Genomic DNA, 72,089 nt, shown 5'->3' with positions numbered 1-72,089 from the left:
ATGATTCGGACCTTTCCCTCGGGTTAAACTGCGGAACTAGCAAGAAAGTAAGATGTTATGTGGCCATTACCTTGTCGCGGTACTACTACCTGATGAAAGGGGCCTCCCGCCTCCTGTTTTGACACACACATTTAGTAAGCTGACGATCAATTGGCCAAGAGACGTGAAAATCCGCAGTTTATAAACCCTCGGGGAATGTTCGAGAACATTCAAGATTAAAGTAGCCACACCCTCTCATTTTTATTGGCGAATTTAAAAGTTACACACAAAATCGAAGAAGAAGTCTGTGTCAGGTGGAAAATTAATTACAAAAATTTTGGTTTGGCTAGATTCAGAACTGGCGGAAAGAAAAGATAAATAGTGCCAACCCAAAAATAAATGAACATCAATTGGTAAAAATAAAACGTATGAATACAAAACTTCTTTAAATCAAAAGTCCTTTCACTTCGCACCAGGGTGCATGATCATAGTTTTTAATAGTGACATCTGTGGAAAAATGTCCAAACTTCTTGATGAATGGCAAACAAAACAAGTAGAAATCCACGCAGTTCAGAAAACTTCACAATAACAAAATTACATCAGAATACAAAACTTCTTTAAATCAAAAGTCCTTTCACTTCGCACTAGGGTGCATGATCATAGTTTTTAATAGTGACATCTGTGAAAAAATATCCAAACTTCTTGATGATTGAGTAAAGTTCTAAATAGGTTTAGTTTCCATTTCACTCTTTCACCAGTAGAGGAGTTCTTTTAGGCGCTAGATTTAAATGTGTGGCGTTTGGGCGTACCTCACGGTACAGACATACCTCTCCCCCAAATGTCGTTCCTTGGGGTGACACAGAAAAATTTTGAAAGGAAAAAGAAATATTACCAGTTGAAGAAAATTTCTAAGTTTCTTTTGAAGTTGATAGGTAGAAGCTAGTTTAACTGCAGCTTTAGAGTGTCTTTGTTGTAGTACAATATGAAATACATGTTGATAAATTTGAAGGCAAGTCCTGCCACCGCTGCCGATATCCAGTTGAGGTCGCCCGGACCCCTCAAGTACCCTCAGATACACCTCTCCCTCTATTATGAGAGGGGTAGTCTTGTTGATGGTCAGCGCAGATTAGAAGAATATATACAGTCCCCAGATGAGTGGGCGGTGGGGGCATCGCACTTCAGCCTTTGCCAGGAGAGGGACTCCGGCGCGCCGTTCACAAGTATTCTTCACGGGAGTGGAGTGGGCCCGTACCCCACTTCAGTTGCAGTACGGCGGCGAACGGCTGAAAGAGGCAGTGAAACAGTAAGATCTCGGCGACAGAAAAGTGTTGTTGGAGACTTGAGAGTACGATCTTTATTAGTGATGCTGTGGAGCGGGCGGCGTATGCGGTTTTTGTCTGCCAATGGTGTGGATATATAGGAGGCGGGGGCTTGGTAATGGCCACAAAGGAATTGACAGCAGGAAAACCAGAGGGGAAGATCGTACATACAGATCATATACAAACTATAATGCGATAATCGGGGCAGAAGACCTCGAGATATTATTTTAAAAAATATATAACCTTCAAACACCTGCTAAATATTAGCGGCTATGAATATCAAAAAATCTAATTATACAGGTTTAATATGAGAGAGATGGACTCTAAAGATCCTCTCTGTGGCTGGATTTCTCACTAATAAAGTAACGGTGTCAGAAAATCCAATATAATGCATGGCCCATGAAATCTGGGGGCAAGCTTGCCCGCGGGAACAAAATTCCTAACTAACTTGATCTCCGGCTTTTAAATTGGTGGGCCTCCGTCCACGATCATATCTTTCCCTAACCTTTTCATAAAAAACTTTCAGGTTGTGCTTAGCTTTCTTCCATGGATCCCTAATATTATCGGGATCTATTGTCTCTGGTAGATCGAGATCTATTGTCTCTGGTAGAATATCATTAAGTGATCGAAGCGGCGTGTTGGAAACAAACTTAAACATCAGAGAAGCTGGAGTGAACTTGTGAGATTCATGAACCGCCGAATTCAAAGCAAAGGCCAACCAATGCAGGGACCTGGAATGATCTTCATGATGGAATAAGATGAGAGCTGATCTAAGATTACGATTGACCCGCTCAGTCAGAGATGGTTGAGGATAATACGCCGATGTAGTTACATGTGATATAGACAGATCAAAACAGAATTTACTGAAGAGGCTGGAGGTAAAAGACTTAATCTCTTGTAGTGAGGACCAAAGGAAGCGAATATGGTATTTAAACAGGAAATGGTGGACTGAGCGGTAGCCAGTTTAGTCGGGAATAACCAGGAAAACCTAGTGAAACAATCTACACACACTAGAATGAATTTGTTGGCGTTCCCCTTTGATTGGGGGAAGGTCCGACATAAGGCGTTCCATGGGGCGCGACGCTTGATGAGAAGATAATATACCTAGCTTAGTGGACAAGGTGGGTTTACTAAACAAACAAGATTTACAAGCCTTTACCAAATTCACGAATTTCACCGTCCATACCTTTCCAAATAAACATCTCTCGGATCTTTTCTCGAGTTTTGAAGATGCCTAAATGTCCCCGTAATGGGGTCTCATGGTAGTACTTGAAGATCATAGGTACAAGCACGGCTGGAACCACTACTTTCATCTTTTGATCATGCCTCGACGGGCAATATAAAACTCCGTTCCTCAACACATAACGGACGACATGTTCCCCAGAAGAAAGGGTTTCAATAATAGGAGCCAGCACAGGATCTTCACGTTGATATTTTTCAATATCCCTGAACAACATGGGGGCATCAGTTAGAACGGCATTTACACCCGAAGGTATGGGGGTAGGAAGAGAAGGACTATCTTCCTGTTCAGATGTCTCCACATCATGAGCAAACATGCGGTTTATTCATCCGCCACAATATTTCCAGATCCTCTGATATGCCTAACATCAAACTGGAAGGTCGAAATCCTGATGGCCCATCGGGATATACGACCAATACGACGCGGCCTAGCTAAGACCCAACTTAAAGCTTCGTTATCTGTTCCAGGTCGAACTTGACACGTTCCAGATAGAGGCGGAACTTCTCTAACGCGGATAAAATCCAAAATCTCGAGTTCATAGATAGAATATTTGGCCTCTTGAGCCGATAGTGTCCTAGATGCATAGGCGATGGGTCGCCTTCCCAGTTCAGTTTCTTGAAGAAGCACAACAGCCACCGCCGACGACGAGGCATCGGTTTGAACGAAGAATTTCTTCGAGAAATAAGGCATAGCAAGAACAGGGGCGTTGCAAAGAGCTAATTTCAGGTCTTCAGAAGCGGCCTGTTGAGACGGCCCCACTCAAATTTGACACCATTCCCACGGAGTAAGTTCAAGGGCGCCGCTCTGTTAGCGAAGTTAGGAATAAATTTCCTGAAGAAATTCAGCATGCCGATGAAAAACTGAAATGTCGTATGGCTTTTAGTGCCGGGATATCCCAGAACGGGTTAGGCTCGCCAGTTGCAGATCTTCCTATTTGACTCCCGTAGGCGACCTGCGCGTCACGATGAGGAAGAAGACAACACATACACCCAGCCCCCGTGCCATTGGAATTAACCAATTACGGTTAAAATCCCCGACCCGGCCGGGAATCGAACCAGGGACCCTCTGAACCGAAGGCCAGTACGCTGACCGTTCAGCCAACGAGTCGGACACCATGCTGATGAACCTGGCAATACGTTTTATGTCCTTAGGAGGTTTGAAATCACGGATGGCCTGTGTTCTAGAATGATCAATAGCAACTCCATCGGGCCACACAACATGCCCTAGGAATGACATGGAAGGCTTAGCAAATGCTACCTTAGACAACTTCACAGTTAACCCTGACTTACGAAGGCGATTAAGGACCTCTTTTAGATGATCAAGGTGTTCTTCAAAGGTCTCAGAAAATACGACGACATCATCAAGATAATGGTACAAGTATTCGAATTTGATGTCGGAGAAGACCCTATCTAGCAGTCTCGTGAGAACAGCTGCCCATCGTGGGGAGCACGAGAAGCACGCGATTATACTCATACAAGTTCAATCCGTGGCAAAAGCCGTTAGATGCTTTGATTCTTCAGCTAGAGGGATCTGATTGTACGAATGATGAAGGTCTAAGATGGTGAAGAACTTAGCTTTCCGAAACCATGAAAAACAAAAGTGAAGGTCGGAAAGAGGCACAGACTGTAAAACCACCTTTCGATTTAAAGCCCTATAGTCAATCACAGGCCTGAAGCCACCTTGGAGTTTCGGAACCAGAAAAATGGGCGACAAATACGCCGACTTAGATGGTCGAATAATCCCGTCCTTTAACATCTGATCGATGATCTCTTTGAGAGCCTTCATTTTAGGAGGAGATATCCTAAAAGGTGGAAATCTAACCTGGATCGAATCAGTAACCTCAATTTTATAATATAAGGTCAGTGACACCAAGAGTATCAGAAAACACATCGGGAAACGACTGACACAAATGACGAATAATCTCAGCCTGCTCCTCAGGCCTAAGGTCTAACAACATCTCATCCTGGGTAGGCGAAACAGATGAATACGATGCAGAATTACACTTAAGCAAAATAATTTTACAGTTACTAGCAAATTTGAAAGTGCACGGCTTGTTCTGAATGTCGAGCACTAGACCAGTAGAAGACACGAAGTCTGCTCCTAATATTATGGGGCAAGACAAGTGCTTATCCACAAATAATTTTACCTTCCAGGTGAATTTAGAAATACGACTTTTGGCAAAGATGAAGAGGAATTAGTCGAAACGCATTGAACCGAAGATTAACAATAGTCAGAAAACTTACAGACAGACTTTAATTTGGAGTACCATTCAGCCGAAATAATGGAACAAACACTCCCTGAGTCTAACAGGGCAGTGACCGGTTCATTGTTCAACTCAATTTTGAGAAAAGGTACCAGTGCGGGGGACTCCGCTGCAATCGTAAGGCATACTTTAAGACATTCAAATGATAAATTAGAAGAGCCCTGATCCGTACCTGAGCTTTCGCTGGCTTTATCAGGGGCTGAGCCTGAAAAAGGTGAACACGCCGACTCAGCCGATGACACTAGTCATTTCCTATTATTAGAGTTCGCTGAGGTTGCACCGGAAGTTGAACAGGACGGGGTGCTATTGGCGTTAGGGCGATTTTTGGCAATATGAGAAAACGAGCCACATTTAAAACATCCTTGTGATGGCCCTGCTCCATTCTTTGTCCCACTAGATTTAATCAAAGGACACTTGTTACGGAGATGATCTGGCAACCCACAAGCATAACATTTGGGGATGATGAAAGTTCGGCGAGGTTGAGGCCGAAAGTTACTCGAAGACGGAAGGGGCTCCTTAGCGACTTGTAAAGTGTCGGCATACCTAACTCCGGCTGATACCGCCATAGCCTCAAATTCGGCAAAAGATTGAGGACGCGACGCGAAACACAGATATGACATATAAGGCGGGGAAATGCCTTCAACAATAGTCTGCACAATTTGATCTTCTGGGAAATGAAGAGCAAATACCCTTGTGTAAAACTTAATATCTTGGATGAAGTCTGCCAGGTTTTCATCCAGTCGCTGTACTCTGAAATAGTACCTTTGAATTAATGATGACATTCTCGAGCCGGAATGAAGTTAGCTAAGAGATGGGCATGGAAGTCTTCTATAGAAGATTGCTCAGCTATTGCTTTGAATATTTTGTCCGAGAGGACGCCGATGGAGTAAGGGTAAATTATTTGAAGAATTTGAGAGTGAGAAAGGGAAAGCACTACAGCGCGATCTTGAAATTCAACTAAGAATCTTAAAAATGAAATGACATCATTAGTAGAATTAATAGAAAACTTAGAGATTCCCCTAAACAACATGGCCAAACGATGAGGCAAACTATTGAACCAAGGTGACACAGTAGGTAACGGCCTAGGTGGTGAAGAAGCTTCAGACACAGCATTAATTAAAAAGAAAGGTGGAACTGAGGTACGACGATCAGACTCATTTCCTATTGGGACAGATGTTTGTTGAGTTGCCACAGATTTTCTACCTTCTATATTCTTGGAAGAATCCTCCTCACTTACGACGTTTACCACAGTGGCTTGGTCGGTTTTGGGAGCAACTGTCCCGGTTAACAATTGACTAAATTTATTGGACATTTTTTGATAGATGTTCAACTAAATTACTGGCCTCATTAGCATGATCTTCCTTTAATTTTAGAGATGATAGATCGCTAACCCTGTTATAAAATGGAACAATCTTTCCTGCACTCTCTTAAGTTGATTAGAAGATCGATCACTTACTTACGGATGCTAGCTCGGTGGTGTTGTCGGTGATAGTGGAGAGAGCCTCATCCATTTCCTTTTCGCCCAAAGTTGGGATACTAATAGGCAACTCTAATGACTCTTTGAGCTTGGTGGTGTCTACCGCAACCGTGCCTCCAGATTGAACATTCCTAATAAGCAATTCGTAAATCAGTTCCTCCTTGCGCAAGTAGCCGGGACGGAGGACTTCGCGAGGGCCGGACACGATGAAGGAAAATTTACAAATTTAGAAACTTTCCAGCGACCGAGAAAATTCTTAGAGTTCGGAAGGGATACTATGATTAGCCGTCAAAAAAGGGCAAAATTGGGACCCATTCAACCACGCTCTGCTACCACTTGTTCCGGGGTTTATTGTGGATTGCAGAAGTGAAAGAAGGTGCCGGGATGATTGGGTCTAATGTCAAGAATTGAATTTAAAACTTAAATTGGTTATATTTTCAACAATTTGCAACTTCACAATTTTTACGGGTACAAATAGCAAACATTAAAAAAGATTGGGAAAAATCCAAGATTAGTGGTTTTAACAGATCATGGGCTTCAAGCCCTCGCTTCACTTTTCCTGAGTTCCTAGCTCATATTTTACAAAGAGCACAAATTTACTCAAGGGCAGAAATCCCTCAATACACGGAGCACTTGCTCCCTAAATTACAATGTCAGGCCTTCCAGAGGCACAATACAATACTTGAAAAAGAGCTAACGTGCTCTCAGTTTTCCAAGCCTACTCAAGGGAACATAGCATGAAACTCTAATAATCTCTGGCCTTACAAATAGAAATCTAATTACACAGAGGTATCTAGTACCAAACCTTAATGAAAAAGAACATGTTAAATGAACGCCCCGAGTGCAATTTGAATGGAGTCGGAGACTGAGCTCCAAAAAATTTTAAAACCTATAGGGCGCTTGGCCGACGAAACAGGGGCTATTCCCAAACTACTGAGGTAGCACGCATGGAAATAACTTTAATACATTGTCGAAACGAAAGGTTACAAAAACGTGGCACCTCAAACCAAGATGCAGGGGAGTTCGAGAGGGTACATCACTCTCTATCCCCGATTTAAGTTAAAGTTTTATGAAGTTATTACATTAGCCGGAAGAAGATTACATTTTAGAAAAGTTGGTTACATAGTTAATGATTCGGACCTTTCCCTCGGGTTAAACTGCGGAGCTAGCAAGAAAGTAAGATGTTATGTGGCCATTACCTTGTCGCGGTACTACTACCTGATGAAAGAGGCCTCCCGCCTCCTGTTTTGACACACACATTTAGTAAGCTGACGATCAATTGGCCAAGAGACGTGAAAATCCGCAGTTTATAAACCCTCGGGGAATGTTCGAGAACATTCAAGATTAAACTAGCCACACCCTCTCATTTTTATTGGCGAATTTAAAAGTTACACACAAAATCGAAGAAGAAGTCTGTGTCAGGTGGAAAATTAATTACAGAAATTTTGGATTGGTTAGATTCAAAACTGGCGGAAAGAAAAGATAAATAGTGCCAACCCAAAAATAAATGAACAATTAGTAAAAAAACGTTTGAATACAAAACTTCTTTAAATCAAAAGTTCTTTCACTTTGCACCAGGGTTTAATTGTGACATCTGTGGAAAAATGTCCAAACGTCTTGATGAATGGCAAACAAAACAAGTAGAAATTCACGCAGTTCAGGAAACTTCACAATAACAAAATTACATCAGATTTCTGTGGTGACATCTTCTGAGTAAAGTTCTAAGTAGGTTTAGTTCCCATTTCACTCTTTCGCCAGTAGAGGAGTTCTTTTAGGCGCTAGATTTAAATGCGCGGCGTTGGGGTGTATCTTTCGGTACAATTATTATTATTATTATTATTATTATTATTATTATTATTATTATTATTATTATTATTATTATTATTATTATTATTATTATTATTATTATTGGCTAAACACTTCGATTTTCTATTTCGTATGTTATCTGCTTATGTATATGACGGCACAGCCAGGTGGGTGATAGACTGGATGTAGAACACTATAGCTGCAAGAACTGCCATAAGGGCGAAGATCTCAATCATACGCACAGTTTGAGTGTGAAGCTGAGCTTCCAGGATGAAAGAAAAGACATAGAAGCAGCCAGGGTAACAGTAAGGTGAAATGTAATATAAGAATATTAGTGAAAATAAGGCAACAATCTTACACATCATTCGTGTTCAAAAAAACAATTTTGTCTACCATACTCCCAGACGGTCTATTCCTTTGTTTGTTTAGTATCAGTCCAGTCTTAGAAAATATTATCTCTGCTGGTATAGACGTAGCCACGCTGAGATACCTTTTTGCCAGTAGCGCCAGACTTGCATACCTTCATTCTTCTTCCAATAGTCCAAAGGGTTCGCGGAACGCGGCAGAAGTACCTCGCCCATATACTTCTGAACCTCCATAATTGCATCGGAAGTTGCAGTACCGGTATGTTTGTCGTTGTGTTGCTGGACTTCACAATCTAATAGCGTCCAGAGGGACGACGTAGTAGTGGGTGCGGGACTTACACTAGTAGATGGTCGCTGATTATCCTCCAGTGGCCGACAGGAGCGGTCACTTTGGGAACTGCGTTCTTCTTTCAAAATCGTTGTGCAAAGTTTTGTGAGAAGCCCTACGTGCTCTTTCCCTTTTTCTTTGCTCTTGAACCCTACGTTCTTGACACTTGGGTATAATAGCGTTGCAAGTGCCATGTGCTTTACGTCCTCTACTAAAGTAAACCTAGTTTGGATCTGCTGAAGAAGATTATCTTCTAACTTTTCAACAGGGTCACAAGATTCGCTGCTGTGAGGATGGTGGAATGCAGTGTGTAGTGCTTTATACATCGGAATAACCTTTGAAAGGGAAAGCTGTTTTTCCGATGATATTTAGCGTGTGAGAGTTTCAAACGCTGACAGTAATGAAAGCACACGTGACACTATTTCCCACCTTCCGGTGCATGTGCAAAGCAGGATAAGGTCGCAGCAAGACATTGTTTCTGCTCATAAAGTCGCGCGAAAAAATTGCAAACGTGCTGTTCCATAGCGTGTCCACTTCCTGAATCAGTTTATGGCGTGGTTTATTCAGCTGCTGCTGAACCGCTTCAAGTTTGTCTTTCACTGAACAACTGGATTTGAAAAAGCCAACGATGCGGCGATACTTCTCCCTGATCTTTTCTATTTCGGGAACTGCAGACATTGCTCTCTTTACTATAAGATTCAGAGTATGAGCGAAACAGGCAAGTGCTGAACGTTCGTAATGCTTCTGACAGCAGCCTTCATGTTCGCAGCATTTTCCGTTACGATATTCGTGGCTTTGCCATTTAACTTGCAATTAACTTGAAATTAGAGATGAAGTGTGCGCCTCTCTAAACCGTGATGTTGTGACAAACTGCGCAAGGTCCATGTACTGTCTATGGAATGGCATGTTATAGCTAAGTACGCCTCCGCGTTCGAAGATGTCCACATGTCCGCAGTTAGCGATACGTGGTCAATGGCAGCTATCTCCGTCTCAATTTCTTTCCTTCTGCGGTCGTAAGCCTCCTCCGTCACTTGACGCAGCCTCTTCCTCGTTGGAATATTATACCGCGGATCCAACAGTTGAACAAACTCTCGAAAACCAGTACCCTCAACTATCGAGAAGGGCTAATGATCTTTCGTTATCATAACAAGTAATGCTTTATCAAGTTCTCTTTGCCTCGGAGAAGTATCTGAAATAAAAAGAATATTATTAAGAATATTATTAAGAATGTGCTTCGTCTTTTCATTCGACTTACTTGATATTTCTTAACTAAAGTATTTTGTGGTACACTACAGTCGCAATTCAAATGATCCACTACCACATTCCAGTGACAGTCGCTCGCCATTAGATGGTGAAAGGCTGAGGATAGCGCTGCGGTTAAATACAACCTCTGTAAGTAAGGGTTAGAATAGACTCACGGTATTGTCTGCCTGCCGTACAATTTGACTAACAGGGTCAACAGGGTCTCCTGTCTTGTGCGTAGCGGAGTGACATATCCTGGGCCGTAGTGGGTTTGCACCGTTCTTGCCCTGCTTTGGGGGACAGGCTCATTCCTTCTCTTTCTTGATGTCTTTCCTGGTGCCGGGCTGAGTGGCTCAGACGGTTAAGACGCTGGCCTTTTGATCCCAACTTCGCAGGTTCTCAGTCCGGTGATATTTGAAGGTGCTCAAATACGTCACTCACCTGTCGGTAGATTTAATAGCACGCAAAATAACTCCTGCGGGACTAACTTCCGGCACCTTGGCGTCTCCGAAAGCCGTAAAAGTTGTTAGTGGGACGTAAAGCCAATAATATCATTATTTTTTCTTGGCCCTAATGTTTTTTCCAGCCCGATATACCCATCGCTTTAAGGCGAGGGTGTAAGGGGTGCTTATTTTCTGTTTGGGGCCATGACCATAGAAGTAAATACCTCCATTGTTCGTTTTTTTAATAATAATATTTTTGGCTTTACGACCCACTAACTACTTTTTTCGGTTTTTGGCATAGTTTTCGTTAATTGCCCTTCTTCTTCTTCTTCTTCTTCTTCTTCTTCTTCTTCTTCTTCTTCTTCGTCGTCGTCGTCTTAATGTGCTTACCCTCCAGGGTCGGTTTTCCCCTCGGACTTAGCGAGGGATCCCACCTCTACCTCCTCAAGGGTAGTCCTGGAGCGTCAGACATCGGGACGGGGATAAAACTGGGGAGGAGGTCCAGTACCTCGGTCAGGCGGCCTCACCTGCTATGCTGAACAGGGGCCTTGTGAGGGGATGGGAAGATTGAAGGGATAGACAGGGAAGAGGGCAGGAAGCAGCCGTGGCCTTAAGTTAGGTACCATCCCGGCATATTTTGCCTGGAGGAGCAGAGGGAAACTACGGGAAACTACTTCCAGGATGGCTGAGGTGGGAATCGAACCCACCTCTACTCAGTTGACTTCCCGAGGCTGAGTGGACCCTGTTCCAGCCCTTGTACCACTTTTCAAATTTCGTGGCAGAGCCAGGAATCGAACCCGGGCCTCCGGGGTGGCAGCTAATCACACTAACCACTACACCACAGAGGCGGACTAATTGCCAATCAATGAATAAATTGATGATATCATAACGTTATGCTTATGCACGTAAAATCGGTATAAACTCTATACCGTACCTCAACATTAGAGACATTTGTGGACCGTGTCCAGGCGGACATAATGAACCTTTCACGAGTCTAATGCGAGCGGCCGTCCAATGTGCTATTCATGAAAAACAAAACGGAGCCTATTAAGGATATTTTACCTGCATATGTTGACGTCGTTCCATGTGGAGGTTTCTCCCCCACATTTGGAATGGTGTCATTCGACGAAGGACGAAGATTATGAATTTTTAAATGTCTTATCATCGTCGATATATTTTTACACTCATTTTTAAATATTTTATCACATCGTGTGCATTTTACTCGTTTGTCTCGAAGCTCTCCAAAGTATTCCCAAGTCCATGACCATTTTCTACCGGCCATTGTCTGCTCTGTCTGAAGTAATAACAAAATCGTCTGTTATAATTATGTATTACTAATTATTAACGAGAAAATAAAAACTCGTAGCATACGAAAAACATGTTAACTATCGGTACTTGAAAGTAATGATTAACAACATTAAGCCTACAAAACACGATAAAGTTATACAGAAACGCATTCCTGAAGAGCGGACAAAATGTAAAATGCAAAGGTACATATTAAACAAAACCGAATCGAATCTTAAGTAGGCATAGTCGGCAGTGTGAAGTAAGACTTTTTTAAATGACACAACTATTAATGAAAACGTTACCCGGATGGAATTTCTTAGAGTATGATTTTCGTTTCATCTAAAAATTTGTTTACTATGTATATTATTTAATTATTTAATTATTTAGTTATTTAATAACATCCCTGTGGAGATAAAAACAGCAACAACTTTGGCAAAATTCAAACAAAGAGTCAAGCATTATTTTTGGGAAAGGTACAGTGCTGTTTAAATCAAATATCAGATGTAATTTAAGGCATTCTCCCAAACAATCTTGCAAACTGTCCGGAACTATTCTTGTACCTCTACAACTTTTATGTTATGTAAATGTAAATACTCTGTAATCTGTTCTTGTACCTCTGCAACTCTGTGTTATATGTATATATACTATAAATACTCTGTAATCAATTCCTGTACGTCTGCAACTTTTGTGGTATGTAATTGTAAATAATCTGAAATCTATTCTTGTACTTCAGCAACTCTTATGTAAATGAAAATATTCCATAATCCATTCTTGTACTTTTGCAACTTTCATGTTACGTAAATGTAAATACGGTCAGAAATAATTCTCTGTAATCCTCATATTGATGATGTACATATTTTATATATTGTATGTGTTTATATGTTCAACCATTTACTAATTATCTTATATACACAAACTATATTTTGATGTGTAAGTGCCCGCCAGTATGTAATTTCCTGTACAATTCCTATGTATGAGCCTGCAGGCTCGTTGGAATTAATTGAAATAAATGAATGAATGAATTACCTCCGGTGTCGGGTTGTAAACAAGACAATCAACACTTGTTGGAAGCGGTAGTCGTAAACGTGTTAGACTTGTAAGTAACCGTGTTCGAGCCTGAATATATAACGGACACTGTAGAATGAGGTGATTTGCATCCGCCTCATTTGAACTACACTGACATATCGGTTGGTTGACAATGCTCAAACGATATTTATACATTGGCGTAAGCGCATGGTTGAAACGTAGCCTAATACTATTTATTATATGACACCTTGTGTATGTTGTTCGTTGATACCAGTGTTGGATTGGCAGAGAGGGTTGGATTCTGTGATAGGATTTCCCTTTTATTTTTGCAGTCTCATTCCAGAACTGTTGCCATGTTGATTTTTGATGTTTCTTTAGTACTGGAATTAGATCTGTTACTGGAGTCAAAAATGTCATTGGAGGGGTGTTGAGCAGTGATGCTTCTTTGGCTGCTTTATCCGCTTCTTCATTACCGGGAATATTTTCATGCGCCGGAATCCATATAATCGTAATCTGTATACCAGTATTATATAGGTCGTATAGCAGCTGCTTAACATTATAAACATTCCAGGTAAGCGCGAATTTAGAGGACTCGATCGATTGTAATGCTGATAAAGAATCTGTGAAAAAATTGGCATTCGTGAATGATTCGTTTTTATATACAGGAGTGTTTGTCTTATCGCTATAAGTTCTGCTGTGAATATAGAGAAATCCGGGTGAAGTTTATATAGTCCAATGTGTTGTATTCGTTCATAATAAAACGCTGCGCCTACTCCGCAGGAATTCTTAGATCCATCGGTATAGAAATTATGACCAATATTAAAGTATGATAAACGACGTTTGTTCGAGGTTGATGAACACGTAGAGGTTTTATACCGCAGCAAATAAAACTAGTAGTTGTAGCTTTTATAGTATCTGAGTAGTACTGGACTACGTCGTACGATACTGTGTAATGGTGGGGGGGGGGGGTTTGCGCTCCTTATGATATTGGTTTTTAGTGTCGATACGTGTTGGAATACGCTTATTAGAGCAGGGGTTCTTTTATTTCTTATATTATACGAATTGTATCGTTCGTACTTGGAGTTTCGGTACAGTATGATTAGAAACTGATATTAAACGTCGTAGTAGGTACTTGGAAGCAAGGTACTGCCAGCGAATATGGAGTGGTGGTTCTCCTGTTTCCATTTGCAAAGCATTCGTCGGTGTAGATTTTAATGCACCAAAACAAGTACGTAATGCTTGATGCTGTATAGTGTTTAGCTTATTCAGTGTTGCGGGATTAGCGATATCAATTATATGTGCGCAATAATCTAATCTTGAACGAATTGTAGCGCAGTACACTGACTTGGCTGTTATAGCTTTGAGGAGTTTTATATAATTAGCAGCCGCATTTCAGAGGTAGTTGACATATCTAGAAAAAATTAGTTTGTTATCTAGGATGATGCCTAGATATTTATGATGTGTATTTATCGGTATTTCATAGGAAGCCACTGTTAGCGGTTCAGTATTATAGATCCGTTTCTGCGTAAAAATGAGTGTAGAAGACTTAGATGGAGATAGTGATGAACCATGGACACTTAGCCAGTCCAGTACCTCAAACATTACTTCAGAAATAGTTTTACGGGCACTATCAATATCTCTCTCTGATGTGTAAATGACTATATCATCAGCATAGAGTTGTTCTAGGTTTGAGAGATACAAGGCAAATAATATGCCACTAAATATATCGCCCTGTGGAATTCCATCCGTAACCTGACGTGAAACAGGTGGAGAATCATGGTGTTTTATTATAAGCGTTCTGTATGTATGGAAGTTTCGGAGAAGTGTGATGAACGATGTAGGAATGCCTTTGGATGATAATGAGGCCCATAACATATGCAATGGGACAGAATCAAAAGCCGCCCGTATATCCAGAAAAATGCAATTGTGTGGTATTTGCTTGTTTTAGCAAGCAATATGTCAGTTAGTATTATATTAATGGCATCATGTGAACTGCAACCTTTAAAATATGCATATTGGTATTTGGGAACTAATTCATGGTATTCTAAGTACCATAAAAACGTTGTAGTATTATTTTTAAGAATGCTTTGCGTATACAAGATGCTAATACTTTTCCACGAATATTCTTGTGATCATTCAACGGTAGCCGTGGTTTGGCAACAGGTATTAAGAAAGATTTATTCCAGTCGTCTGGAGAGGTAGAGGTTCGTAGTGATTAACAAGTGCTTGTAAGACCTGATTGGAGAGGGCTTTTATCATTGTTTAATTAATGTAATCCGGATGTTTTACATTTTTGTAACGTAGCTGTAAGTTCACGTAGGGTGATGTTCTGTAACAAAACTGAAGATGATCTTGTAGAATCGTTGCTTTTAGGGAAAAACTGTGGGACCACCGTATTCGGAGTTAATGAGTAAAGGAATTGCTCCATTATATCGGGCTGAATTAAAGGTCTAGTAATTTGTGTGGAGACACGCATCAGAGCTCTGACCGCGTTCCATAAACTTGTTACTGATATATATTTATGGAAAGAATGTTTGCCAAGCTTTGCGTCTTTTTTGGTGGAATATGCGGCGTAGTGTAGCAGTATGGTGTTTCAGCCGAATATAATTCGCTAAGCTTAATGTTTTCCGATAGATTTTAAAAAGGCGTTTCCGTTTAAGAATTATGTGGTAACATTCATCATCCCACCATCTGAGGCCAATATTGTGGGACTGTGCATTAGGTGTTGGCTTAAATGGGTGATATCATTCCAGATATTGATATATCATTTAATAGAGATAATTGTAATTAAACTCATCGTCTGTATGTTTTTCAATCTGATTGAGTATAAATATCTTGAACGCCTCGGGATCAAACTTATGTAAAGAGCGTGTTGTTCTCGTTACTTTATGGGACCATGGGCGTTTCACTATTAATCCGGAACCATGAGTGATAAATATTGGAAAGTGATCACTGCTATGGGTATCACTTAATGCACGCCAGGTAGTTGTGGATGCTATATTATAACTGCATAATGAAATATCCACTGCACTGGGAGGTGCTCCAGGGGGGAGTGGGTAGTCTAGTCGGTGACCCATCATTGAGAATGACTAGGTTACTTTGCTGTAGTGCATTCAAGAAGTTAGTTTCCCTAGGTCTATCAACTTGGGAACCCCATTGGGTATGGTGAATATTCATGTCCCCTAAAATAAGTAGCTGGCTGGTGTCGGGGAATTGTTTAAAAAAATTGTCGCCATTGCATATGTGATATATATCGATCAGGTGGGCAATATATATATCAGTATATCAGTATTTATTTATGAACAAACAGGCTTTCCGCCCCATTACATGTTCACAAAGCAATAAGACACAATATTAATAATTATAATAATAATAAAAAAAAATAAATAAAAAATAATAAAAAAATAATGATAATAATAATATAATAATAATAATAATAACAATAATAAAAAATAATAATAAAATAATGATAATAATATAATAATAATAATAATAATAATAATAATAATAACTAAATACATAATAATATAATAATGATAATAGAGAAAATAGGAATAAATAATAACAAAAATGATAACAATTCTGTAGCAGTCCTCGGCTCGAGGATCCAGCCGACTCATCACTTGTCCTTATGCCTACAGCAACTTTCGTCACATTCATTTTCCCTGACATACTCCCGATCAATACCAAAACATCGACAGTCAGCACTTACATTCTAACCAGCCATAACACAAACAAAAGTCCTCCACGTTCACAACAATAAATAACACAATCCTAACCCAGCAGAAAATCATAATAACTTACAATCGAATTTCAACACTGGTCTCCCTCCACACTTACCTTAAATACCACTTTTATTTCAATGCATTACTACCTCTCATGTTGCAACTAGTCCATTATTTAGCCATGCTTGATCTCATTTTAAAACCCAAGCCATGCTCAGCATTACATTTGCTATCGCAACCACCACTCATTACGTGTCCTTGTGGATTCAGCACATACGTCATCTTCATTGTCCTCTAACTTACTCTCTGTCCATACCATAACAACCAACATTCCTCAATTGCCCTTCAATCCATCATACACTACATTTACCAACCCGCACTTAATACAATCATCTCTCCAACTCCAAAAGTTTCAGCAATAAATTAAACCATCTCATTACCAAACCATCTTCGCCTATACCAACACTTCTCCCACACCACATTTTGTTTCAATCGATAAATCTAAAATAATTCAGCAATAAATAAACCATCTACATACAAACTCCCGGATTCAGATACCACCTCTTACCCACAATCTCCATTCCAGATCCACCTCATATACCTTCCACAATACACCACTGAATCTAAATTTACAACATCTCAGATTTACCAAATAACACCGCTTAACACCGCTTCTCACCATATTTCCACCATAGTCCTCAATAACTGCGACCATTTTATACCACCACTTCTCCAACACCTCATTTCAGCAATATGACACATCTTAACTTAATCGTATCTAGATACCAGGCCATCTTCACCTTAAAATACCAAACACTCATATACCATCTCTTCACCAACACCACATTCCAATCTCTACCATCCAAAACTCTTGTCCCTCTTAACACTCACTTAGTTAGCATTAAATAACCTCCTACCAAACCAAAAGCTAATACATCTACCCTTCAATACCAACACATCGCTTCATATACCACCTCTCAATCTCATACCACACTATCATGCTATCCTCTCTCTTATACACATCAACAATAAATATACCACTTCCCCATTGCCACATTTCAGTCTTCACAAATAATTCACCTAATAAATTTACAGTGAATAACAATTACTGACATATCATAAAACTTACCAATCAGCGTCAACTCCAAATATCACAATAAATATATCACTTCACCCTTACCACGTCTCAGCCTTCACAAATTATTTACCCTATTTCAGTCTTCACAAATAGTTACCATCATAACCTAATAAAATTACAATGAATAACAATTACTGACATATCATAAAACAAACAGACCATGCCATCCTGTCCTCTTATCCAACTCCCCTAACTAAATACTCAGTCCCTATATACACTAAACCATTAAAATTTTAACCTACTATCTCCTTCCCTTATACAGATAACTATTCTACCCCCCTATTCCCCTGCCCACCCTCTAACTCACTCTCCTTCATTTTACTCTCGCAGGCCTTTTTTGTCGCACAAAAATACCTGTTCAATTCACCCCCTTTTTCCCATTGTTTAAGAATCCATCTCAGTATTGCGTTCTCATCCCCTCTCCCCAGTATTTCCCGATGCTCGGCACTCAATAATCCATGTCTTAACCCCCTCGTTCCCTCACAGTCTCTTAGCAAGTGAAACTCATCATTCACATCTCCACAAAGTACACACCTTGTCTTATCCCTGCCCTGTAACCAGCCCTTATTCCTTGGCAGACCTAAAAGCCACCACATCATCCCATATCGATTTGACCTATCGACGTATCTAATATTCAACCCTGCTATCTCCTCTATTTTCGTCAAAACAATCAGCGAATTTCTTAGTCTGCTTTCCCCCAATAATTTCTGCCTATGGATATCCCTAATTCTCCTTTCCAGTATTTTCATCCCTCTCACTTCTGTCTTTGACCAAACCTCCCCCCACAGGTGCCCTAATCCTATCCTCTCTAAATATCCTTTTATTTTTTCTAACCATCCCCCCTTATACATGCTCTTAAATTGCTGTACATATGCAGCCTGTAAAACTCTCCCACCTTCCTGTCTTTTTAAATTCATCCAATATCTAACTATTCTTTTCACACCCTCTGATTCCAAATCCTCCCCACACATTAATTCCGCCCCTACATTTGCTGTACACCTCGGTAAGCCCATCACTAACTTAGCAAAACTACTAACAATCTTTCTTAGTTCCTCTCTTTTTTCATCCAGCCCCCAAACTTCTGCCCCGTATAATACCCTCCCCACTATTACCGACCTGAACACGAGTCTCAGTGTTTTGTAACTGATCCCCGGGAACTTGAGTATCAAATTTCTGACTGAGGCTAAGGCTGCCAAGCCTCTATATTTCATTCTTTTGATCTGGTCACTCCAAGTTCCTTTATCATTAAAAATAACTCCTAGATATTCCAGCTTCCTTACCTGTTCCAATCTTTCTCCCTGTATTACCCAATTCCCTTCCATCTTTCTTCTTTTGTTCACCTGTACTATCAATATTTTAGACTTATTTACATTAATTTTCAATCCCCATTTCCTCGCAAATAGCATCACTAACTCTAAGGCCCTATTCATCGCAGGTGGGCAATATATATTTATGACATGTACATTCTTAGTCATTATACCATGTACATATGAGTTAGGTATTTGGTATTGGGGATGAAACAGCTGATATGTGAATGATTGATCTATTAGAAATGCTACTCCATCATACCCCGGGCCGTCTTTGCGTTCGATTTGGAAAGAAGGTATAGAAAGTACGTTATCGGGCACAAGCCAAGTTTCTTGTAGGGCTACTATGGCCGGTGTTGTTTCTTTTATCAATATTCGAAATTCATGATATTTTTCCGAATACTTCTAGCATTCCATTGAATTATCTTCATTGTCTTGATTGAATAGGAGCTGGAGGCTGTCGCATAATTGTCCAATCATGGTTAACATATTAGGTTGATCCTTAAGTAATGGTGGTAGTAGCAACATCAGCATATGTAGGCAATGTAGGACTTGGCCATTCTGCGTATCACGTTGAGAGAGCAAAACAGCTTGGTTTACCGCTTGCTGTGATAAGTGTTATCTCGATGTAGATGGGATCGGCTGAGGATGTGAAGGGGAGTTTTGCTGAGCTGGCAAGGATGCATGTCGATGAAGTTGATAGTGTTGCAGAAGTTGCATATGTCCCATACGATCATAACCGGGAGTTGGTTTGGGTGGCAAATCTTGAACAATAACCAGTGTAAACTTCCGCTTACGCGGAGCTTCAACAACAATTGGAGTCGCATGAGTATGTAGGGGGGGGAGTGGAATTTTGAAGAGTATCTTGTGGAGCTATTGGCTGTGGGTACAGACGCGAAGCAGACTCAGAAAATGATACATTCTCTAGGCACATTAATTTTTTTATGTCCACTTGACGTTTGTGTACCTCACATTCAGTCGAACCCGATACATGTTGCTTATTGCGATGCACACAATGTATTATATTAGATAGACAATCAGCTGTCGCGTGATTTAATGCACAATTCCTGCATCTAAAGGTGGAAGATTGACAATTTCTTAGAGTGTGGCCATATCTTTGGCATTTCGCACAAATAATTGGATAAAAAATAAATGGAGTAACTTCTAACACAACCTGAAAAAATGGAGACATATTTGGGAAGATGTTTCGCACAAAAGCAACTTTGACTGAGCCAGTCGGCACATATACTACCTTCCCAACTTCTATAGTCTTACGCTTTAGCCTTTGTACAGAAGGTACCTTTATATCAATTTTAATTAGGGCTAATATGTCAGCTTCTGTAAAATTTTTCTCAACCCCTCTAATTATACCAATCCGAAATAGGTTTGAATGTGGAATGAATGCATGTAAATTGTATGAGTCAAGAAACTTACTATGTAAAAATGAGTTCGCATGTAAGGCAGATTGAAAAGTGATCTGAATCCTGTTTCTCCCTTTTGGTTGAATGGAGTGAACATGGAAATTAATTTCATGTAAAAGTCTTCAAAGTGCTTTTGGGTGTAGGTTGCCAATGTTATTCGTATTTTTGGCGGACACAAATACAATATATGGACCTTGGTGATTGGTAGGGTAGCTATATGAAACAAACTTAATGTTAGTGGTTTTGGTAGTTGAATTATGATAATTATTATGTGGAGGATTATTAGCCACAGTGGTATCCTTAACGTTCTTTCCTGAATTTTGATTCGTCTTCACTGTTTATTCACGATCTACATTATCGTTAGCTGAAGGATCAGGTTCTTCACCTCCGCCACTGTCACTATCCATGTTGTCCCACACTGTGCACTCTACCATTCTTCAAGCACTAAGTAGAAAATTCTAGAACCGACTCGATACAACCGCACGCGCTACACAACCGCACCACTCAACAGAGTGAACGAGACTGGGAGGTAGTGATGGGTTGTCATGTCTTGTTTTGATAATTTGATGGGCTTCGCGTGCGAGCGGTGTACTCAGTCACAGACCCTATAAGAAAACTCAAAGTATGGAGGAGGCTAAAACTCAACAGATAAAGTTAAAGAGAGGTTATGAATTGAACTACTAATCTACAACACACATGAGTAACACAAGGTACAAAGCTTTACGCCAGAGCGACCTATCTCGGCGACTTCTACAAATACACGAACGTGGCCGGGTCAACACTTAGGGAGGGGACAAAGGGACAGAGTTTAAAGGAAAGGTTGGTGTCAAAAAGGAAATTCGATAAAGCTACTACCGTAGAGGGCGTGGGATTGAGTATGCAACATGACAATTGAGTGGTGTTACGGGCTCCCAAAATTACCCTATTATGTTCATCTTTCGTCTTACCTTCTGCCTACTTTGTATCCTTGCTGCTATCAATATTTCTACTGGTATCACTGTCCTCCGTCTCCTCATCCGCCTCGTCTGCGACTGTCTGCTGTTCCTGCTGCCTGCTCTGCACTTGATTACGTCACCTGATTCCAACATGTTCTCGGCCTTGCTTCGCTACGGTATATAAACTCGCCGTATCCATCGAATGGTCAGTCAGGCATTCTCTGTTGATGTAAGCGGCAGGAGCAGGCACCTTTTCGCACGGCTGGCCCGTGGCGATGTTTAAATTACAATTTAATTCTACGAGACTTTACTTCTTCACTGCGCAGGGCGAGCAGACTTACAATCATGTTATTCTGACTTCTTAAACACTTCGGCTTCTTACGCCCTAACTTATTTTATCTTTTGGAACTCTGGCCCATGCTGGGCATTTCAAGCAGTTTGGGATATACTTTTTCTACCCTTCAGTGTTTGTGATATTTCTGCAAGGGCTTGTGCTTGGAAGAACATCTTTCTCTGTTTCTAACTTTCTGTACTTCCTGTGCGCGTGTGATTTCAAAGAAAACAGACAGCGGCCTGATTTTTCCCTCCTTCCATCCTTGCCATTCACGTCAATTCTTTTCCCATTCCCAGTCCCTTTTCTTCCCATTATTTTTTAATTCATATGCTTTAATTTGTAATAGTGGCCTATACTTATTTCAAACCAATTGGTATTAGGTGTGTGATTAGTCGTAGCTTTTTTCTCTTTAAATGTTCAGGATTACTGTTAGTTTCCTTCTTTAACTGCGATAATATTACTCTGTTCTGAGTCGATACTGCTTATTATTCCAGGAGTTTGTTTCTCAAGTGTAAGAATATGTTGTTTTCCCAGTTATCAGGTTATTACCGAGGTCTAGTCTCGGTCTAAAAGATCGACCTTTGAAAATTCTTTGTGTAACTATGACTCTTTGAAAATTCTAGTCAAACGAAACTATTTTTGTACTTGATTTTTACTATTGTGTGAATTTACTTGCTTGTATTACGTTTTCCCTTTGGTCATGTTATTAATACATCTTGTGGTTTGAACCTTGTGGTTTTGAGGTGTACATTACCTCCCCACTTTTCCTATTCTCATGTACCTACCACGATATGCCTCCTGGGCACAGGTCCAGACAATAACTGCGCGAACTCTGCTGGAGTCTTGTTGTTTATTTTGATTTATAACGCTTCGTTCTATTTCCTTCGTCGCTTGCTGCTCGAGCTCCCGTACTTATATATATGCTACTTGTGGATTTAAAATGTTCATTGATCATATTCGCCTGATTAAATGATTAGTTATAGTATTAAAAGTGACTTTTGACTATATTTTAACTATGTTAAGAAAACGGTCATTAATAATAATCACAATAATGTATTATTATTATTATTATTATTATTATTATTATTATTATTATTATTATTTATAGAAACGTTTTAATGCTGAAGTAGATTACTGTGGATTTCTCTCGTTCACATGAAATATTGAACACCATACCGGTATGACTCCGTCCTGTTCTTGTCACAACTTCCCTAACTGTACGGGACGACGGCTGTGTCACTGGACCGTTTGCGAATAGCAGTAACAACACTTCCCGGTACAGCAAACTGCGAGTCGCAGCGCAAGACCGTCACAACAGTGGACCGGTACAGGAGGCTGTGAGTCGCAGCGCAAGACCGTCACAGTTTGGTCACAGTAGCAGTGGACCGGTAGCAGCAAACTGCGAGTCGCAGCGCAAGACTGTTACAGTAGCAGTGGACCGGTAGCAGCAAACTGCGAGTCGCATCGCAACACTGTCCCGCTCCCACCTAGTGGAATGGAATCGAGTAGAGCAGAAATTATTTTAACATGTGTGTAGGTTACTGTAGTCACGTCCTAGTTCGTGAACCATGGGCAACGGCTGAGTGGCCTAGTAAGTGGTCCTGAGAGTCGAGATACCAGTTGTTATGGAATGGGAGCGGGCATCTCGGACATATTCTGAGTCATGGACCTCCTTGTGCTCAGGCGGCTAGGACTATACAATTCACCGGTGGTCCGTAACCCGTTAGAGGATAGATCCTCACTTGGACTATGTGCAAGTAGGGTAGCATCCTGCTTCATGAATTCACCGAGCTCAGAACATTTTAAGCAAGCCTCGGACCTATGGGAGTAACGGAATCCCACTCCCATTTGACAGGCGAGGGGCTCCTTGGAAACAACTTGGCGAACGAAATGGAAGTCGATGGGGAGCTATGAATATTAATGGGGCTTATGGGAGAAAGAAAGTAGAACTGGCTGAGTCAGCAAAGCGGATGCATCGCGATATGCTAGGAGTAAGTGATATTCGGCTAAGGGGAGATAACGAGGAAGAGATGGGAGATTATAAAGTGTACTTGACGGGTGTTAGAAAGGGAAGGGCAGAGTCTGGGGTAGGGCTCTTTATCAGGAATACCATTGCGCGCAACACAGTTTCTATTAGGCACGTAAATGAGCGAAATGATGTGGGTAGATTTGTCAGTGGGAGGAATTAGGACAAGAATTGTGCCCGTGTATTCACCATGTGAGGGTGCAGATGAGGATGAGGTTGACAAGTTTTATGAAGCATTGAGTGACATCGTGGTCAGGGTCAACAGCAAGGATAGAATAGGGCTAATGGGCTATTTCAATGCGAGAGTTGGGAATAGAACTAAGGGATACGAAAGAGTGATTGGTAAATGTGGGGAAGATATGGAAGCAAATGGGAATGGGAAGCGTTTGCTGGACATCTGTGCTAGTATAGGTTTAGCTGTTACGAATACATTCTTCAAGCATAAGGCTATTTACCGTTTCACATGGAAGGCTAGGGGTACCAGATCCATAATAGACTATATTTTAACCGACTTCGAATTCAGGAAATCTGTTAGGAATGTACAAGTTTTCGCGGATTTCTCTATGATACAGACCACTATCTGATCTGTAGTGAACTAAGTATCTCTAGGCCCAGGATAGAGAAAGTGAAATCTGTCTGCAAACGAATAAGGGTAGAAAGTCTCCAGGACGAGGAAATTAGACAAGAAGTACATGGATACGATTAGTGAAAAGTTTCGAACAGTAGACAGTAAGCAGGTTCAGGATATAGAAAGTGAATGGGTAGCATAGAGGGATGCTGTAGCAGAAACAGCAAGGGAATGCCTAGGAACAACTGTGTGTAAAGATGGGAAAAGGCGAACATCTTGGTGGAATGATGAAGTGAGAGCAGCCTGTAAACGGAAAAAGAAGGCTTATCAGAAATGGCTCCAAACAAGGGCCGATGCAGACAGGGATTTGTATGTAGATGAAAGAAACAGAGTGAAACAAATAGTTGTGGAATCCAAAAAGAAGTCATGGGAAGATTTTGGTAATAACCTGGAAAGACTAGGTCAAGCAGCAGGGAAACCTTTCTGGACAGTAATAAAGAATCTTAGGAAGGGAGGGAAAAAGGAAATGAACAGTGTTTTGAGTAATTCAGGTGAACTCATAATAGATTCCAGGGAGCCACTGGATAGGTGGAGGGAATATTTTGAACATCTTCTCAATGTAAAAGGAAATCATCCTGGTGGTGTTGCAAACAGCCAAGCTGATGGGGAGGAGGAAAATGATGTTGGTGAAATTATGCTTGAGGAAGTGGAAAGGATAGTAAATAAATTTCATTGTCATAAGGCAGCAGGAATAGATGAAATTAGACCTAAAATTGTGAAGTTTAATGGGAAGGCAGGGATGAAATGGCTTCATAGAGTAGTAAAATTAGCATGGAGTATTGGTAAGGTACCTTCAGATTGGACAAAAGCAGTAATTGCACCTATCTATAAGCAAGGGAACAGGAAGGATTGCAACAACTATCGAGGTATCTCATTGATTAATTTACCAGGCAAAGTATTCACTGGCATCTTGGAAGGGAGGGTGCGATCAGTCGTTGAGAGGAAGTTGGATGAAAGCCAGTGTGGTTTCAGACCACAGAGAGGCTGGCAGGATCAGATTTTCTGTATGCGCCAGGTAATTGAAAAATGCTACGAGAAGAATAGGCAGTTGTGTTTATGTTTCGTAGATCTAGAGAAAGCATATGACAGGGTACCGAGGGAAAAGATGTTCACTATACTGGGGGACTATGGAATTAAAAGTAGATAATAAAAAAACAGTCAAAGGCATTTATGTTGACAATTGGGCTTCAGTGAGAATTGATGGTAGAATGAGTTCTTGGTTCAGGGTACCTACAGGAGTTAGACAAGTCTGTAATCTTTCACTTTTGCTGTTCGTAGTTTACATGGATCATCTGCTGAAAGGTATAAAATGGCAGGGAGGGATTCAGTTAGGTGGAAATGTGGTAAGCAGTTTGGCCTATGCTGACGACTTGGTCTTAATGGCAGACTGTGCCGAAAGCCTGCAGTCTAATATCTTGGAACTTGAAAATAGGTGCAATGAGTATGGTATGAAAATTAGCCTCTCAAAGACTAAATTGATGTCAGTAGGTAAGAAATTCAACAGAATTGAATCTCAGATTGGTGATACAAAGCTAGAACAGGTCGATAATTTCAAGTATTTAGGTTGTGTGTTCTCCCAGGATGGTAATATAGTAAGTGAGATTGAATCAAGGTGTAGTAAAGCTAATGCAGTGAGCTCGCAGTTGCGATCAACAGTATTCTGTCAGAAGGAAGTCAGCTCCCAGACGAAACTATCTTTACATCGGTCTGTTTTCAGACCAACTTTGCTTTACGGGAGCGAAAGCCGGGTGGACTCAGGATATCGTATTCATAAGTTAGAAGTAACAGACAAGAAAGTACCAAGAATGATTGCTGGTACAAACAGGTGGGAACAATGGCAGGATGGTACTCGAAATGAGGAGATAGAGGCTAATTTAGGAATGAACTCGATGGATGAAGCTGTACGCATAAACCGGCTTCGGTGGTGGGGTCATGAGAGACGAATGGAGGAGGATAGGTTACCTAGGAGAATAATGAACTCTGCTATGGAGGGTAAGAGAAATAGAGGGAGACCAAGATGACGATGGTTAGACTCAGTTTCTAACGATTTAAAGATAAGAGGTATAGAACTAAATGAGGCCACAACACTAGTTGCAAATCGAGGATTGTGGCGACGTTTAGTAAATTTTCGGAGGCTTGCAGACTGAACGCTGAAAGGCATAAGTCTATAATGATAATGTGTTTACGTATGTTTAAATGGGAGATAGATATGTCGATCGCCACGAGCCAAATAGAATCGAACCGAACGGAACAGCATTCTCTGCCAATATTTTTCGACTAGTGGAGCGGAATCGAACAGAATTATCAAGAGTCGTGTGAGACCGACTCCAATCCTCAGACCTTAATGCTACTCTCGATCGTTCAATGATGGCGAATCGAGTAGCCGGAATTGTTGGAAATCTGGGTTTGTTTTGGTTTGTTGTTATCGTATGTACTCTGTATAATTTTATGAATGTTGACGATAAATGTTAGTTTCTTTGTAGAATATAAATGTGCGAGCGTATTTATATGAATCAGTGGACACATACGATCTGTAATTATACTCATTAATGTGAGAATATGCTTGTTTTGATCGTGCTTTTACCAATTAAAGAACATGAATGCAATAGGTTTTAGTCTAAGTATGGCAATGTCTCTCATACAAATATTCTTACGTTTCCTACGGAATAGAACATTAATAGAGAAATGGATTAGGAATGTACAGTACATCGTGATTATTTTGAAGTCCTTGACAAAACTGTAGCGTGCATAGGCCTACATCATTTTGCGAATAAGTCTGAGGTTAGGGAAGCCTTTTCTCTACTTCCAAACTATTCATGTTCCTCGAAAAATATTAATTTAGATATAATATAATTGATATTACGTTATTCTGTCAGTGTCTATGTGCTTCAAAGCGGCGAGTGATTTAGATGCAAGTTTATTTTACAACAATCTGTGCTTTGTCTATGGAAATGTTTGGCTGGATCTTGGAGTATAATAAGTGTGACAGTTGGAGCAATCTGTATACTGTTACACAGGAGAAATAGTGACTTAGAGTGATTAGCTGGGTGTGTAACGTAGGGGTTTACACTACTAACACCTTCCGATTCATGCTGTGGTTATCTGTCATCAAGCTGACTGCGCCGAACTGAAGCTCGTTGCATGAGGTTAAATATCAATATTTAGTCAATAGAGTTTTTCCACTCATGTTCTTTAATGGGTAAAACCTGTTATATCTTTAGTGTCTGAACGTTTCATTACTAAGGTTACTATCATTGTGTGAAGTGATGCTATGCCTATGTCAACATTATGTTAACATTACCAGGGCCTTTCATTGGGTTTAACATAATCATTTCAGGTGTAGGCCTACTTGGGCTGAGTGATTCAGACGGTTAAGGCGCTGGCCTTCTGACCCCCAGCTGGCACATTCGATCCTGGCTCAGTTCGATGGTATTTGAAGGTGCTCGTCAGCCTCGTTTCGGTAGATTCACTGGCATGTAAAAGAACTACTGCAGGACTAAATTTCGTCACTTCGACGTCTCCGAAAACCGTAGCAAAAGTAGTTAGTGGGACGTAAAGCCAATAACATTATTATTTCGGGTGTACTTCCTATTCGTTGGGTGCTGAATTTAAGAAATTGTTCACCACTTCAAAACAAAGGCATCAGATAGTGTTTCACAGTTCTCATGAGAACACATAAATCGAGGAATTTCGTACCTTAATTTATTTTGAAACATTCAATATGATGTTATAAGTATCATTTTAACAGTTTTATAATGTATTTTCATCTATCCAGCGAAGTGAAATCTAAGAAAAAACGTTATTTACGAACTGAAATTTCTACATAATCAGCTTGTTGATCTCTTTTCTAGTAGAATATATGTTATTCTTGTTGGCGAAGCGTTTTCATACGTGTAAAAGTGATTTTCTATATGATGTTACATTTATCATGTTAATGTACCGCCGTTTATATAATATGTACGTGATATTTTCGTGTTAGCCAATACCAGCAATTCGGCTATTTCGGCCGCCATGTTCTTTTAATACTACGGTCCGAGGATTGGAGTCGGTCTTGGTCTTGATTCGTGCAACTTCGTAGACGGTAGGGTCGAGTCGAGATCTTTAGGACGACCATTTGGCGGCAAGCCGGCAAATGTGTATCAGCTTCAGCTGGAGAGTCAGCTGTTTCTTGGATGCGGTCGGAAATGTTCTGTTTTGTGATCGTTTATTTAACTTATTAATACTAGATACGGAAGAACGTATTAGTTTAGTTCAAAAATATAATTTCCTCTACTACAAGACCCACGAGCATTATTGCAACAACGTAAAAAATAATGCCTGGGAGGATATAAGCAAGGCTATGGAAAACCAAACTTATTAGAATATTCAATTGTTTGGTAGGTTACTGTAGTCTGCTAAAAATTTATTTCATCATTTTTGTTGACTTCATCACAAAATCATGTTATGTTGGAGTCCACATACAGTATATCAGTACGATAATTGATCACATCTCACATAGGATGTATCTTTAAGTGTTTATTATATTTTCAGTGAACGCTTTCGTGAGTGGCATTACCTAGGTTTCAAACTGTCGTTTGTGTGCTGTGCGGTTAGGGTTGCGTAGGTGTGAGTTTTCATTCGGGAGATAGTGAATTCGAAACCCACTGTCGGCAGCCCTGAAGATGGTTTTCCGTGGTTCCCCATTTTCACACCAGACAAAAGCTGGGTCTGTACCTTAATTAAGGACACGGTCCTATCCCATCGTCGCCATAAGACCTATCTGTCTCGGTGCGACGTGAAGCAAATTGTAAAAAAATAATAAAAACGAATGTTGAGGCTACCTCGATTAATGATTTCATCCTACCACGGGACACAATCTACTGCGTTAAAGTAGTTTTAAAAATATCACGGCCTCCCACTGCATCTGATGTAGCATTTCTTCCTGTAAAATTGAACTTTTCTGTTGTGGTGGCTCCATCTACATCAAAACGACTCCAAGGACTTAATGACCAATCTTTACATTCTCTCTTTGCTCCTTTTAAGTTTGAATAACCTCCTTGAGAAATGTATGTTTATGTGGCTTTGTTTATATCTGGTTGTTTATTGTGTGTGGTGCTGTGTTAACAATAAATCATTGATCTTTACAGCTTTCATTCTTGAATAGCAATTTAAGAGCACGAATCAAGTTAGCTTACTCTAACAGTGGTGACCCCGATGTGATTTGAACGACGTGATGAAATAAAAACGTGTGCATTCGAGTGTTGTGCAGTGTAACCGTTGACTATTGTGTTTCTGTAAACGTGCCTAACACTGAGAATACGGAAGGAACCCAAACAACAGCCATTTACGAGAACAGAAATGCACATATCGCACGCGTCTCGGTAAAAATACCACCCATTTGGCGAAAGAACGTAAAATTATGGCTAATCCAAATCGAAGCACAATTCTCTACGGCCGGTATTACAGCAGAATTGACCAAATTTAATTACATAATAGGATCGCTCGAGCCTGATGTCGCAGAGCTTGTAAGCGACTTTCTGAATCGACCATTATTCAACACACGTTTTACAGACCTCAAGTCTCGTCTTATAATTGAAGTCGAGGAATCAGAAGGACGAAAGGTAACCAAACTTTTAACAGAAATCGAACTTGGTGATAAGAAACCTAGTCAATTACTCAGAAAAATGCGAACCCTTTCTGGAACACAAGTTCAGGACGACTTTTTAAGAAATATTTTCATGCAAAGGCTACCAGTACATTTAAGGTCTATATTAGCATCTTCCAGTGAAACACTGGACAACCAAGCAACAATAGCGGACCGAATATTGGATTACTCAAACCCTAGCATATCTGCTATTTAGTCGCAACCATCAGCATCACCCACCGATAGGATTTCTAGGCTTGAAGAACAGATTGAACAATTAACATTATCAATAAATAGTGTTCTGAATCGACCACAGTATCGTTCTCGCTCAAAGTCCCGTTCACCTCACCGTAAACATCATCAGCCACGTGGTTCATTATGCTGGTGCCATTTCACATACCGACGAAAGGCGAAGAAATGTACTCCCCCATGCAGTTTTACTATTATTTCTTCTGATTCGGGAAATGCTCAGGCCCCTCGCTAGAGGCGGCACATAGTGACTTGGGCCTTGTAAATTCTCGCTGCTTATTCATTACAGACCGCTCCTCTGGCAGGCGATTTCTGATTGATTCAGGAGCGGATTTGTCCGTTCTTCCTCCCACAGCACAAGATATAAAGCTTGCAAACGCCTTCTGTATGCAGCTAACGGGACACCAATCAAAACCTACGGCGAGCGCTTAATTCCACTTGACTTTGGTTTGAGGCGATCATTTTTGTGGCCATTCACAATAGCTGATGTTCAGCAATCTCTCCTCGGTGCTGACTTTCTTAATAACTATGGGTTGTTAGTTGATATAAAACACAAACGTCTCATGGATGGCACAACTAATTTATCAACCCACGGACTACCAGTATCGTCCCCTGTCTCAGGAAGTGTTCATTTACTTGACCCTCACAACAAATACTCTGTTCTACTCCAAGGCTACCCAGGCCTACTTCGGGACAATCCAGCATTTACTGCAACCAACATACATTTTTTCCACACCATCTCTACATTCGGCCAACCAGTCGCTGCCAAAGCGAGAAGACTGCCTCCCGATAAACTTGCCCCAGCGAAGATGGAGTTCCAAAAATGATCGACTTGGGTATCTGCAGACCTTCGAAGAGTTCTTGGTCCAGTTATCTCCACATGGTACAGAAAGAAGATGGTTCATGGCGACCCTGTGGGGACTACAGGGCCTTCAATGCCATCACAGTTCCAGACAGGTATCCTATACCTCATCTCCAAGACTATAAGGTAAAACAATTTTCTCAAAGATTGACCTAATCAGAGGTTTCCACCACATCCCAGTCACAGAAGATGATGTGGTCAAGACAGCTATTATAACCCCGTTTGATTTATTTGAATATGTCAAACTTCCATTTGGTCTCCGAAATGCTGCCCAATCTTTTCAAAGGTACATGGATTCCATTTGGACTTTGTGTTTTGCTATCTCTATGATATCCTGATTGCATCTCAAAATGAAGAAGAGCATGAGCACCACTTAAGAATCCTCCTTGAACGACTGCATAAATACAGTATCAATGTGAATCTTTCAACAAGTGTTTTGGTGCCTCAGAAATTTCCTTCCTAGGCTACAGTGTGTCATCATCGGGCATTAAACCACTCCCCGACCGTGTTGATGCTATTCGCTCATTCCCACAACCTCGTACTATTGCTGACTTGAGACGATTTCTTGGATTAGTAAATTTCTATCGCCGGTCATTACCAGACACAATTGCTACTCAACGCTTACTCTTCAGTCTTTGCAAAGACACACGCAAGCGTGATCGCAGAGAGGTTAACTGGATACCTGAAGCAGTACAATCCTTCACACAACTTAAGGAAAAAATAGCAAATGCCACCCTTCTGGCACACCCGTCAGGTGACTTACAGTTAGCATTGCTGGTTGACGCATCTGACTTTGCAATGGGAGTTTCCTTACATCAAATCCGTGACACAAAGATGGAACCACTAGGATTCTTCTCAAAGACTTTCTCCAATACACAGAATAATTATAGCACGTATGACCGTGAATTATTGGCAGCTTATTCAGCTGTAAAGTACTTTCGTCACTTACTAGAAGGCAGATATGTTACCATCTACACTGACCACAAACCTTTGACATTTGCTTTTCAACAACGCCTTGATGAAGCGTCGCCCAGACAACTTCGACATCTAGACTTCATTGGTCAGTTCACGACTGACTTACGCTACATACGTGGGAAAGACAATATTTCAGCTGACTTCTGTTCACGCATCTCATCCATTTCCATTCCATCACAACTATCATTTGATAAAATTGCCCAAGCACAGGCCTCTGATGATGAACATCGCCAGCTACAACAATCCACAGGGACAACACTCAAGCTTAAGACCATTACATTGCCATCAGGAGCTGAATTAATTGTTGATGTTTCTACAGGAGAACTCCGACCAGTTTTTGCCCAGTCAGTTCCGTAGATTTGCATTTGATGTATTACACAATATGGCTCACCCATCTATTAATGCATCTATCAAACTTGTACAACAACGATATGTATGGCCGTCAATGAGACAGGACATTAAATTGTGGACTAAATCCTGTGTAGCTTGCCAGCGTTCCAAGGTCATGAGGCACACTACCAGCCCTATAGGCACCTATGAACCAGTGGACCGCCGTTATTCTCATATTAATGTAGATATCGTCGGCCCTCTTCCTCCATCTGAAGGATACACCTACATCCTTACTATAATTGATCGTTTTTCAAGCTGGCCAGAAGCTACGCCCCTGATGGATATAACAGCTGAAACAGTCGCATATGCCCTGCTGCACACATGGATAGCTCGATACGGCATACCATCTGTTTTCACCACTGACCGAAGCAAACAGTTTGACTGTTCTCTTTTCAGTAACCTGATGAAACTCCTAGGCATTCACCACATCAAAACAACTGCGTAGCACCTTGTTGCTAACGGGAAGATCGAACGTTGGCATCGTTAACTAAAAGCTGCATAGCGTACAAAACTCTTTAGCAACTGGATGCTCCAACTTCTGCTAGTTCTTCTTGGTCTCCGATCTATCACCATACCTCACTTAGGTTCTACTCCTGCTGTACTTGTCTATGGAGAACCAGTGAGGTTACCAGCAGACTTCGTGGAGGAGACACCACCAATGACAGATGTACCCTTCTTTGTCTTGAAAATCAAAGAGCACATCAAGTCCTTACGTCCAGTTCAACCAGTACACCACTCAGTGAGAAAGACATTCATTCCCTCTGACCTTCTAACTTGTTTCCCATGTTTTTATTTATTATTTTGCGTATGGCCCATACAATCAAATTGAGTTTAGATATAAATTATATACATATTTACATAACAAGAAAACAATGAACAAGAAAAGGCTCCCTACAACTGAATGTCAAGATCACTGATCCACTGTATTGCTTCTGGAGTTGCCATCAGGAAATCCACTTTGCTGCCTGTGTATGCCCGCGTTTCACACTCTCTGACAATATGATGTATGGTTTGTCGTGCAGCTCCACAGTCACACGCGGGTGTCGGCAACTTGTTCCATTTAAACAGCATGTCTCTGCATCTACCATGGCCTGTTCTTATTCTGTTCAGAGCAGACCATGTTTTACGTGGTAGTTGGAATCCACTTGGAAGTTTGGCATTCGAGAACATACAGTGCAGGTGCGTCTCCGTTGCTGCTTCTCACCGTCTTTTCCACTCTGTAGTTGGGTTGTAGCTTCTAGCAACCATGTCTGAGGCGTTACGTAATGTTGGATGGCGTGAACGTAATCTGTTTTGGTTGATAGTTCGTATATCTTCGTGTACAGGTAGATCGGGGTTCCTTAAGATTTTATTGAATTCCTTGATAAGAGCGGTGGATCTGCGTAAATCAGATGGCATTATTCCAGATAGAAGCGGGAGCCAATGAGTTGGTGTAGATCGAATTGTGCCAGTTATTATGCGCATAGTGGTATTCAATTCAGTATTAATGAGTTTTGTGTGATGACTGTTCATCCATACTGGAGCACAGTACTCAGCACTTGAATATACCAAGCCTAAAGCTGAAGACCGTAAAACGCTTGCCGAAGAACCCCAGGTAGTTCCACAAAGCTTATGAATGATGTTGTTACGTGTTTTCAGTTTCTGTGCAGAGCCCAGCAGATGTTGCTTGTAGGATAGTGTTCGATCCAAGATTACTCCAAGATATTTTGGGTTCCAGTTGTGTTTAAGTATCCTGCCACAGAAACTTACATTCAATTTAGTATTTGGTAAGTGACTGTTTAAATGGAAACAAGACACCTCCGTTTTATTGGTGTTGGGCTTAAGTCTCCAGTTCTGAAGTAAGTTTCCAAAATGGACAAATCCCTTTTTAAAAATCTCTTCAGTTCTCTCCAGTTCTTTGTGTTGCACAGCTAATGCTATATCATCAGCATAGCAGAATTTCGTGATGTAACTTCAGGAAGATCAGATATATATAAGCTGAACAGGAGTGGCGATAGGACTGAACCTTGAGGCAAACCATTTTTAAGCTTCCTCTCCTTGCTCACATTGTACCCGATGATAACCTGAAGCCTCCTATCACTCAACATATTGTTAATAAGTCTTGCTGTCTTCATGCATGGTATGACCCAGAGAAGTTTATAGACCATACCTTCCCTCCACAAGGTATCAAATGCAGCAGTGAGATCAACAAAAGCAACAGATGTTTTCAATTTTCTTTGGAACCCCATTTCTATGAATGTTGTAAGTGCCAAAACTTGATCTCAACAGCTGCGACCTGGTCTGAAGCCTGCCTGATCCATGGGAATGTGCTGTAAAATGGTGCTGCTTATTCTGTTAAATATGAATCTTTCTAACAGTTTGTAGCAACAGCTAAAGAGGGTTATGGGGCGATAATTTTCTGGCTTGTTGTTGGGTTTGCCAGGTTTTAAAATCGCAATTATCTTAGCTTTTTTCAACTCCAAAGGCATGTGTCCAGTTAGTAAGATGTCTGTGAAAAATGTTGCCAGCCATTTCTTCGCATTTTGTCCCAGACTGATCAAGAACTCGGGATGAATTCCATCGAAGCCAGGAGATTTAAGTGGTTTTACATCTTTTAGTGCTGTATCAATCTCGGATACTGTGAAGGGATTTGCATATTCTGAAGTCTGAGGTGCTGTTGACTTAAAGACTTGAAGTTGTCGTCGAATATATTTGGTGTGTTTCTTGTCACCTGGAACTCGTGACGTTGCAATGATGTGAGAGGCAATTTGATCTGATGTAACTTCAGCCTGTTCTCTTCATACTGGTGGGCTTCCTCCTAATTTTCTGAGAAGACTCCAAGCTTCTCTGCTAGAGCGAGTAAAATCTATCCTCTGAACTGTTTCTATCCACTTATGCCTTCGAGATGAGTCCAGACTGGACAGAAGCTTGGTTGCTATGTTAGGATCTCCACATCGTTGAAATTCTTGATATAGTGCTTCACTTTCTTCGTTCCATCCAGGGATATATTCTTTGCGGTAACCTCTTGGAATGAACTTCTTAGCTGTTTCTATAACTGCACCAGCAAAACGCCTATAGTTGTTATATTTAAGAGGAATCCATAGGATGCACTCATCAAGTTCTGCTGTGAAATTGGTCCAGTCAGCTTTACGAAAATTCCAACGAGAATGTGGTGTTGACCTAATTGCAGGGATTGTGATACCAATTTCAATTAGGATGGGCTTATGTTGGCTATGTGGAAATTCACCAATCACTTTTCTCGTGATGTTTTCAGGAAAACCACTTTCATTACAGCTTACAAAACAGAGGTCTGGATTTGTATCTTTGATCCATGCAGCTGATCTAAATGTGCCCTTGTCTTTGGCATCAAAAATTAAATGGAGGCCATTTTCCTCTGCCCATTGCTCGAGCATTCTACCATTGTCATCATTTTTGGAGTACTTCCAGAGTCCATGGTGACTGTTAAAATCCCCAACACAAATTGCAGGATGCTTTGCAGTATGTAAGACATGTTCAGGCCAAAGAGTGTTAGGTGGTTTATAGACATTTGTTATAGTAATGCCATGCAACTGTGTGACAACTGTATGTATATTTCCATCCGTACTTTCAGAAATAAGCGAGGCTTCATTTATGTTGTTACGGATGTAGGTGGCTATTCCATACACATCGTGATATGCCACTCCAAGAGCGGTATAACCAGGGATACGACCTCTGCTTCGAAACTGATCTGCATTAGAAACATGCGTTTCCTGAATGGCGACAATATCAATATTGTTGTCCAATAAAAGTTTAGATAGATAGTCACACTTTGCTTTGCTGATACTTTCGACATTTAGTTGGAGGAGTCGAATCGTTGGTCCAATGTTTCTTGTTAGGGAGCTCTTAAAAGAGCTGTTGAGACGTGTTTGATATGTCATTATATGTAATTGCCAGGAGATCGCAGTGATAGACTGGCTGCCAAATATATTGATGCTCGCTTAGCACCACCCAGGGGTCACGTGTAGGGTATTTGTTCGTCATGATGCAGTTCGGAAACCATTACAGCCAATCTACGACGGAACCTTCAAAGTACTCACTATAAGAGGGAAACATTTTGTGATTCAACTACCCAACGGTGAACAGACTGTATCAATAGACAGACTGAAAACTGCTTTCCTTCTAGATGACAAATTTCCTTCACAAAATGAAAAACAACAACCCACCTACCAAGAACTACAGACCAATCCTCCAACTCCTACAGTAGAAGTGAAGTGTACACGTTCTGGACGAACTGTTCGCTTTCCAGCTAAATACCTCTCCGTTATCACTGGGGAGGGAGTATGCGGTGGCTCCATCTACATCAAAAAGACTCCAAAGACTTAATGACCAATCTTTACATTCTCTCTTTGCTCCTTTTAAGTTTGTATAACCTCCTTGTGAAATGTATCTTTATGTGGCTTTGTTTATATCTGGTTGTTAATTATGTGTGGTGCTGTGTTAACAATAAATCATTGCTTTTTACAGTTTTCATTCTTGAATAGCAGTTTAAGAGCACGAATCAAGTTAGCTTACTCTAAATTCTACTATCTGAAATATTTGTTGAAATTGCAATACAGTAACTCTGAAGTAGACCTACCGTCGAAACTTAGCTTCATCGCGCATTCAACATTCAAATAAGTTTGAATACTCTCCTTTTGGCTATCTTGTTAATTTCATGCACCCAGAAACTTCTACGATCCCTCTAATTTTCTACCTTCTCACACCTTCAGGCAGACCGTCCATTTCAAGCCTGTGAAGTTTCCCGTAGATCCCCGTTCGATTCTGTTCCGCTAGATGTGAGCGGTCGAGTGTTCGACGGAACCTTCAAAGTACTCACTATAAGAGGGAAACATTTTGTGATTCAACTACCCAACGGTGAACAGACTGTATCAATAGACAGACTGAAAACTGCTTTCCTTCTAGATGACAAATTTCCTTCACAAAATGAAAAACAACAACCCACCTACCAAGAACTACAGACCAATCCTCCAACTCCTACAGTAGAAGTGAAGTGTACACGTTCTGGACGAACTGTTCGCTTTCCAGCTAAATACCTCTCCGTTATCACTGGGGAGTGAGTATGCGGTGGCTCCATCTACATCAAAAAGACTCCAAAGACTTAATGACCAATCTTTACATTCTCTCTTTGCTCCTTTTAAGTTTGTATAACCTCCTTGTGAAATGTATCTTTATGTGGCTTTGTTCCGTCGTAGATTGGCTGTAATGGTTTCCGAACTGCATCATGACGAACAAATACCCTACACGTGACCCCTGGGTGGTGCTAAGCGAGCATCAATATATTTGGCAGCCAGTCTATCACTGCGTGTTCGGTTCGATTCGATTCCTCTAGGTGGGAGCGAGTCTTCACAGTAGCAGTGGACCGGTAGCAGCAAACTGCGAGTTGCATCGCAACAATGTCACAGTAGCAGTAGACCGGTAGAGAAGAAGCTCCTGGAGCAGGTTGTCACTGCTCCATTCGGCGAATAGGTGACGCGTACCGGTACGTCAGTACCGACACACCTCTAGGAAGGATCGTAAACAAACTCCGTCCTGTACGACATGCGGTGTGGCTCCACTCATCCTGCCATAACTGTCTTCTCTCGACAACCGCTGCAATAATCAGTGAAGGGTGGGAGGTGTTGATAGTTCTTTCGCTATTAGCAGTACCAGCAGTCATTAATGATCAACACCCGCTCTTATTTAAAAATGCTTCCCGGTTAAATTTCAGTCCTACTCACGCAAATTTTATAAAGAGGAGATGTAGCAAAAAGCATGCAAAAATTATGCGGAATTCCTTTTAAAGAAGAGATAAGTCCACTGTACATTGCCATGGCCAGGGAAACCACCAACCGACCCCAAAAAGTACATTTACTTTTATAACCTAGCGCACGCCATTTTCCATTGCTGGAATGGCTACGCGTATATTCCTACCTATTGGCTATGCGATGTTACGATATTGCCATTTGTGATTAGAAGCACATAGCGTTGCCAACACGCGAAGGACGAAAGACACGGTCTTCTCCAGGACCTACCCTAACCAGTGCAAACCAATCGTGTCTCCTCAGGTAACTAGAGACCTAAGGCCGCTTCGCGGCTCTAACCCTTTGCTTGTTCTCATATCACTGGTTTTGTCCAGACCCTACCCTGCCTTACCCATCCATACCAATGGCCCTGTCCAGCTCCTACCCTAACTAATCCCGACCAATGGTCTTTTCCAGGCCCTACCCTAACCAATGCAGATCAATGGTGTTTCCTCAGGTAAACAGAGGCCTAAGGCCGCTTCTCGGCTCTAACCTGGGAACTTATACCCCCAAACCCCCTTTGCTTGTCCTCATATCACTGGTTTGTTCCACACCCTACCCTAGCCAATCCAGACCAATGGTATTGTCCAGGCCCTACCTTAACCAGTGCAGACCAATGATGCTTCCCCAGGTAACCAAATAGAATGAGTAGCAGATAACTAGAGGCCTATGCTGAATGCTTACTCATGGTCTAGTTCCAAATAGAGTGGTTGGTAGCGTTGTGCTTCGCTCGATCACGTCATCTGCGAGAAATAAACACAGTCATACTGCGCGTAGATATTGGCGATGCATGCGGTAACCATGGTACCAATGTTGCGTGAGCACCACTGAAGTTTTTATTTCTTCCTAATGGTGCCTTTCTCGCTTTCTTCTTGTGTCGCGTCACACTACGTTAGTTTGTTTGCTAATATTGGCGGTTAATGCTGGAAGCTAGCAATAATTCTTCTTTAGTTTTCAGTCCGGAGATTGGTTTGCAGCAGTTTTCTTTCTCCACACATTTCTCTTATTTTGCCATCCGTTATAGCTCAGTGTAGGATTGGCAGCCTAGGTCTTCCCTCTTCCTTGATTTGTTCTATGTACTCTCTTCTCTGTGTGTGTGTGTGTGTGCGTCTCTCTCTCTCTCTCATCCAAGAGTTACACATTGCTTGATTGTGCTCCACAGCCTGCATGGTGGCCATGTTTGTTAAGGCATCAAGTCTCTATGGGCTGATTCAGTGGTTAATTAGTTCCAATACCATTGGAGGAAGAAATGTTCACCTCTAGAATGTTGGTCAGCACATGGATTAAAGGCGGGCATATGACACTCTTGACGGTACCTATTTCATCCATCTGATGGGGACGTTAAGCCTTGAGCAAACCCCTCAGCGTTTCTCTTTTTTACGATTTGTTTTACGTCGCACCGACACAGACAGGTCTTATGGTGACGATGGGATAGGAAAGGGCTAGGAGTGGAAAGGAAGCAGCTGTGGGAAACAACGGAAAACCATCTTCAGGGCTGCCTACAGTGGGGTTCGAACCCACTATCTCCTGAATGAAAACTCACAGCTGCGCGCCCCTAACAGCACGGCCAACTCGCCCGGTCGGCGTTTTTCAACAGGAATAGATTATGTGTCGACACCGGGTTTCACCCTCTCCCTACCTCATCATCTTACAACCAGATGAGCAGGTCGCCACAAGCGTCAAATAGAGAGATCTGCACCAAGTGAGTCAAACATGTCCTCTGACACTCACCGCACTAAATAAAATATAAATGTATTCCACAGAGAAGGCACTCCCCTTATCTGTCGCAGCAACTATTCGATTATGACTGTGACTGCTGGCGGGAGTACCGTACCTCGAAAGCATAATTCATCTCTTCCCTTCTACTTCAAGTGTCCGATATCCCCCTGGCCTGGCAACCATGGACCCTTAGCTGAAACTTAGCATTGCTTCCACTTACTTGAGTCAGGCTCCTCGCTTTCATCTATGCGATCCGACCAACCGTTGTTATTTTACTACTCCAATGCTATTAGGTTGTGAGGGCGAGGAAGTCTTTCAATTCCACACCCTTCGTGGACCTGGTCTCTCTTTGGCCGATATCCTCATTTTTTGAAGTGTCAGACCTCTTCTATTCTTTCTGTCCATTTAGTGTTATATAGAGGATGGTTGCCCAGTTGTAATTCCTGTTAAAACAGTAATCACCAACACCACCACCTATATTTATTACCATAAAGGAAGGAAACGCTTTAAGGAGTTGTTTGTTTAGATCTTTACCAACGTTAGCTGAAGTGAAGAGCTTCTGCTTTCTCCTGAAGGCTGTCTTAGCCTGATTTATCCTGCACACTGTACGTTTTTCACCCTACATGCATGATACTATGCCATTTCATGAAGTTGGAGTCGGATATTGCTCTCATAGATGAAAAACCAGGCAAAGCAGTTGGTTTTGATGGATTATTGCCAGAGTTTCTTACCAATAGTAGACCTAAAACAAGCTATGATTAACTTCATTCTTACTGAAGCTGGCTTTCAAAGACCTGTGGAGCATTTGTTGATTTGCAAGCAGCCTATGACACTGAATCCACTGAGAGCTTCGCTGCTATCGAAGTCAGTCGCAACCCTTGACAATGCCGAACGCAATCTTCGGTGAAACGTCGGGACATTCACTCGCTCCTGGGCCATGGCCTACAAGCCCGGAAAAAGCTGACATGATTAGCCTATGGCACTGTTTAGAGACAGGGACTGATTTTCAAGCTATTGCAACTCATTCCATGCCTATGTTAAGCTAACTTGATCAACAGCAGGCTGTAGAGTGGAATGTCGGTTAACCATTCCTGGAAACAATGGTATTCCTGGACTGTTCATTCAAATTACATGGTCTTACAAGGATCCTAATTGAATCACGTTTTAAAAATCCTGCATTACCCATTCCCATATTAACTTTACCAGAATTTTCAGTCTCATTAATGCTAAGTCCTTGATCAAGGATGTTTTAAGACAGGCAGAATCGAATATTGAGAACTTTTGAAAATCAATACATACATTCAAAGCCATATTCTCGAGTACAAAATAACCTTTTAAGAGTCAAATAGGCTAATGATAATTTATGCAGCACAAGCCTTACAAAACTTACTGCATATACAAGTGACCAAATAACAAGGGAAGATAAAAAATTTATCGTAAATTTTCCTTTGGGAAAAATTAAATAATCATAAATGTGTATTTCAATAAAATGTGTGATGCAATGTGACATGGACATGTCATTGTGTTATTCCTCTTCCTAACTACATTTTCGAAGTAGCCTAAGGGCATGGAAATTGTGTCAAGATTTACTCTACCCTGGTGGTGTCGTTTTCAATTCTGTTTCGTGGTATATCAGGGTTCACTTTTCCGCTACTAATCTGTGTAGGCGCTCAAGCCTGAGCTCCTCGTACGTACTGACATCTGAACTGTGAGCTAGAACTACGAGACTCCGCCCATTAACCAATTAGAGCTCACTGCCGAACGAACTCTGCCTTGTCGATTCTTGTTTTGGCGAGCCGGCCACATTATTGTCTGGACTGTAGTTTGAGATGGACGAGGATTTGGCGTGTCTCATCTGTGAGAAGTTTGTGGCGTTCGCAATGGATGTAACTTGAAGGAAGGAGTAAGAGGGTTTCTCCCTTGCCCTCATTATGTGTTTCTGTTTCAACCAACGCGGGATATTCTTCTCTAGTCTGTATGCTTAATGCATTTGTTGGCTTGGCCTCTTCAGCCTGTAAGTAATCTTTAAAAATGGCGATGGCGTCATTGCTTCGGTGAAGATTTTCGGCATTTTTAAGTATGTTATCCTCTTCAACTTCGGACACTTTTAGTATCTGTTTGGTGACGTTTGTGAACTCTAAATTTCTGGGAAAGCAAGATCTCGAAGCTCCTTTAAAAAAATAATATAAATTATTATTATCATCTTTTCGTAATGTAACTTTTCGTGTTATTAATGATGAGAATTAAGATGTATTGGGGGAAATTGAGTACCTTATGCTAATGTGAAATATCTTTGGTACGTCTTGAAATGTTTTACAGTATTGCTACCGTATCTAACACCCCAAGTAAGTTTGTTTTAACCATGTGAGTTCTGACCAAGCGGACGGGATTAATTTATTTTTCTCAGATTCTTAATTTTGCTTGTGTTCCTAGTTCTTCGTCTTTTCTTTCTTTTCCCTTGTTTTGCGGACTTTCGTTTCCGTGGTTACCTGTTACCATCTTTTTTTGGCGTTTGTTGGTTACCTTGCCAACGGTTTTTTGTTGATGATTGTTAAGATTTTAATGGGAGTGATTGGTCCCTGATCATTGATGCTGTTGGATGTTTGGCCAAGTTCTTCGTCTTGATGTGATGATATTTAATTCCGTTTAATTTTCCTTACCTTTGTGTCCTTTTGATCGCGTCGGGGTGATTTTAATTTTTAATTTCCGATCACTTTCTTTTCTTCCGTGTATAATGTGATGTGTTAATTCTTTAAATTTCTATTATTGATCCCTTGGTGAGAACTCTGTGGTTCAGAGAAGTTTTTTTTTCCTTTAAAAAAATTTGGTACATTGTGATCTGATACTAATTTGAAACTGTCATTTTCTCTGGAATGTTGAGGCCTCGCTTAATTAAGAGTTTTGTTTGTTTTTCAATTTTCTTGTGATCGATCACCGTAGATTTTAAATCAAGTTTAACTTAGTTTCCTAATTTAAGTAACTTTTCCTTATTTATTGTTCCTGCGTTGAAGATTTCTTTCCCAACATTTTAAAAATTTATTTAACTAAATAAATCCCTTGTTTTAAATTTCCTAAGTATGTGTTCTTCTTTCTTGAAGTAACTGATACCAGGTATGAATTTCTTAGTACGAGTTCTTGGTAACACTTCTTCGCCCTTTTATGGTAAGTTTTCTGTTCTTGTCTAGTAATTTTGTCTGTTTTGGGTGACCCTAGTTACGCTTCCTGTTTGAACCTTTCAACTAGCTTATTTGTGTACCAGCTAGTTGACCCTTTGCTGCCCTTATCGTAGTGTTCGGGTTTGACCTACGTTACGGGACAGTATTTTGGTATCAGAGCTGCGTTTTTTGATTCATGCACCTGTGGCTCGTACATACCCGGAGGTTGTTTGTATCCTTTAGTTTTTTTATTTACCTGGTATCAAGTTCAAATTTATTGAAAGAAGGACATAGTATTAAACTGGTATAATATCCTTTGTAAAAGAATTGCAACCATCTTATTCCAACTTTGAATTGTTTTGTTTCATATTGTCTATCGTCACGGCCCGTCCGGTTATTCACCCCCATCACCTGCGTAAGTCGGAGTTGCAGTATGAGCTTGCGGTCCGAGGTTTAGAACCAGTGGGTACTGTCTCTGAGTGTGCCGCCTTACTTTCAGCTCATCTCCAGGTGCCTCAAAACCTATCTAAAATAGATATCTCCAAGATTGGTGAGTTTTTACATTTAATGAATTGTTCTTTAAATGAAATTTCCATAATTCTTAAAAAATTTACTGAAACGCCACCGACGAAGTCTCAGGTTAGTAGACTCAAGGCTAGAGTGTACCACCACTCGGGGCGTATCCAAGATCTCCTTACTTTGAAACCTGAGGGGGAATTCATTAGCGAATGCACCCGACTTTTGACTTTAGCGTCCAGTATTTCTACTGAACTTGATTTAATAATTGCAAGTAGGGAGATGGAGAACTTGTTGGTTACGGATAGGACTAATCCTATTAGTAATAATGAAAGTGTAAGTCAAAATTTATCTCCTCCTATTCAAGGTGCATGCTGCGTAACTTCTCCTGTCCTTGAGTCTATTTTATCACGATTAAGTGGGACATCGCATAATTCCTTGAAAGAGCTGTTTCACGGTGTATAGAATTTCTCCGTAAACTCAATCGAGGAGTGCCTTAGATTTTTAAGGTTCCTTGTAGAAATGAAGGAATCCGCTAGTGTATACTCTGTTGATGAGCTAGGCATGTATAGGGCCTTATTTCCCCACTGCGAGGGTATTCTAAAAAAGGAAATTTCCGAGGCTATCTCTCAGAAGTGTAAAATTGATGAATTTCATGAACTAATTCTTAACAAATTTATCCCCTCTTTAGCCCTTCAGAGTCTCATCCCTCAGTATTGTTTCCGAACTCAGTACCTTCACGAAAATTTGCTAACGTACATTGTTGATGTAAAGTTCTATTGTAAAGTGTTTCGAATTTTGGTTCCTGAAGAAGAAATGGTAACTCGTATATTAAAAGGTATATCTCCCGCTTATCGATCTTAACTTTCCCTTGTGAAGTGTCCCACTAATTTCATTGAACTCGAGACTGCGTGTACCTTCGCTGAGGATGTAAAGCACGGAGACGCGTCCAGGCCTGTACACCTTCCCCCTCCTATTACCAATTCTAAGTGTACTGGTTATGCTAATGTACCCTGTAACATGAAAACAAAAAAATGTTTTATGTGTGGTTCTACGGAACATCTAAGGAATTCGTGCCCGTCTAAGAGTAATGGACATGATGTTTGTTGTTATCTTTGTGGCTCTAAGCAGCATACTAATTTTTTTTGCCCTAATTCTTTTCAAAGACGCCATAAATGACTAAAACCTAAAAACCGGTCTCGTAAGTTTCAACCTTTTAAGAATGTAGGGGACGCTGATGAGGTTATTTGTCCTCGTAACTGTAACAAAATTTGTGGGAATGTTGTCTCTGAAGGAACCTTCACCAGTGTTGAAGTGAATAATGAACCATTGATGGCTTTGATTGACTCTGGGAGCGTTGTAAATTTAATCAATTCTGATTGGTAGTGTTCGGGTTTGACCTACGTTACGGGACAAAAGTTAGCTAGCAACTGTGCATGCTGTGATGTGAAGTATTGATGGATGGCCATGACATACAGATCCACAGCCTGTGCAGCACTCAATGTACTGTTGCTTGGTAATATCACATCACACATTTGGTACATAACACTATTTCACTGTACAAACATCTGGATTACCCCCAACTCTACGACATAATTTCATATTTTTAAAAAATAATACCAACATGTTGAGCGCTTTTGTATCAGATGTCCTTCATTTTCTTCTTCCAATTCTGTGCTACTTTGGACCCCGGGACACAACTGGTTTACTGGTTCATCGTTTCCTCTCCTTCCAGAATTTTTTCATCCTGTCACTCATGTTCCACCTCCTTTCTCCTGAACAGGTCTTGGCGTTTGTATCTTGTTACGGAATACCTTGAATATATTAAGCTACATTTGGAACACTGACCAATTTCAGATCTCAGTTGTACCGATTCCAAATTTTTCCATCTTTTCATGTCTCCTGAACCCATTTTGTGGTCATCTTTACTTTAGTCATTTAGTTGGAAAATTTTGTCAGCCTACTCTCCCTCATTCTCATAAGGTGACCATAATATTTACGTTTTCTTTTGTGCATTGTATGTAATATTCTCTGCATGTCTGTGTCTCATTTTTCCTTTCTGACCAGGTACCCTATTTTCCCTTAATTGGTCCCCAGATCTTTCTTATAAATTGTCTTTCTTCCTTCTCTAGTTCCTCAATTTCCATTTTCTTTTTTCAGTACCGGTAGGGATCAGGGATTCTGAGCCATACAGTGTCTGTCTTGGCAACTGCTGTATCTTATTAGATAGAGAACTAAAAGAATTTTGATTGATTGTTGCTTGGCTTGGCATTATTTAGTAGCATATTTTTCGATGAACTTAGCTGATCAAAGTTACTGACCTGAAAGATGTTTTCTCAGGAAATTGATGTTTCCACGATAAAACTGAATTTAAAGTATCAATATTTTAATGCATGGAATTTATGTATCAGTTTTTGCAAGACAAACATAGTTCATTATTGCGATGTTTAGCTGTATTGTGGTTATTTTAATTTTCTCGGATTTTCTGTTTTTCCTTATTGTGCATTTTTTAATAGATGACAGCATGAATCACTGTAGGAAGCTAAGCTATGGGCATCTGATGTAATTTTGCCTCCTCACCCTCCACTGTATGTCCATCCAAAACTATGTTAGACTTGTTCACTACAAGGATTTTGGTCTTGTCCTTGTTTATTTTCATACTGTACCCAATACTACATTCAGTATTTCCGTCATGCCTTCTCCTCTCCCCCTGTGGGGGTAAGTAGTATAATAACATCAATGGTATCCCCACCTATCGTAAGAGGCGATAAAAGGGGGACCAAGGGGTCTCAACTTGGGAGAGTGGGTTGGCAACCATTACGTCTGGCATTACTTCCACTTGTATCAGGCTCCTCACCTTCACCCGACCTTCCTTGGTCAGGTCTTGTTCTTTTTTGTCAATGCCTTCATTTCTCGAAGGGTGGACCTCTTCAGTATTTTCCCTCCAATTACTAATAGATGATGGTTGTTCCTCTTAAAACAGTAATCACCACCACCAACACTCTCAACAAACATTGCTATGTTGTCTTCAAAATGTAGCATCTTTACTTTTTCTCCCTGTACACACACTCTTCTGATACCTCCAGACTTTTCTCTTACTTCATTCAAACACCTCTGCGAGATGGGTGCCCCAGCATCGAGCATCTTAGCCGAAATTTCATCTACCGCACGTAAAAAGTAAAATTATTGATAAACTTGAAGGATTGTACCACTGGTCTAGATTTGTAGATGACACTTTTGTAATATTAGTCTCCGTGGCTCAGACGGCAGCGCGTCGGCCTCTCACCGCTGGATACTGTGATTCAAATCGCGGTCACTCCATGTGAGATTTGTGCTAGACAAACCGGAGGCAGGACAGGTTTTCGTCCGGGTACTCCGGTTTTCCCTGTCATCTTTCATTCCAGCAACACTCTCCATTATCATTTCATAGCATTTATCATTCATTAATAAATCACCTTGGGAGTGGCGAGCCCATTGTAATAACAGGCTATAAATGTTTCATTCATTACATTCCTGACCCGGTCAAAGAATGGAAAACAGGTTGTAGGTTTTTGATTTCCACTTTTGTAATATTAGATGAAAAAATAACTAACGGTCAGACCGTTTTCAAAACACCTTAACCCTCTTGATCCATATGTTAAGTTCACACTTGAATCTAAAGTAGGTAACAGTTTGAATTATTTAGACTTGAAAGTTACTATAAATAATAAGAACTTATCATTTAATATTTTTATAAAACCAACACAGAGCGTTAACGTGATAAAAAATGATTATATACACCCGGGAGCTCATAAAAGAACCGGTTTCTTTAGTATCATCTACAGCAGGGGCGAATGCTGGTCATGAAAGTCAGGCTTGCTCTTCCGTTTGTGAAAGTTGGTGGGGTGGAACATGCATAGTTCTGAATGAATAACATTTATAAACCCAATAATCGCTAAATCACATGACCATTTTAATCATCGGTTACATAATCATGCATTCAAACTGGTTACGTCACACCTTCAAGAATGGCCAAAAGAATAACAATCAGACACATTTTATAATTAATAACAAATCATGACAAGCCAGTGATTATATAATTTAAACAAGTAAACGTCAAACTATGTACACAGAAAAATTGCAACTATTTATTAGATCTTTCTACTTGAAAAATACTTTTCTCTGCGGCTTCTCTTTACAAAACCATCAATAACTTCATCATAGAAAGAGGGCTGTAATCTAATTGTTGCAAGCAATCCTTTTTCAATCGACAACATAGCTACTGATGATAACCTCTCCTGACCTTGAGTCGATCTGCAATATGTATTAATGCGTCTCAGTGTTGAAAAAGAATGTTCTGCAGAGGATGTAGTAGCAGGAATTGTTGATACAAGTTTGATGAGCTTGAAAATTTCTGGCATACCCATGTACAATTTATTGGTATGCATAAACTGCATTAAGTCTGAAACACTTTTCTCTTTAAAGTCAGAGGATGAATACATCACACTTAATTCGGTTTTTAAGCGAACAATGTCGAAAAATTACCCATAGGTCTTTTCTAGGGCAGTGACATCACTGTCTGGAAACCTATTTCTGTGCTTGGCAAACAAATCACAATCCAACAGCGAGAAGAACACAAATTTCTTTATGCATTTAAAACGCTCTCCTATTTGGACAAATACATTGTCAATAATTTCATTGAACAGACGTTTGTATTTTGATTTTTCTAGTTCATCACTAATTCTTCGATTTTTAGAGCACGGCTGCCCTCCACAAACATCAATTTCAGTATCAACATGTCCATACAAACTATCAAAATCTTCATCTCTCATAGACTGGATATTTAAAAATAGCTCCTCATCCTCCTTGCCACAGTACTAAATATCCAGACTTTTTGTTTGTAAAATATTGAACACAGTATCGGAAAATGAAAAAATCTTGGAGAACACTGCCAGCAGAAATCTAGTGTTGAACCTAAGTAAGAAGAACAAAAATCCTTGTGCTTTCAATGTAGTGTCTTCATCCCAGTCGTCTGAAGTATCCTGTACAAGTTGAAAGAATTTTACCAGCGTATCATAATATTCCTTCACAGTATCAATAAGATATGAAGCAAAATTCCATCTCGTTGGTGCTACTGTTGGCAACTTCTTCTGAACAAAATCTCGAAGAGCAGCTGTTCTCTTTGTAGACTTTGAAAAAAAACCCCAGCAAGTCCTGACATTGTTTGGAAGAAAATTGTACATTCTTTGAATTTTGAAGCAGACTGCTGTAGTGTTAAATTCAATAGGTGGCTATGACAATGCACAAATGTCGCATATGGATACTGCTCTTGAAGTTAGTTAATTAAGCCCATTCATATGACCGGCTAAGACAACAGCACCGTCATATGTTTGAGCCACAATCTTTTCCTCACAACTGAACTCTTGTAAAATAGCACGAACATGATTTAAGAGGGCTCCAGCAGTGCGATATTTACTGAACCAAGAAACCTCTCTTGAATTTCACCACTTTCATCTACAAAATGGAGTAAAGTAGAGAGTTGTGACTTATTAATAATGTCGGACGTTTCGTTCAATATTATTGCCACAAAAGTTGCTTGTTTAAGCTCCTCCTTTATTCTTCTCACAATTACTGAACTTATTTCTGCTATTAAATAATTTTGGATTGTAGACGAAGTCCCTCTAAAATGGTGGAGTCTTTCAGATGAGCTGCCAGAAGAGGATCATATTCACTTATAATTTGTAGAAGTTCGATGTAATTCCCTTTGTTTACGGAAGTTGCAGACTCGTCATGTCCGCGAAATGGTAGTTCCTGTTTTGCTAAAAAACACACTGCATCGATCAGCCGTTTAAGTACCTATGTCACGATTTCTCTTTACCTTTTCATTACGAAATTGGTCACTGATGCGTTTCTGTTCATCCAGCTGGTGGTCGATCCTTGTACGCCCAAAGCTATTTAACTGCAAAAAACACCTCATATGGTTTGCAGATTTATTTGTCAGTAGTGCAAATTGGACAGTTCGGCGGCCTCCTCCTCCCGCGGGAAATTTGAATTTTGGCGGGAAATTGGAATTTTGGCGGGAAATTTGAATTCTGGCGGGAAATTTGAATTTTGGCGGGAAATTTGAATTTCGGCGGGAGATTTGAATTTGTAAACAAAGCCACGTGCTTTATGACAGCTGTCATCGACAACAACGCATCGCTAACCTCACTGCTGCCATCTTGACGGGCCTAAACCTCAGTAGTGCCAACTTAATCTAACTAGCGTGAGGTAAACAAAGCCACGTGTTTTTTGACAGCCACGTGCTTTTTGACAGACAACAACGCATCGCTAACCTCAGTACTGCCACCTTGACGGGCCTAAACCTCAGTAGTGCCAACTTAACCTAACTAGCGGGAGGTAAAAAAAGCCACGTGCTTTTTGACAGCCACGTGCTTTTTTGACAGCTGTCATTTAACCTAACTAGCGCGAGGTAAACAAAACCACGTGTTTTTCGACAGCCACGTGCTTTTTGACAGACAACAACGCATCGCTAATCTCAGTACTGCCATCTTGACGGGCCTAAACCTTAGTGGTGCCAACTTAACCTAACTAGAGCGTGGTAAAAAAAGCCACGTGCTTTGTGACAGCCACGTGCTTTTTTGACAGCTGTCATCCGCCATCTATAAACTACAGAGCACTGTGCTGCACTCTTTATCGAAGTAGCTGCAAATTCGTCACCAGTCATCCGCAGTGCTGCCATCTTGACGGGTCTAAACCTTAGTGCTACCAACTTAACCTAACCAGCTCGAAGTAAACAAAGCCACGTGCAGCTGTCATCCGCCATCTTTAATCACAGTGCTGCTCTCTTTAGCTACTTACCGTTGAAATGTGGTGGCGGATAATTTGAAAAAATGCTTTTTGACAGCAGCCATCTTTGAGCACCGTGCTGCCCTCTTTAGCTACTTACCGTTGAAATGTGGTGGCGGTAAATTCCACGTGCTTTACAAACCTACATGCTTTTCTGACAGCTGTCATCCGCCATCTTTAATCCAGAGAGAACAGTGCTGCAATCTTTGTGGTGCCGGCAAATTCCACGTGCTTTACAAATCAACATGCTTTTTTGACAGCTGTCAACCGCCATCTTTAACCAACAGAGCACTATGCCGCTATCATGCGGGCAATTTCGTTAGCTGTCATCCGACATCTTTAATGAACAGAGCACCGTGCTGCCCTCATGCGGGGCAATTTCGTTAGCTGTCATCCGCCATCTTTTAATGAACAGAGCACCGTGCTGCTCTCTGTAGTAGCGGGTAATTTGAAAAGTTCTGTTAGCTGTCATCCGCCATTTTTAATCAAGAGAGCACCGTGCTGCCATCTTTAGCTAGATACCTTTGAAATGTGGCGGCGGATAATTTGAAAAAATGCTTTTTGACCGCAGCTATCTTTGAGCACCGTGCTACCCTCTATGTGGTGGCGGCAAATTCTACATGCTCTTGTTTGGAAACAAACCCACGCGCTTTTTCTGACAGCCATCATCCGCCATCTTTAAGCAACAGAGTACAGTGCTGCCCTCTTTGTTGTGGCGGCAAATTCCACGTGCTCTTGTTTGGAAACAAAGCCCCATGCTCTTTTGACAGCTGTCACCCGCCATCTTTAACCAACAGAGCACTATGCTGCTATCATGCGGGCAATTTCGTTAGCTGTCATCCGACATCTTTAATGAACAGAGCACCGTGCTGCCCTCATGCGGGGCAATTTCGTTAGCTGTCATCCGCCATCTTTTAATGAACAGAGCACCGTGCTGCTCTCTGTAGTAGCGGGTAATTTGAAAAGTTCCGTTAGCTGTCATCCGCCATCTTTGAGCACCGTGCTGCCATCTATGTGGTGGCGGCAAATTCCACGTGCATTACAAACTCACGCGCAGCTGTCATCCGCCATCTTACATCGCAAACCTCAGTGCTACACTCTTTAGTTGAAAAATGGTGGTGGATAATTTAAAAAGAAAAATTCTACAGCAGCCATCTCTCGACGCTAATTGCACAAGATGGTGGCTATACATGACTCCTTAAAGGTTCTTATGCAAGATGACCGCTATACATAGACTCCCTTGGGATGCTTGCGCAAGATGGCGGTTATACAAGGCTCCTTATGAGACACCCTAGGGATGCTTGCGCGAGATGGTGGTTGCTCTTGGCTAGAGACTCCCTAAGGATGCTTGCACAAGATGGCGCATCCAAGATGGCGGCTATACATAGCTCCTTATGAGACAGCCAGTACTCAATACAACATGTGATCAGAACATTGATTGATGTGTTCAGAACACAAAATAAGTAGAATCGAACACTGTACTCGATACAACATGTGATTAAAACATTGTCTGGTGTGTTCAGAACACCACATAAGTAGAATCGAACGCTGTACAACATGTTAGGGGATACCTTTGTTCTAAGAAGATCAGATTGAAACATAACAAGACTAGAATTGAACACTGCACTCGATGTCGTTACATGTGATCAGAACAATGATTGATGTGTTCAGAACACTAAACAATTAGAACCGAACACTGTACAACATGTTAGGGGATACCTTTGTTCTAAGAAGATCAGATTGAAACAAAACAAGACTAGAATTGAACACAGCACTCGATACAACATGTAATCAGAACATTGATTGATGTGTTCAGATCACTAAACAAGTAGAACCGAACACTGTACAACATGTTAGGGGATACCTTTGTTCTAAGAAGATCAGATTGAAACATAACAAGACTAGAATTGAACACTGCACTCGATACAACATGTAATCAGAACATTGATTGATGTGTTCAGATCACTAAACAAGTAGAACCGAACACTGTACAACATGTTAGGGGATACCTTTGTTCTAAGAAAATTAGATTGAAACTAACAAGACTAGAATCGAACACTGCACTCGATGTCGTTAACCTTAACATGTGATCCGATACAACATGTTAGGGGATACCTTTGTCCTAAGAACCGAACACTGTACAACATGTTAGGGGATACCTTTGTTCTAAGAAGATCAGATTGAAACATAACAAGACTAGAAGTGAACACTGCACTCGATACAACATGTAATCAGAACATTGACTGATGTGTTCAGATCACTAAACAAGTAGAACCGAACACTGTACAACATGTTAGGGGATACCTTTGTTCTAAGAAAATTAGATTGAAACTAACAAGACTAGAATCGAACACTGCACTCGATGTCGTTAACCTTAACATGTGATCCGATACAACATGTTAGGGGATACCTTTATCCTAAGAACCGAACACTGTACAACATGTTAGGGGATACCTTTGTTTAGATTGAAACTAACAAGACTAGAATCGAACACTGCACTCGATGTCGTTAACCTTAACATGTGATCCGATACAACACGTTAGGGGATACCTTTGTTCTAAGAAAATTAGATTGAAACAAGCCTAGAATCGAACACTGTAAGAACATTGTTTGATGTGTTCAGTACAACTTCAATGATTTACCTAGTGTAAAACACACACTGTGCACATATCGCATAGCTATCTCGCCTAGTATGAAAATAAAAAAAACACACTGTGCACATATCGCATAGCTAACACTTCAAATGATTTGCTTAGTACGAAAATAAAAAAATCTATACCGCGTAGCTAACTCGTTCATCGCACTGCTCAGACGCTTAGTAATTGCGAATACACTCATACGAAAATCAAGAAAGCACACTGCGTAGCCAACTCGCTCGGCTCACTCGCTTAGTAATTACAACACTGATACACACACGGATAAGAATGTTCCGAGATACTACATACTTACATGTTTTTAAGGGGGGTGAAAGATCATAAATTATATGTACACATGTTGTCTCCTCCAAGTTGTAAGATGAAATAGACGCAGTTCTGCGAGTTTCCGCTCTAGCTGGCGAACGGAAGTAGCATGATATCTCAGCAAAAAAAATACGCGTGAGCTTGCAAGTCAGACACAATGATGGATACCGCGATTCAAATCCTGGCAACTTATGCCGTCGGGAAGGGCATCCGGCTAGATCATGTAATGACGATCACGCAGGTCCCTCGCCTAGCATTTGCTATTTTTTACAGCTTCCAGTTCGAACCCGCTATCATCCGAAGTAGTGAGAATGATTGAAGAGTGTTTGAGGGTGATTCATTTGTTGGATGGAGGCGTTAAGCTGTGTGCAGGCTTCTTCGGTAGGAGTAGGCTATGTACCGGTACCGGGATATCTAGTTATCGATTTAAAATCCTAGTCAGGAAGGGTAACCGGTCGTATAAAACTATGGTGTATGATCTAAGAGGCGGGGTGTGCAAAAAAAGCCAGCATTAAGTAAGGGCTGTTAATAGGGGGCGTTAAACCTTGTGCAGACTCCTTCGAAAATGATTTTGAGTACAAGACGTTGAGGGTGATTCATCTGTCGGATGGAGGCAATAAGCCTTGTGCAGGCTTCTTTGGTAGGAGTAGGCTATGTGCCGGTACCGGGATATCTAGTTATTATTTTAAAATCCTAGTCAGGAAGGGCAACCGGTCGTAAAACTATGGTGTATGATCTAAGAGGCGGGGTGTGCAAAAAAGCCAGCATTAAGTAAGGGCTGTTGATAGGGGGCGTTAAACCTTGTGCAGGCTCCTTCGAAAAATGATTTTAGAGTACAAGACGTTGATGGTGATTCATCTGTCGTATGGAGACAATAAGCCTTGTGCAGGCTTCTTCGGTAGGAGTAGGCTATGTTCCGGTACCGGGATATCTAGTTATCGATTTAAAATCCTAGTCAGGAAGGGCAACCGGTCGTAAAACTATGGTGTATGATCTAAGAGGCGGGGTGTGCAAAAAAAGCGAGCATTAAGTAAGGGCTGTTGATAGGGGGGCGTTAAACCTTGTGCAGACTCCTTCGAAAATGATTTTTGAGTACAAGATGTTGATGGTGATTCATCTGTCGGATGGAGGTAATAAGCCTTGTGCAGGCTTCTTCGGTAGGAGTAGGCTAGAATCGAACTCGGACCTCCGGGGGTAGCAGCTAATCACACTAACTACTACACCACAGAGGAGGACTATTTCAGTTTTACAGAACAGAATATTTTACAACCTTAATTGGTACTGTGTTTTAACCTCTCCGTACAATCATAATATGTTAAGAGCTTACATGGGCTGAATGCTACTCAGCTAAGAAGACGTTCGTGAGTTACAAGTCGCTTATCAGCACACCGTGTCTTCGTTCAAGGTTACTACTACAGCCGGAAGATACGTGTACAATTTCAGCTAACACATGCATTCCGCGGCTCGCTCAGAATGACTGCGTCGATACAACTTCAAAGACTGTAGAACAAAAAAAATGTAACCCATAGCCTACAGTTTAGTTTAGTGTGCATGCCTCTCACCGGGTAGTCTCGGGTTCGATTCTCTTGGGGTTAAAAATATGTTTTACAGATTTTAAATCGCAAGAATTTGTTGAGTTGCCCTTCCTGACGCAAAACTGGCAGTATCTAACCTCTTACATCATACACTATTGTTTTCGACCGGTTGCCCTTCCTGACGTCAAAGAACTCGGATTAAGAATCTGTTTTACAACTTCTAACACGAGAATCGGGGATTTACACCTAGATGCTCTTCTTAGATTTTAAATCACTGTATCACTAGAGTCGGATGCCCTTCCTGACGTAAAACTAAGATTTTAAATCGCAAGAATTTGTTGAGTTGCCCTTCCTGACGCAAAACTAGCAGTATCTAGCCTCTCACATCATACACTATTGTTTCCGACCGGTTGCCCTTCCTGACGTCAAAGAACTCGGATTAAGAATCTGTTTTACAACTTGAGAATCGGGGAGTTACAGCTAGATGCTCTTCTTAGATTTTAAATCGCTGTATCACGAACTATTGTTTTACAGCCGGATGCCCTTCCTGACACAAAACTAAGATTTTAAATCGCAAGAATTTGTTTTAAGACTCAAGTCTTGTTATGTTTCTTTCGTAATCCGCAAGTCTAAACATGCATATCGCTGCACACTCTTGCCTTCGCGATGCGTGTTCGATAATTGTTTTCGACCGGTTGCCCTTCCTGACGTCAAGGAACTCGGATTAAGAATCTGTTTTACAACTTCTAACACGAGAATCGGGGATTTACAGCTAGATGCTCTTCTTAGATTTTAAATCGCTGTATCACGAACACACTCGGATAAGAATGTTCCGAGATACTACATACTTACATGTTTTTAAGGGGGGTGAAAGATCATAAATTATATGTACACATGTTGTCTCCTCCAAGTTGTAAGATGAAATAGACGCAGTACTGCGAGTTTCCGCTCTAGCTGGCGAACGGAAGTAGCATGATATCTCACAAAAAAAAAAAAAAAAAAAAAAAATACGCGTGAGCTTGCAAGTCAGACACAATGATGGATACCGCGATTCAAATCCTGTTAACTTATGCCGTCGGGAAGGGCATCCGGCGAGCATCTAGCTGTAAATCCCCGATTCTCATGTTAGAAGTTGTAAAACATTCTTAATCCCAGTTCTTTGACGTCAGGAAGGGCAACCGGTCGAAAACAATAGTGTATGATGTAAGAGGCTAGATACTGCCAGTTTTGCGTCAGGAAGGGCAACTAGTCTTAAAACAAATTCTTGCGATTTAAAATCTTAGTTTTGCGTCAGGAAGGGCATCCGGCTGTAAAACAATAGTTCGTGATACAGCGATTTAAAATCTAAGAAGAGCATCTAGCTGTAAAACCTCGATTCTCGTGTTAGAAGTTGTAAAACAGATTCTTAATCCGAGTTCTTTGACGTCAGGAAGGGTAACCGGTCGAAAAAATTATCGAACACGCATCGCGAAGGCAAGAGTGTGCAGCGATATGCATGTTTAGACTTGCGGATTACGAAAGAAACATAACAAGACTTGAGTCTTAAAACTGATTCTTGCGATTTAAAATCTTAGTTTTGTGTCAGGAAGGGCATCCGGCTGTAAAACAATAGTTCATGATACAGCGATTTAAAATCTATGAAGAGCATCTAGCTGTAAATCCCCGATTCTCGTGTTAGAAGTTGTAAAACAGATTCTTAATCCGAGTTCTTTGACGTCAGGAAGGGTAACCGGTTGAAAACAATTATCAAACACTCATCGCGAAGGCAAGAGTGTGCAGCGGTAATCATGTTTAGACTTGCGGATTACGAAAGAAACATAACAAGACTTGAGTCTTAAAACAAATTCTTGCGATTTAAAATCTTAGTTTTGTGTCAGCAAGGGCATCCGGCTGTAAAACAATAGTTCATGATACAGCGATTTAAAATCTAAGAAGAGCATCTAGCTGTAAATCCCCGATTCTCGTGTTAGAAGTTGTAAAACAGATTCTTAATCCGAGTTCTTTGACGTCAGGAAGGGCAACCGGTTGAAAACAATAGTGTATGATGTAAGAGGCTAGATACTGCTAGTTTTGCGTCAGGAAGGGCAACTAGTCTTAAAACAAATTCTTCCGATTTAAAAATCTCATTTTGCGTCAGGAAGGGCATCCGGCCGTAAAACAATAGTTCACGATACAGCGATTTAAAATCTAAGAAGAGCATCTAGCTGTAAAACCCCGATTCTCGTGTTAGAAGTTGTAAAACAGATTCTTAATCCGAGTTCTTTGACGTCAGGAAGGGCAACCGGTCGAAAACAATAGTGTATGATGTAAGAGGCTAGATACTACCAATTTTGCGTCAGGAAGGGCGACTCAACAAATTCTTCTGATTTAAAATCTTAGTTTTGCGTAAGGAAGGGCATCCGGCTGTAAAACAATAGTTCGTGATACAGCGATTTACAATCTAAGAAGAGCATCTAGCTGTAAATCCCCGATTCTCGTGTTAGAAGTTGAAAAACAGATTCTTAATCCGAGTTCGTTGACGTCAGGAAGGGCAACCGGTCGAAAACAATAGTGTATGATGTAAGAGGCTAGATACTGCCAATTTTGCGTCAGGAAGTGCAACTCAACAAATTCTTGCGATTTAAAATCTTAGTTTTGCGTCAGGAAGGGCATCCGGCTGTAAAACAATAGTTCGTGATACAGCGATTTAAAATCTAAGAAGAGTATCTAGCTGTAAATCCCCGATTCTCGTGTTAGAAGTTGTAAAACAGATTCTTAATCCGAGTTCTTTGACGCCAGGAAGGGCAACCGGTCGAAAACAATTATCGAACACGCATCTCGAAGGCAAGAGTGTGCAGCGATATGCACGTTTAGACTTGCGGATTACGAAAGAAACATAACAAGACTTGAGTCTTATAACAAATTCTTGCGATTTAAAATCTTAGTTTTGTGTCAGGAAGGGCATCCGGCTGTAAAACAATAGTTCGTGATACAGCGATTTAAAATCTAAGAAGAGCATCTAGCTGTAAATCCCCGATTCTCAAGTTGTAAAACAGATTCTTAATCCGAGTTCTTTGACGTCAGGAAGGGCAACCGTTCGAAAACAATAGTGTATGACGTGAGAGGCTAGATACTGCTAGTTTTGCGTCAGGAAGGGCAACTCAACAAATTCTTGCGATTTAAAATCTTAGTTTTGCGTCAGGAAGGGCATCCGACTCTAGTGATACAGTGATTTAAAATCTAAGAGCATCTAGGTGTAATTCCCCGATTCTCGTGTTAGAAGTTGTAAAACAGATTCTTAATCCGAGTTCTTTGACGTCAGGAAGGGCAACCGGTCGAAAACAATAGTGTATGATGTAAGAGGTTAGATACTGCCAGTTTTGCGTCAGGAAGGGCAACACAACAAATTCTTGCGATTTAAAATCTGTAAAACATATTTTTAACCCCAAGAGAATCGAACCCGAGACTACCCGGTGAGAGGCATGCACACTAAACTAAACTGTAGGCTATGGGTTACATTTTTTTTGTTCTACAGTCTTTGAAGTTGTATCGACGCAGTCATTCTGAGCGAGCCGCGGAATGCATGTGTTAGCTGAAATTGTACACGTATCTTCCGGCTGTAGTAGTAACCTTGAACGAAGACACGGTGTGCTGATAAGCGACTTGTAACTCACGAACGTCTTCTTAGCTGAGTAGCATTCAGCCCATGTAAGCTCTTAACATATTATGATTGTACGGAGAGGTTAAAACACAGTACCAATTAAGGTTGTAAAATATTCTGTTCTGTAAAACTGAAATAGTCCTCCTCTGTGGTGTAGTAGTTAGTGTGATTAGCTGCTACCCCCGGAGGTCCGAGTTCGATTCTAGCCTACTCCTACCGAAGAAGCCTGCACAAGGCTTATTACCTCCATCCGACAGATGAATCACCATCAACATCTTGTACTCAAAAATCATTTTCGAAGGAGTCTGCACAAGGTTTAACGCCCCCCCTATCAACAGCCCTTACTTAATGCTGGCTTTTTTTGCTCACCCCGCCTCTTAGATCATACACCATAGTTTTACGACCGGTTGCCCTTCCTGACTAGGATTTTAAATCGATAACTAGATATCCCGGTACCGGAACATAGCCTACTCCTACCGAAGAAGCCTGCACAAGGCTTATTGTCTCCATACGACAGATGAATCACCATCAACGTCTTGTACTCAAAAATCATTTTTCGAAGGGGCCTGCACAAGGTTTAACGCCCCCTATCAACAGCCCTTACTTAATGCTGGCTTTTTTGCACAACCCGCCTCTTACATCATACACCATAGTTTTACGACCGGTTGCCCTTCCTGACTAGGATTTTAAAAATAATAACTAGATATCCCGGTACCGGCACATAGCCTACTCCTACCAAAGAAGCCTGCACAAGGCTTATTGCCTCCATCCGACAGATGAATCACCCTCAACGTCTTGTACTCAAAATCATTTTCGAAGGAGTCTGCACAAGGTTTAACGCCCCCTATTAACAGCCCTTACTTAATGCTGGCTTTTTTTGCACACCCCGCCTCTTAGATCATACACCATAGTTTTATACGACCGGTTACCCTTCCTGACTAGGATTTTAAATCGATAACTAGATATCCCGGTACCGGTACATAGCCTACTCCTACCGAAGATGCCTGCACACAGCTTAACGCCTCCATCCAACAAATGAATCACCCTCAAACACTCTTCAATCATTCTCACTACTTCGGATGATAGCGGGTTCGAACTGGAAGCTGTAAAAAATAGCAAATGCTAGGCGAGGGACCTGCGTGATCGTCATTACATGATCTAGCCGGATGCCCTTCCCGACGGCATAAGTTGCCAGGATTTGAATCGCGGTATCCATCATTGTGTCTGACTTGCAAGCTCACGCGTATTTTTTTTTTGCTGAGATATCATGCTACTTCCGTTCGCCAGCTAGAGCGGAAACTCGCAGTACTGCGTCTATTTCATCTTACAACTTGGAGGAGACAACATGTGTACATATAATTTATGATCTTTCACCCCCCTTAAAAACATGTAAGTATGTAGTATCTCGGAACATTCTTATCCGTGTGTGTATCAGTGTTGTAATTACTAAGCGAGTGAGCCGAGCGAGTTGGCTACGCAGTGTGCTTTCTTGATTTTCGTATGAGTGTATTCGCAATTACTAAGCGTCTGAGCAGTGCGATGAACGAGTTAGCTACGCGGTATAGATTTTTTATTTTCGTACTAAGCAAATCATTTGAAGTGTTAGCTATGCGATATGTGCACAGTGTGTTTTTTTTATTTTCATACTAGGCGAGATAGCTATGCGATATGTGCACAGTGTGTGTTTTACACTAGGTAAATCATTGAAGTTGTACTGAACACATCAAACAATGTTCTTACAGTGTTCGATTCTAGGCTTGTTTCAATCTAATTTTCTTAGAACAAAGGTATCCCCTAACATGTTGTATCGGATCACATGTTAAGGTTAACGACATCGAGTGCAGTGTTCGATTCTAGTCTTGTTAGTTTCAATCTAAACAAAGGTATCCCCTAACATGTTGTACAGTGTTCGGTTCTTAGGATAAAGGTATCCCCTAACATGTTGTATCGGATCACATGTTAAGGTTAACAACATCGAGTGCAGTGTTCGATTCTAGTCTTGTTAGTTTCAATCTAATTTTCTTAGAACAAAGGTATCCCCTAACATGTTGTACAGTGTTCGGTTCTACTTGTTTAGTGATCTGAACACATCAATCAATGTTCTGATTACATGTTGTATCGAGTGCAGTGTTCAATTCTAGTCTTGTTATGTTTCAATCTGATCTTCTTAGAACAAAGGTATCCCCTAACATGTTGTACAGTGTTCGGTTGTTAGGACAAAGGTATCCCCTAACATGTTGTATCGGATCACATGTTAAGGTTAACGACATCGAGTGCAGTGTTCGATTCTAGTCTTGTTAGTTTCAATCTAATTTTCTTAGAACAAAGGTATCCCCTTACATGTTGTACAGTGTTCGGTTCTACTTGTTTAGTGATCTGAACACATCAATCAATGTTCTGATTACATGTTGTATCGAGTGCAGTGTTCAATTCTAGTCTTGTTATGTTTCAATCTGATCTTCTTAGAACAAAGGTATCCCCTAACATGTTGTACAGTGTTCGGTTCTACTTGTTTAGTGATCTGAACACATCAATCAATGTTCTGATTACATGTTGTATCGAGTGCTGTGTTCAATTCTAGTCTTGTTTTGTTTCAATCTGATCTTCTTAGAACAAAGGTATCCCCTAACATGTTGTACAGTGTTCGGTTCTACTTGTTTAGTGTTCTGAACACATCAATCATTGTTCTGATCACATGTAACGACATCGAGTGCAGTGTTCAATTCTAGTCTTGTTATGTTTCAATCTGATCTTCTTAGAACAAAGGTATCCCCTAACATGTTGTACAGCGTTCGATTCTACTTATGTGGTGTTCTGAACACACCAGACAATGTTTTAATCACATGTTGTATCGAGTACAGTGTTCGATTCTACTTATTTTGTGTTCTGAACACATCAATCAATGTTCTGATCACATGTTGTATTGAGTACTGGCTGTCTCATAAGGAGCTATGTATAGCCGCCATCTTGGATGCGCCATCTTGCGCAAGCGTCTTTAGGGAGTCTCTAGCCAAGAGCAACCACCATCTCGCGCAAGCATCCCTAGGGTGTCTCATAAGGAGCCTTGTATAACCGCCATCTTGCGCAAGCATCCCAAGGGAGTCTATGTATAGCGGTCATCTTGCATAAGAACCTTTAAGGAGTCATGTATAGCCACCATCTTGTGCAATTAGCGTCGAGAGATGGCTGCTGTAGAATTTTTCTTTTTAAATTATCCACCACCATTTTTCAACTAAAGAGTGTAGCACTGAGGTTTGCGATGTAAGATGGCGGATGACAGCTGCGCGTGAGTTTGTAAAGCACGTGGAATTTGCCGCCACCACATAGATGGCAGCACGGTGCTCAAAGATGGCGGATGACAGCTAACAGAACTTTTCAAATTACCCGCTACTACAGAGAGCAGCACGGTGCTCTGTTCATTAAAAGATGGCGGATGACAGCTAACGAAATTGCCCCGCATGAGGGCAGCACGGTGCTCTGTTCATTAAAGATGTCGGATGACAGCTAACGAAATTGCCCGCATGATAGCGGCATAGTGCTCTGTTGGTTAAAGATGGCGGGTGACAGCTGTCAAAAGAGCATGTGGCTTTGTTTCCAAACAAGAGCACGTGGAATTTGCCGCCACAACAAAGAGGGCAGCACTGTACTCTGTTGCTTAAAGATGGCGGATGATGGCTCTCAAAAAAAGCGCGTGGGTTTGTTTCCAAACAAGAGCATGTAGAATTTGCCGCCACCACATAGAGGGTAGCACGGTGCTCAAAGATAGCTGCTGTCAAAAAGCATTTTTTTCAAATTATCCGCCGCCACATTTCAAAGGTATCTAGCTAAAGATGGCAGCACGGTGTTCTCTTGATTAAAGATGGCAGATGATAGCTAACAGAACTTTTCAAATTGCCCGCTACTACGTGCTTAAGGTAGTAGCCATAAAGAGGGCAGCACGGTGTTCTGTGGATTAAAGATGGCGGATGACAACTGACGTAATTGCCCGCAGCACGTTGCTCTGTTGATTAAGGATGGCGGATGACAGCTGTCAAAAAAGCACATGGATTTGTTTCCAAACAAGAGCACGTGGAATTTGCCGCCACCACATAGAGGGCAGCACTGTTCTCTCTGGATTAAAGATGGCGGATGACAGCAGTCAGGAAAGCATATAGGTTTGTAAAGCACGTGGAATTTACCGCCACCATATTTCAAAGGTAAGTAGCTAAAGAAGGCAGCACGGTGATTAAAGATGGCGGTTGACAGCTGTCAAAAAAGCATGCTGATTTGTTTCCAAACAAGAGCACGTGGAATTTGCCGCCACCACAAAAATTGCAGCACTGTTCTCTCTGGATTAAAGATGGCGGATGACAGCTGTCAGAAAAGCATATAGGTTTGTAAAGCACGTGGAATTTACCGCCACCACATTTCAAAGGTAAGTAGCTAAAGAGGGCAGCACGGTGCTCAAAGATGGCTGCTGTCAAAAAGCATTTTTCAAATTATCCGCCACCACATTTCAAAGGTAAGTAGCTAAAGAGGTCAGCACGGTGATTAAAGATGGCGGATGACAGCTGCACGTGGCTTTGTTTACCTCGAGCTGGTTAGGTTAAGTTGGTAGCACTAAGGTTTAGAACCGTCAAGATAGCAGCACTACGGATGACAGGTGACGAATTTGCAGCTACTGCGATAAAGAGTGCAGCACAGTGCTCTGTAGTTTAATGATGGCGGATGACAGCTGTCAAAAAAGCACGTGGCTGTCAAAAAGCACGTGGCTTTGTTTACCACGCGCTAGTTAGGTTAAGTTGGTACCACTAAGGTTTAGGCCCGTCAAGATGGCAGTACTGAGGTTAGCGATGCGTTGTTGTCTGTCAAAAAGCACGTGGCTGTCGGAAAACACGTGTCTTTGTTTTCCTCGCACTAGTTAGGTTAAGTGACAGCTGTCAAAAAAGCACGTGGCTGTCAAAAAGCACGTGGCTTTCTTTACCTCGCGCTAGTTAGGTTAAGTTGGCACTACTGAGGTTTAGGCCCGTCAAGATGGCAGTACTGAGGTTAGCGATGCGTTGTTGTCTGTCAAAAAGCACGTGGCTGTCAAAAAACACGTGGCTTTGTTTACCTCACGCTAGTTAGATTAAGTTGGCACTACTGAGGTTTAGGCCCGTCAAGATGGCAGCAGTGAGGTTAGCGATGCGTTGTTGTCGATGACAGCTGTCAAAAAGCACGTGGCTTTGTTTACAAATTCAAATCTCCCGCCAAAATTCAACTTTCCCGCCAGAATTCAAATTTCCCGCCAAAATTCAAATTTCCCGCGGGAGGAGGAGGAGGCGCCCGAACTCTCCCATTATACTACTTCTGTCTTGTAATGGACAGTTTCAAGGTGTTCAAATTGTCAAAGCCACTTTTACACCATACACCGTTATCAGCAGAAAATAGTAAACACGGCCAGCAAAACAGTCTATTCACTTTCTTGGACCCTGTCAATCAGTGCGTATTATTATATTGAAATACAGAGAACGAACGTACATATTCTCTATTTTTCTCCCTGTGCTGTGTCTTTAAATCTGGCAGCGCCGGACAGGGCCTGCCATTCTTAATATTGTCTGTTTTCTGTTGGATAGTCCTTCGATAAAATGGATTTGATAACAAGCTGTCAGTAATGCACAGTTCGGAACCCATTGCAGCACGTCAAATCATTCAGAATAGATGATCAGGAACTTACAGTACACTAATCACTGACACAACACACTAATAGATCTGTGGATCTGTAGCTCCCAGACCAGAGCTTCCAACTACACATTACAAACGTGAATGCTTGCAACCGGCCTTGGAATGAAAAAACCTGCGCGCGCATACATTTCTCGCTGTGTCGATAGCTCCGCTGAAGCTCATAAGACACGAGCAAGCCTCACTGGACTCGCCAAGATATATGCAACATGCGACTTGTATAATGCAGATCTATTACAGATACGGTACATATTGTAATTTTTTTAACTCGCCTGCTTTAGAAAACTATTGCGCTTGCGCAGCAAGCGTAGCATGCTCGGAAAAATTGTCCCTGATCTACAGAGCATTTAATATTACTCTCTCAGCTCCGGATTTAAAAAAAGAAGTTAATACTGTATATCATATACCATGGCTATAAAAAAAATTCATAATCAGGATTACAGTGGCGGCTCGTGGCCAAATTTTCAGGGGGTTCACAACAAAATGTGTGTTCACGTCTCAAATACACGGTACCAAAGTAAAATGCAAATAAGTACAAACTCACTTACTTAAATAATTTCACTAAAAGTTCCTTGTTCGGTTGTTTCTCTAGTCTCTATGCATTTTCCCGAGACGAATCTCTAAGTATACAAGAAAACTAAAATTACGACTGCAGGGCTGAGTCGCTCGCTGAGGCTGTGGCTTTCTAATCCCGTGATTACGAACACCTGTTCAGAATTAGCTACTAGCGCAATCTTCCGGCGATGTAATGCAATAGTAACTTTGGGAGCTGTTGGCAACAGTAACAAGGGAGGTGGCGGACCCTTGTGGTCAAAAGGTAATACTATCTCTGGTTTAAGGGTGGTTGTAGACGGAAAGGCGCAATCCTTACCGTGCTCCTCACTTATGGATATACCTGTGCATAAACCATGACGTCATATCCATGCGCATATTCTTAAGCCTCGTAGCAAAATCCCCAGTGTGTTCCCTGGCATTGTCATTCGAAACGAACAGCTGTCAATGAAACGGAGCTTCGATATAAGTCGAATGCTTTCGATCGATTGACGAAATCAGGTCGAAGAAAGAAACAATTTTGAATTACCGGTATCCACGAATGCGTGAAAATGCGTTAGAACTGGGTGTTCACGTGCTCATGTGCTCCTGGGAGCCCACCGCCACTGCAGGATTATAAATAAAATTAAAAGTAAACATGTCACTACTTTAGTGAATGAACGAAAAGAAGAAGAGAATAAAAATTTGCCGTATTCACGTATAATAACAGTAAAGTATATAAGATTACAAATTCATTCGAGAGATGTAATTTAAGAATTTCTTTTAGGACCAACAACACGAACTCTAAATTATTTTATAACAACCATATCATTAATAATAACAATAAATTTCAAAATTCAATTCTATACAAATTGAAATGTACGAGTTGTTTAATTATGTATATTGGGCAGACCGGAAGAACATTTGTTGCAAGATACCACGAACATGCCAGGAGTAAGAAATACAACAGATACTCGGCCACGAGTGATCAAATGACAAACTTCAACCACATGTTCACAAACATAGACAATGAAATTTTGAAAACTTTAAATAAAGGCCATTTATTGAACATATACGAGCAAATTTACATTTACCTGGACCAGAGGAATAATCCGACGGGTAATATAAACAATCTTTCTGAGAAGATTAACATCTTGTATGAGAAATTGATTAAAGGGAAAGTTAGAAACGTCACACTTTAACGTGTCAGATGCTCGATGACACTCAGGTCGTTCCTCCACCCAGAACATGCCCTCCCACTTCCCCTCTACACTCCTCGCTCAATGTAGCTACTACTTGGTTGAATTCAGATAGACACATACCTTAGCAGAGGTGAGTCCTCTTCCGCACATCGGTGGCCACTAACAAGGAAGTAAGTAACGCAATTTAAATCATATATGTTATTTCATCTTGCATCTCTCTTCACTTATACCGTACTTAGTTTCCTTTCAATTTCAGACTGAACATTATTCAATTCTACAAATAACTTTGAATCCCGGAGATAGTGGGTTCGAGCCCTACTGTCGACAGCCCTTAAGATGGTTTCCGTGGTTTCTCATTTTTACACCAAGCAATCTTAATTAAGGCCATGGCTGCTTCATTCCCACTCCTAGCCCTTTCGTATCTCATCATCGGCATAAGACCTATCTGTGTCGGTGTGACGTAAAGCAGCTTGTGGAAAATAAAAAATAAAACTTTACTGCTTCGGCCCGTGTTGACTTGGAATCCTGAAGCGTTCACACTTAAATGCAATTTAAAGGAATGTCTATCAGAGATCATGAGGATTTTTTATCAAGAAATATTTTAAATCAATATTCATCTTACGATTTTACGAATACAACTATTAGTTTCCACGAACTTTGTCATCAAACATTTTAATGAACAATTCACATAAATTTTATTGACCGTATGACTTGAAACTTTAACAAAGATTGCAAATAATTTATTTGAAATGTCCTTGTGTATAAAAGTATTTTTAATTTGTCTTACCAATCTCGTAATGTAATTTTTGTATCTGATATACTGTGTGATTTGTTCTAGCTGATGTTGTCCCTTAGGGAAAGAAACATGTACTAGATTTAATAAATCATATATGTATTGAATAGGCGCACCGCTTATTATTCTTAAATATTTGCTACTTGAGCTCTGGGAGAATACGTTAAATTATGAAGGTGAAAGTCAAACTCCTTTCTTCCTCCATGTGTTTGCCACATCTCTCAACTACTACTTCATATTCATACAGACTCCTTATCAGCCTTCAGTTTCTGTATTTCACTCCAGTCTCCTGAAGTACCATGAAGAGTGACTGTCAAACACTCTTAAAATAGGCAAATGTCACAAAGGAGTTCTTGTCCCTTCTTTAACCAATTTCAGTGCCATGATTGCATCCACCTATCACTAGAAGTTAGTAAACCTGTCACAAAAGGCTAATGCTGGCTTGTGACTAGTGGGCCAGATATTGAAGAAATTCTCTTAATGTTTCTTATTAAAAATATCGTGTGTGGTATTTAGACATGATATGCTGAGAAACTTCACATGTATGGGTATGAGACAGCTATGTGAGGAAGTAAACTAAAAAAGCAGGAAAAGAATATAGAAGTGGTTTTAGACTGGTTTAGGAGAAGAGATCTCTTGGGAGACTCTGCAGATCTGATCAGGAAGATCCCAAAGAGTACAGGAATATTTTGTGGATGTCAGAGCCTAACTTTGAAAGACTGCTTGAGATAGTGCAAATTCTAATAAATAAAAAAATCTATAATAATGGAAGCAGCAAGTGATAAGACCGAATTAGGAATTGCTCTCAAATACCTTTCCACTGGATACTTATTTCAAGTGCCACATCACACTATTTCCTGTATATCTAGGAGTCATATTGAAGTACTTCATCACACATTAAGATTTTATTATTACCATTGCACTTAGGAATATACGTTATATACTCAAGATGGTGGTTATTGTTTTAAGAGGATATACAACTGGGAAGCCATCCTTTATTAACACTAATCAGAATTAAAATGTAAGAGGTCCCACATCTCGAAACATGAAGGTATCGGTAAAAGACGTCGCAAACTTGAAACCTTCAATATGAGTTGACCATGGAAGGTCGCACAAATAAGTTGAAGCAATGCCGGGCACAGCTTGAGACCACACTCCTAAGTTAACAGGATCTGCAGCAGCCTCTTACGACAGGCGGAGGATATTGTGGATGTATTCTGCTGACCCCACCCACGATGTAATAATACACGGTCTGTAACTGTAGACATATTTATTTCTTCAGCATATTTGTTGGATGACCTTGCTGTTTAATTTGCATGGACATATGATGCAACTAGAAACATCTTAATTGGAGCTAATATGGTGTCATTATCTCCCATTCAGAAGGCTAGCGCAAGCATACAACGGTACCATTTAATATAGACCAGGGGTTCTCAAACTTTTTTTGTTCGCGGCACACTGTTTCGCCATGCTGAGTGTAACGGCACACCCCAACGTACAAGTAACTATCCCTGCTTTAGAGGAATTTCGAACGCTACAGAGCAGTCCCGAAAGATTTATAACCCTAGCGGAGAGTACACGAACCACTGGAACGTTAGTAGAGAAACATGTCGAACATTCCCAAACCCTAATGGAGCATATTAAAAACCAATCAATGGTCACCTTCAGTCAGTTCAGTACTTCAGATGGATTCGGAGAGATGTTTAAATGTAGTGAAATTGATTGCTGAATAAGTCGCAATATTCAGTGTTATAAACTGAAGTAAATATACAGATATTGTGTTGTAATATGGAGAAGTTCTTAATTAAACGCCAATGATTAAACAGCAGTGAAGAACATCAGAGTGAAAATAGAACAAGTGAATCACTCGGATCAAGTGTCCGTAAGAAGCTACTTCGGCACGGTGTGGTGCTGCTTGCGATTTACATTTACTGAATCTGGAAATCATGAACTTCCTGAGTGTGTTGTATGTGGCAAAAAATTAAGCAATGAATGTATTGTTCCAAGCAAACTAAAGAGACACTCGAAAACGAAATGTAGTCACTTCGAAAATAAATATAAAGCTTATTTAAATCGTTTAATCTCTTCTCAAATTAATGAAGGCAAGGCAATAAATAAAATAAATACAACTTCAGAAAAAGCACTAGTGGTTAACTATAAAGTAGTAGAAATAATTGCCAGGAATATGCAGTCACATACAACATCAGAAACTCTGATTTTGCCTGCTTGTAAAGAAATTGTTACGTCAAGTTGGAGAGTCTGCGGAGAGGGAGATATCAAAAGTACCTTTGTTAAACGATGCAATTGCTTGTCGCATAGAATACACATCAGTATATGTTTAAAAAGTAGTCAAAAATTCATGATGGTAAAAAAATGTGCACTTTAACTGGATGAATTTACGGATATAATAAAAATTGTCAATGCGCTACATAAGATTTTTAAACGAAGAATCACTTACTGAACACTTCCTGTCCTGCCAAAAATTGCCTCTGACATCAACAGGATCAGACATATACAGGGTGTTAAAACAATTAAATTGAAATAAGAAATAATGTAGTTCAACCTATTCAATACAAATAAATAAGAAATGTAGTGTTACATTTCTATTTAATTATAAGCGGAAGCGGTAAGGGTTGAAGAGGTAAAATATGTTAATGGGGATTGGCACTGTTCAATTTTAAATCGTAAAATCCAGGAGAAGTACAAAGTCAGTCCCTTATCAGAAGTAAGGCGCGATCTTCTGAATAGTAGCACAGCACCTGCAAAGTTCAGCACTGTCTCATAATGTTTACAAGAAGAGGTGAAAAGTTAAATGAGCCAGCATGCATATATTATCAGGCGCTAAGTCACAACATAATTTAATGAATATGAAGTCCCAAAATTGTGTATAAGTCGAAGACGATTGGCTTGATTGAAGCGAATTGCTACCTCCTGAAGACCAGCGCAAGACACACAATGTCCGGCACTGTGCTTTCAAATGCCGACGGAACTCGGTGAATAGCTTGTTGAACAAGTCTGTAATTTTTAGTTTGCAAATATATATAATACAACTTAATATACACTGAATGACAGAGCAAATGCAACACCAAGAAGGAGTGGTTCGAAAGGGATGAAAGTTGGGGAAAAAACAGAGACGGCACGGATGAATAATTGATGTTTATTTCAAACCGATATGCAGGTTACACAATGCGCACAGCATCGACTCAGTAGGATGTAGGACCACCGCGAGCGCGATGCACGCAGAAACACGTCGAGGTACAGAGTCAATAAAAGTGCGGATGGTGTCCTGAGGGATGGTTCTCCATTCTCTGTCAACCATTTGCCACATTTGGTCGTCCGTACGAGGTTGGGGCAGAGTTTGCAAACGGCGTCCAATGAGATCCCACAGGTGTTCGATTGGTGAGAGATCCGGAGAGTACGCTGGCCACGGAAGCATCTGTACACCTCGTAGAGCCTGTTTGGAGATGCGAGCAGTGTGTGGGCGGGCATTTTCCTGCTGAAACAGAGCATTGGGCAGCCCCTGAAGGTACGGGAGTGCCACCGACCGCAGCACATGCTGCACGTAGCGGTGGGCATTTAACGTGCCTTGAATACGCACTAGAGGTGACGTGGAATCATACGCAATAGCGCCCCAAACCATGATGCCGCGTTGTCTAGCGGTAGGGCGCTCCACAGTTACTGCCGGATTTGACCTTTCTCCACGCCGACGCCACACTCGTCTGCGGTGACTAGCACTGACAGAACAGAAGCGTGACTCATCGGAGAACACGACGTTCCGCCATTCCCTCATCCAAGTCGCTCTAGCCCGGCACCATGCCAGGCGTGCACGTCTATGCTGTGGAGTCAATGGTAGTCTTCTGAGCGGACGCCGGGAGTGCAGGCCTCCTTCAACCAATCGACGGGAAATTGTTCTGGTCGATATTGGAACAGCCAGGGTGTCTTGCACATGCTGAAGAATGGCGGTTGACGTGGCGTGCGGGGCTGCCACCGCTTGGCGGCGGATGCGTCGATCCTCGCGTGCTGACGTCACTCGGGCTGCGCCTGGACCCCTCGCACGTGCCACATGTCCCTGCGCCAACCACCTTCGTCACAGGCGCTGCACCGTGGATACATCCCTATGGGTATCGGCTGCGATTTGACGAAGCGACCAACCTGCCCTTCTCAGCCCGATCACCATACCCCTCGTAAAGTCGTCTGTCTGCTGGAAATGCCTCCGTTGACGGCGGCCTGGCATTCTTAGCTATACACGTGTCCTGTGGCACACGACAACACGTTCTACAATGACTGTCGGCTGAGAAATCACGGTACGAAGTGGGCCATTCGCCAACGCCGTGTCCCATTTATCGTTCGCTACGTGCGCAGCACAGCGGCGCATTTCACATCATGAGCATACCTCAGTGACGTCAGTCTACCCTGCAATTGGCATAAAGTTCTGACCACTCCTTCTTGGTGTTGCATTTGCTCTGTCAGTCAGTGTAATTGAAGTACGTAACTAGGATCTTGTAGATTCTTTAGAACAGTTGACGTAAAAAAGATTGTGAAGAGAAAAATGTTAAAAGGGCAAAACCAGAAACAAATGAAAAACGTAAAACTATGTGCAGAGTGCGCTAATTCTTGAAGATATGAATTATCTTGTCTTAAATCGTTAGAAACCGAGTCTAACCATCGTCGTCTTGGTCTCCCTCTACTTCTCTTACCCTCCTTAACAGAGTCCATTATTTTCCTAGGTAACCTATCCTCCTCCATTCGCCTCACATGACCCCGCCACCGAAGCCGGATTATGCGTACAGCTTCATCCACCGAGTTCATTCCTAAATTAGCCTTTATCTCCTCATTCCGAGTACCCTCCTGCCATTGTTCCCACCTGTTCGTACCAGCAATCATTCTCGCTACTTTAATGTCTGTTACTTCTAACTTATGAATAAGATATCCTGAGTCCACCCAGCTTTCGCTCCCGTAAGGCAAAGTTGGTCTGAAAACAGACCGATGTAAAGATAGTTTCGTCTGGGAGCTGACTTTCTTCTTACAGAATAATGCTGATCGCAACTGCGAGCTCACTGCATTAGCTTTACTACACCTTGATTCAATCTCACTTACTGTATTACCATCCTGGGAGAACACACAACCTAAATACTTGAAATTATCGACCTGTTCTAACTTTGTATCACCAATCTGACATTCGATTCTGTTGAATTTCTTACCTACTGACATCAATTGTCTTCGAGAGGCTAATTTTCATACCATACTCATTGCACCTATTTTCAAGTTCCAAGATATTAGACTGCAGGCTTTCGGCACAGTCTGCCATTAAGACCAAGTCGTCA

This window comes from Anabrus simplex, chromosome 8 (assembly GCF_040414725.1).
Source record: "Anabrus simplex isolate iqAnaSimp1 chromosome 8, ASM4041472v1, whole genome shotgun sequence".
Taxonomy (NCBI): domain Eukaryota; kingdom Metazoa; phylum Arthropoda; class Insecta; order Orthoptera; family Tettigoniidae; genus Anabrus; species Anabrus simplex.
This window is presented reverse-complemented; position numbering follows the sequence as displayed.